Source organism: Pinus tabuliformis, chromosome J (assembly GCF_031772625.1).
Source record: "Pinus tabuliformis cultivar Carrire ecotype Pingquan chromosome J, CPIR1, whole genome shotgun sequence".
Classification (NCBI taxonomy): domain Eukaryota; kingdom Viridiplantae; phylum Streptophyta; class Pinopsida; order Pinales; family Pinaceae; genus Pinus; species Pinus tabuliformis.
Window position 1 is genome coordinate 69855539 of NC_142295.1, and position 72089 is coordinate 69927627.

General features: G+C 41.2%; 1 protein-coding gene across 1 annotated transcript; it reads left to right on the top strand.

Annotated features, from left to right (window-relative positions):
• The first annotated feature begins 383 nt into the window (after positions 1-383).
• Positions 384-30366, top strand: YCF37 (homolog of Synechocystis YCF37). The gene is made up of 2 exons (XM_089377140.1): positions 384-979; positions 29960-30366. The coding sequence occupies exon 1, from the start codon at positions 483-485 to the stop codon at positions 969-971; it is 489 nt and encodes a 162-aa protein (XP_089233266.1). The 5' UTR covers positions 384-482; the 3' UTR covers positions 972-979; positions 29960-30366.
• The last annotated feature ends 41723 nt before the right edge of the window (positions 30367-72089 follow it).

Consider the following 72089-nt stretch of genomic DNA (forward strand, 5'->3'; position numbering starts at 1 on the left):
GGTAAATCAAATCTATGCAAATACAAATCTTTCCTCAAATTTTACATTAAAAAAAAACATCTTAAAATATTTGATCTTCTCAATAATAAATAAATTTAGAATTAACATAAATTTATATTAATTAATAATTAATTAAAATTATAAAAACCTTTAACACATCCCTCAAGATAACTATAATAAACTTAATCATCTTCCAAAAAAATTGAAAAATAATAAACTTAATCATCTTCCATAAAATTGAAAAATAGAAGTATTTTTATCACATCGTGCAAAGATGACGCAAAAAGCCAATTAGACAGAGCTGACATAACACAAGTCAGAACACGGTTAAAACGCTTACATTCACCAAAATATATTTTGATAATGAAAACACAATGCCGCTACTTTCAATCTTTGTTGATAGATAAGAGGAGGTGTGGCCTTAAGGAGCCAATTATCCATCGATAGCCCATCATTCCATTCATTCTCACTTTTGCTAAAAAATGACTTGGGTATGTGGAACTGGCATGGGAGCTCCCCTTCCTTCTTTGCACAAGAATTCGACACCCATTTCACTGGCTCCAACAAGATCATACACACCATACCAAATCCAATGCAAAACTACCAACAGAAACCCGCGGTCTCCTCCAATTCCAAGCATACCCAGAAGGCAAGTACTTCCTCTCTTGGGCCTTTCTCTTCTGCTAAATTTTTCAGGCCCAGCCCAAGCTAAGGACATCCCCTTCTTTGGCATCAAAAAGCTGAAGAAAGTGGAAGAAGAAGCTGTGGAGAAAGCCAAGGAGTTGGTGAAGGAAGGAGAGCAGGAGGTGGAAAAGGTGGCAGAAACAGTGAAAGAAACAGCTGAGAATTTAGAGACAATAGCAGCTTTTGAAGGGCCTGGACCAGTGGTGCAAGCTGGGGTGGTGGCCGGGGTAGAGGTTATAGGAGTCTTGGTGGCTTCTTCTGTTGTGAATGGCATTGTGCGCACTTAGCTTTCCAAGTAAGCTTTGATGGGTTCATTTTTATTTTTCAGAAATCCTGTGCTTTCATAGGTTGTAATGGAGGACTGGGACAAATTCCAGGGGTGTTTTTTTGTTAATATGCATTAGATGACAATTGGTTTGTTGCTTGCAAGCTTAATTTGCAAGACATATATGGTTTACTGCACCAAATGCTAAGTTACTTTATTATATGGAGCATAATTAGAAGCAAAAAGTTCTGAAACACAAGGCACCAACATTTTCTTTATATAATAAATAAGGGAAAAGTCATCATTACCAGACATCTGAATCCGATTTCATTTCCAAGTCTGATTAGATCAAAGAAAAACACTGATTTTGCTTGGTTTTTAACTGGGTTTCACAATAGACAACCAGCGGACTTCTCAACAGTTCGTGCAAAACACTTCAGATTATGAACTGTTACCCATCTGAATTATTACTCAAAATTTGGATTAAAAAAGTACTTTTTTGTCCAAAGTGAACTCCCGAGTTTTTGTAGAATTTGGGTCAACTGTTACTCTTAGACCTCCCCAGTCATTCTCCTAGTTGAGTTTGGTAATTTCGGGAAAACATTGCTTGAAATTTCCAGAAGGAAGAATAGACAAAAACATGTTTTACATGCTCCAAGTGGCTGCATCATAAAGAGAAGGGTTCCTTTGGCTTTGCTGATGGTTCTGAGTAGTATCTATTATGATATTATTCTGCCGAAGCCATCGAGGATTTGCTCCTGGTTTTATCCCTCTGAAACTCATGCCATATGGAACCCTGGTGGATGGCTTAACACTACGTTAATTTGCAAATGAACCAAGGCCAAGGGCATTTTTATTAGCAGAACACTCCATTGATCTCGCTCATGAACCAAAGGCTTGCAGGGGCAACATAAGAGAAATCCACAATCAATTTCCATATCCTAAAACCCCTGAAAAGAGGTAAGTCCACATGTCATTCTATCTCAGTCAAATAGTTTTGAGGATCCTTAATGTCACATCAATCTTCTCGACTCACTATACATGGAACCATGTGGATTGATACGAGAAAATTAAGGTATGTGTTTAGATGCATTTCTTGAAAATCTGACATATGTGGTACATTGCACCCTTCTATGGCTAGTGTAGGGTCACTTCTAAGAACCAGTTTGACCTCATTTTCTTGAGGTCACCAAGTTTTCCTAGCTTTTCCTAGTATTTCAGGTCCAAGTTTATCCGTGCCAACTTTTGCCTAATTCTTTCCCTGATTTTGCCAATTTCCCAAGTTGATGAAACCTGCCGACTTTCTGGTGTTAAAAATGTAGCGAGCAAGGTCTTCTTGTGCCTTAGCGAATGAAGGCCTCAATTGTCCTCACAAGTTCGACTTCATCCTCAGTTAGGATAAGTTATTTTCAGTTTACTGGAATAATCATCATGTTAGCATGCGTAGAGTTGGAGCTTCAGTTAGGTGGAGTCTTCATCAGTTTGACTACAGAACGAGGTGGCAGTTAGAAGTTCAGTTAGAGTGAGTTAGCCTTCAGTCTTGATTGAAGGGAGAACGAGTTAATAACTCTAACATTGATTGGAGACAGAAAGAGTAACACTTTCAGTTAACTTGTCAATTAGAACTTGAGTTCTAAATTTGAATTGGGTCTCCTTCCATGTTTGAATTGGGCCTATAAAGGAAGGACGAAGGCACAAGGAATTCATTATTGTTTTTGTTAAAAATAGTAGCGAGAAAGGTTCTTTGACTTGTGCCTTAGTCAAAGAGACTAGAAGCAATTTTCCTTAGCATGCACAAGTTCCTGTAAGTTAGGAACTTATTCCTATAAGTTAGGAGCTAATTCTTAAAAATTAGTGCGAGTTCATATAAGTTAGGACAGTTATGAAGCAGTTCGACTGATGTGCTGGAGTGGGAGGCTCAATTTAGTGTCTCCTAGTGCAAGTTAGCTTTGGAAATTGACATATGTGAGTCTCAAGTTCTAAATTTGGGTAGGACGAGTTACATGAGTCAGTTAGACTCAGTTAACTCATCAATCACTAGTTCGATTTCTAGAAATAAAACTTGCCTGTTTAGCCTATTCGAAAAACTTATAAGAAGGACCAAGGCACATAATTATTCAATTGTTTTGTGATTACGAGTTGGTGAGACAAAGTAATGTTGAGAAATGTGTAACTAGGTTCGGTCTTCATTAGTATGAAATGTATTCTTGCAAATGTAAAATGAAAAAGAAATTATTATTATTATTGGAGCATGGGTTTCATGCTCAAGTTCTTTTATTTTATACGTCAAGCACCCATTGAGTGCTTCTAGGGTTTGTCCTAGGTATAAAAGCCATTGTCATATTTGGAAGACCCTATGGGCACATTGTATATTGTAAAGAAAAAATTGTTTTGTCTTGAAAGTGTTAAAATACCTCCAAGATCAAGTCGGTCTATATGAAGAGCCACGTCCATGCTTGAGGAAGCCTATATAAGAGGAACTCGTCCTCCACTTGGATCATTCATTCACTCATCTCTTATGCGATGAAGGCAGAAGAAGAATGTTGAAGAAGGAAGTGCGAAGAAGGAAGTGCGAAGAAGAGAAGGACGAAGAAGTTGAAGTGTTTGGGTCTCTCTCTATTCTTCTGGAAGTGCGTAGTTAGGGTTTCTGCGCTGGGATAATCTGAAGTTCGATTTTGAAGGCAAGGGAGAAGGGAAGGCAAGCGAAGGTCTCCTAGGGTACTAGCCCTAGGACTCAATGTTGAAGAAAGTGTAACTAGGTTCAAGTCTTCATAATGACATGATCTTTGTAAATGATGTAATAAAGACTCAAGAGAATAAATTATTTTTGTATATCTTGCTACATGGGTTTCATGAGCAAGAAGTGTCATTAAGTCAAAGACTTCTTCTTGATGTCTTTAGGTTTTTATTTATATGTCAAAGAGTCATGTCACATGTAAAGAAACTCTTCATGAGTTCATAAAAATGTATACAAGTCTTCAATAGTGTGTAACAACCCTCCAAGACCAAGAAAATCCTACAAAAGCAAGCACATCGAAGAAAGAATGGAGGATTGTGTAATCATTTGGCATCCGACACTCTTTGAGGATGTGGTAGGGCATTCAAGACAAGAGTGGGCAAGAGGACCGATATTCTTGAGGGTTGGGAACCCAAAATGAGAATAGTCCTAGTAGGGCATACTCGGAGAACACCTGGGTGGGTATGACCCTAAGAGAGACAATGATGATGCCTGTCTATCAGTCATTGATCTCGCCAACATTGTGCTCTAATCTGAGTGAGAGATGGAGTTGTTAGTCAAGGCCTTGCTATATGGAAACAATGTTGGTTGAAATGATGCTATAACAGATGGATTGCAAATTCTATTCTTCTTATGAGAAATTCTTGAGATTGAGAATGACCAAGTACCATTATGAATACCTCCCTAGTTAAGAGGGAGTGTTGAAGAAAGTGTAACTAGGTTTTGTCTTCATAATGACATGATCTTTGTAAATGATGTAATAAAGAGAATAAATTATTTTTGTGTATCTTGCTACATGGGTTTCATGAGCAAGAAGTGTCATTAGGTCAAAGACTTCTTCTTGATGTCTTTAGGATTTTATTTATATGTCAAAGAGTCATGTCATATGTAAAGAAACTCTTCATGAGTTCATGTAAATGTATACAAGTCTTCAACAGTGTGTAACAACCCTCCAAGGCCAAGAACAATCCTCCAAAAGCAAGCACGCTGAAGTCTGCAAGCAAAACAACGAAGAGATCACCATGTCGGCTCAAAATAGAATTAAATGGATAAATGGAAGTCATGTCGGCTCAAGGAAATAGACACATCGGTTCATATTACAAGTCAGCTCAAATAGGAGCATCAACCACTATAAATACCTCGTCAAGGTATCCACCAAAAGGCAGATCACAACTTCACATTTCTCTCTGAAATCTCGTGTGAGTATTGGGTGCAGGTATATGCAATCTAAGAAGGGACAAATTTTGCATAAGAAGGGACAGATCTCGCATATCTCTCTGAGATCTTGTATGGAGCAGATCCGCATTGAAAAGGGTTCAAGGGTCTGTCTGCACCTCGGATGGGTATAAGGGCAGACAGACCAGGTCTCAGATCTCATGAAGAAAGATGGAGAGGCATGAAGATTGTCTCGGAGTTTATTCCAGAGCGCAGTCACTCATGGATGAATCAACCTCGGCTCATGTATACACTATCCCAGTCATGAACTCGGCATACATATATTCGTGACATAATTCTGTTGAAAGGAATTTCAGTGAAGATAGTAACTACTACAATCTCGGTGAACAAAGGAATACAACCTATACATACAGTCTCAGTGGACATTACAGTATGTAGATCTGTCTCCTTGTGATCTCGATATATATATATATATATATATATATATATATATATATCTCAGTGATCTCTCAACAACATTGCTATAGCCTTGGCATACGAAAGAGGATCCAAATGATTTCTCTGCAGTAATCTTGGTATAATGAGAAGGAGACCCAACGTAGGTAGTGAGGGTTACAACACATTGAGAAGCAGTATTGTCTCAACATAATAAGAAAAGGATCGTCACAGTTTTGGGAATACATTCTTGACATGATCTAAATCAGTATAATGATAAACTCATCTGGATCACATTGATGGAGGAATGATGAATCAATCATCATGGTGATTGTCACTGTGAATATCGCAGTGGACCTTGTTGACATGATGAAGAAGCAACAGTGAAGATTTCAACAGTGATGGCTTCCATGGTGCAGCAATCATGATGATCTTAGCAGTGGCAGAGTAACGAATCGATGTCTTGGTCTTGGAGAGGCAGATCGTATCAAGGGTCATGGTCTTTGTTAAAATTGGCAATGAGGGCCAACTCCACATGGGTCATATTATTTATGACAGTTGATATTTTTCTTGGATTTCTCTCTTCGAGAGGTGTAGGATTGATCTAAAGATCATCCGATTCTGACATGTACAAATGAAGTTATGAATTTATTTTGATTATGGTCAAACTGTCAAGGTCGGCCAACAAACTTATGTAGGCACATAAGCCCAACAGTCACGTCTATTCATCCTCAATGTTGCATATAAATAGAAGGCGACTTAGCCTCATTTGGACACACTCATCTTCACACTTCTCTCTCTTTCTCATTGATTGGGTACGGATTTTTGGGCCTCTCTCTCTCCACACGTCTGAAATTTCAGGAGAGCAAAATTTCAGGAGGTCGAAATTTCAAGAGACCGAATTTCTGGACAGTTTGACCAAGTGTTGACATGAAGTTCATCTAGCATTTGATTTATAAAGGGAATCAAAAACTTGTTCTTAATCGTTATCTTGTTCAACCCTCGATAATCTATGTGTAGTCTAAATGATCCATCCTTCTTTCGGACTAGAACCACCAGAGCAGCATAAGGGCTTCTACTTTTTGTGATGATACCACACTTTAAAAGATCTTGGACTAATCTTTCGATTTCAGTTTTTTGATGATGTGGATATCTATACAACTTGATGTTGACAGGGTTTGACCTTGATTTGATTTCGATTATGTGCTCGATTTCTCTTTCAGGAGGCATCTTCATTGGAAGATCTTGGAACACCTTTTTGTGTTTTTGAATCAGTTCTTGAACTTCAGGTGGTTCTTCGCTAACCAATTTTGAAGCCAACATTTCCATTTGATGACATTGCACTACATACGCTGGTGCTCCTTTTCAAATCAGACTTCATCATTTGGTAGGATGATACAATTTGATTTTGAGGAGGTTGAAAACCATATAACTTGTATTTCTGCCCCTCCCATCTAAACTTTATAAATTGATTTTGATGGTTGGCAGAGTAAGTGCCTAGGGTTTGTAGCCATTGGATACCTAGGACCACATCCACTCCTCCCAACAGTACTGTGTAGAATGGAGATTCTAGATTGTAGTCCTAAATCTGCAATTTGACCTTATGACATTTTCTTACTTTTTCAATTTTCTTTCCATCAGCTACCATCACTTTCATATTGGGCATTGGATATGTGAAGATGTTGAGCCTTTTTGCAATATTTGAGTCCAAAAAGTTGTGAGTGCTGTTGGTATCTATTAGAACCATTACATTGCTCTTTTTGATATGTCCTTTTAACTTTAATGTCTGGGGCTGAGATATTCTTGTCATGGCTAATAATGATACTTGCGAAATATTTTCACTGTCTGATTCTGGGGAAAATTGTGGAGAATCTTCAACTTCTTCTATGTTTGATTCTTCACTATTTGAATCATTGGTTGCTTCACATGTATACATGTTCTTGGTCTCTTTTCCTTTAACACATTTATGTTTAGAATCCCATTTTCGCCACAATGTTTGCACTTACCCTCTTTTATTCTTTGCACTTCCAAATTAATTTTTCCTCCTTCATGTAGCTGTGGTGGAACATACTTTGTATTTTCCATGTTAGAAGTTTGGGGAAACCTTCGTCTCGAATATACTCTTTCAACTTTTGGCATTTGTATTCTTTCGAGCTTCTTTTCTACGGCTTTTTCATTGTCTTGCTTCTTCTATAGAGGTCATGGCATTGAAGCTTAAGCTCATCCCGGAGATTTGGTTTAAGTCCCGTGATGTATGGTTGAATAAGATGACTTTCTGATAACCCATGTTCTCATGTAGCTAGAGTTTCCCATTCTCTAGTATATTCGTCCACATTTCCTTTTTGTTGTAGCTCGGTGAGTGTCGTGAACTCTTCTTCTTTGACACCTTGGAACCTATTAAAGAAAGCATTTCTAAATTTCTTCCAACTGAAAGCATGTGTCATTTTTTTCCACCACATATACCAATTATATGTTCCGCCTTCCATTTGCATGGATGCATGCTTGATTCTTTCATAGTCATTGTCAATATCGTAAATCTCTAAATATTCTTTTGCTTTATTGAACCATGCAACACTGTATTTCTCTTTACTGTCAAATTTGGAAAGCTCAAGTTTGGATCTTTCATTTCTCGTGTTACTATTTTGTGGATTAGGAATGGAAGATGTATGTGGATATTCATGGATATGAGGTGAGCCTGATGGGCTTGATGTATCTGAAGAATCTGGTTGTTGAGTCACTTCATTATTCTGATGTAGTTGATCAATTGTAATATTCAACTTTTGACAGATAAGGTTCAACGCCACCATTGCTTGAGTATGATTTTGATCAACCTTAGTTGAAAGGGTTGCTTGTTCCCTTTTTAGTTCATCATAATTTTGCTGGAGCTGATTCTCTATTCTCACCGTTGTATCCTGGAGCGTCTTAATGTTTTCGACATTCCCTTTGACCATATTCTCAAGTTCAGTCAATTTTTTTACTAAAGTCGCTCATTGTCATTGATGCCATTGATCGAGTTTGTGGAGGTGTATATTTATCTAGCTTAACTCAAGCTTCTTAACTTGATTTAAAAAAAAAAATTATATATATATATATATATATATTGTAATTATTTAATTAACAATTAATTAATAACTATACAATAATAGCTAATTAATTAATTAATTATATTATTAATTATATAATAATTAAGAAATAAATGTAATCATTAATTAATTAATTAACTATATATAATAATTGATTATTATATAACATAATAATTAATAATAATATAATTATTATATAACCTTTAATAATTAATTAATAATACTAAAGGCTACGATTAATGATACAAAGCGTTTAATGATACAAAGTGTTTTGGATAGGGTATGTCATCTAATAAAAAGGAACGATGAGGGACAAGACGGTGATGGACGTGGGACAAAAGTGGACAGTCAACAAGAGGCTTGTCAAGACGATGGTTGACGTAGAAGATCGTATGTGTCAGGAAATGAATGCGATTGGGGATAGGGTTTAGTCAGCGAGGCAATAGACGAGTGGAACAACGAGGAACATGATGTGGAGATGGCAATGCGGGGTACGACGAAGAATGAATGATGACTTGGCTTGAGGAACAACGGACGACAACAGGGAAACTGGCGAGGTAGTGGATCGAAGGGCAACAATGGAGTGGTGGCTCGACCTATGCAGCAGTAGAGTGACCTAGGACCGTCTGCTCTGATACTAGATGGAGTATACTAGATTTTACTCTGATAATTAACGAATAATATATATTTTATTATAAGATTGAATGATAAGTTTTACGTAGAGGGCCCTTGGCTTATATACGGCCTAGGGTGACTTTTCGTGAAATGGCATGACCTTCTGATCGTGCCCTTGCCCTTTCCCAAAATTAAACTACAATTACAAATTACAATTTTTACATAACAATTCACTATCCCTTTCTGCGCACAGCCCTTGAGATGATGATACCAGTGTTTTACAACCAGGCCGAGTCAACTCGGAAACGGCCGGGTCAAACCGAGCCATTAAAAAAATTTGCGACCAGGCCAGCAAACCGGCTCGGTTGACCGAGTCAACTATGACTCGGCCTAGTCATCCAATGACCAGGCCGAGTCATAGTTGACTCGGTCAACCAGGCCGAGTCAATGAAAACCGGCTGGGCAGGCATAAAAGACATAAAAAAATTCATTTTTTTGGTATTTTTCAAATGTTTAATGGAGTTTAAGGATTCCAAACTGTGTAATGCAGTTTAAGTCACATATGTTTTAATATGGAATCGAAATCTGCCATATATCTATTATCACTGTTGACTATTCAAGTGTGAAGGGAGCTGAGTTTTGCTGTATGTGTTTCCTCATTCCACAATTATTTCAGATCGTGTCCATTGTTGGAGTGACATGGTTATGCACTGATTTTATGAGCTGAAGAGTGAAAGGGCTGATATCACTATCATTGTTGAAGATACCAGTGGTCAATCCCTTTGAAATAAGCCCAGGTTCTTCATATCTGTTTAATGTACAGATCTTATTACAGCTAGTAAATCTGATATCTAGATTCTATATATCAGTCTAGACTCTATATATAAGGTATCGTCCAAATTACAATTGAAATGTCAAACGATGCCCTGGATGAGGGCCTACTCTTGCACTCAACAAAATACCTAAGAGACTCAAAGTTACAAAACAAATTAATGCAAAAAGGACCTAAACAGTACTATGCTGCTGGTTATAAGGCCTAAAATCTGCAGTTAATATAACTTTTCCTCAAGCCCTACTACACATGTCCGAGCCCTAAACACTTTACTTGAGTCTTGACTCTTCAGTGCAAATGATTATCCACAATCAAGCATAAGTCCTGTAGTTCATTGTTAGTGGATGTCGAGTTCTTTGGAGCAGGTCTGTAATAAAATTCTGGGTGTGCAATTGAAAAGGAATCCCAACTGAATCACAAGGGAAAAAGGAAGAGAACAGATCTTAAGGATAAAAATTTAAAATAACCCTAGACTCAAGGTAAAACAACACCAACGGATCAAAAATACAATAAAGTTCTGAAATTATACTCAAAGAATTACCCAAACAAATTCCATTGGAAATTTGGAACACACAAAGGAATACAAATTGAAACCCTTACCTTGACACCTAGAGCTACTGTATATGTTTTTCACTGTTCTGATGATGATGATCCAGACTCCAGAGATTGGTCGAGATGATCTTGGCTCCTCTGGCAGTAGCTACTAGCCAGTAGTAGTGTAGCTGTTAGCAGTGCTGCAGTAGTACTAGTATTGGAGTCTGGTCACCATCACAGTTTACTTTTGTTGTAGAGGCCATTTCTAGCCTCCTTGGTTATTTGTATTTTGTTTTGAGTCTTTGATCATGTATGACAGTTGACTATGTATTGCCATTGGGTACCATTTTGATATAATGGATTGGTTCATGAGCCTACTTTGATCATATGTTGTCTTCCATCTATATTATAATGCTGTGTGTTTGGACTTTGGAAACATGAATGAAAATCTTTAAAATTATGTTTAAAATATTTAAAATTATGTTTTTTTATAAAAAAAATAAATATTTAATGTATTTTTTACAACGACCGAGTCATTGAAATCGACTAGGCCGAGTCATTACCGAGTCGGAGTCGGAGTCGGAGTCGATCCTCGGCCGAGTCGGAGTCCGAGTCGGAGTCGTAAAACACTGGATGATACCTGATCTCGATATGCTTGGAGTGATCATGAAACACTAGATTCTTAGAGAGCTTAATGCAACTTTGATTGTCATAGTGTATCATAGTGGGCTCCATCCCTTGCCTGAAAAGTTCCACAAGCAACTTCCTCATCCAGATAGTTTCACATGTTGCCAAACTGGCAACCATGTATTTGGCCTCTGCTGAATTGAGTGCAACTGATCTCTACTTCCTGCTGAACCAGGAAACAACTGCTGACCCAATGTTGAAGACGCAACCTGAAGTACTCTTCCGATCTGTAGAGCTCCCTACCCAATCTGCATTTGTGAAGCCCTCAAGCCTCACTCCATCAACCTGTCTGTACCATAATCCATAATCTACTGTGCCTTTGAGATATCTCAAAACATGCTTCGCAACAACCCAGTGAACTCTGGTAGGATCCATCATGAACTGGCTCAACTGGTTCACTGCAAAACATATATCAGGTTGTGTGTTGACTAAGTACATCAATGACTTGATGAGCTACCTGTACAATGTAGCATCTACTCGCTCTGCTCTGCTAGTGTCCACCTTCCTCTAGTTTGTGACTAGAGGCATGGTCATGGGCTTGCAATCCTGCATATGAAACCTCCTAAGGATCTTTGTAGTGTACGTCCCCTACACCAAGAAGATTTCCCCATCACCTTGCCATACTTCTAGCCCAAGGAAATACTAATAGTGCATAATCCCTATGTCCTTCATCTCAAACTCTCTTGCAAGATCTGCTTTGCAATCCTGAATCAAGCTGTCTACTCCAGTCAAGATAAGATTGTCAACATAGAGCACTAGAATGAGCGAAAGCACTCCAACCATGATGTAGTACAGTTTGGCATCCGCCTCACTCTTAGTGAAAGCCTAATCCCTGAAGGTAGCTGTAAATGCGAGTGTACCATCACCATGCTCCTAGTGCTTGTTTGAGCCCATAAAGAGCTCTCTTCAACAAACAAACATGAGTGTCTTTGTTGAAGGTTTCAAACCCCTCTGGATGCTCCATATAAATCTCTTCCTCAACCACCCCATTGAGGAATGTTATCTTCATGTCCATCTCGTGGATCTTACACCCCATCTGAGTTGCAAGTGCTACAATCGTCCTTATGGATGACTAACGTGCCACTGGAGTGAACGTCTCATCATAGTCAATGCCCTCGACCGCGAGAAACCCTTGGCCAAAACCTGGCCTTGTACTCAATGTTCCGCCAAGTTTTTGGGACGTGCGGATGGGGGAGAGGGGAAACGTAGGAGCAGCCTATACAAAAGCTCCCCACCAATTTTTAGGAAACGTGGGGGTACGTTGACGTCTTTAACATAAGGGACCCCAACAAATATAGTAAAATACTTAAAAAATATAAATATATCATTGGAATTTTATTATTTAACTGTCTTTATCATTATATAACACTTACATCATGAAGGATAAATCAATGAATCATATAACTGAAACAAATTTAAAATAAAAAGCATGATACAATCGTACATGTAACTGTAACATTGTACAATGAAAATAAAAGTTTAAACCATATTGAGTTTCCAATTGTGAAGACTGAATATTGAAATAAAAATAAAGTCTGATACATCAAGATTCAAATTTTTATATAGTTAAGTCTAATACATCATATATCAAGATTCAAAACAAACTAAAGCCTACAACTGAAGTTTGAAACAAAAAAGCATATAATATAAGAACATATCAAATGACAAATGAGCATAATTGCTCAAGGTAATGCCCCGCTAGTCTCTGCATCCAGCTGTTGCATGAATAAATAAGGATCAACCATGTCAGTAGACCATATTGTACCTTACCCTTACCCGCCCATTAAATTGCTTGGCCACAAAATAACATGTGAGCCTAAATTTGACCTCACATTCTTTTGGAAACATAGGAAACATTTCCTCTTTTGGGAAGAATTGTCCCCCCTTAGAGTTTCCTTGCGTTTCCATTTTTGGGGATGTGGAGAAACATACCCTAGATGTCCCCACATCCCCGGAGTGCAAGGAAGCTCAGGGATGCGTTTCCTAGGTGGGGGTGCGTCCTCGTGGACCACTGCTTGTACTTCTCCAGGCTCCCATCTGCTCCATGCTTCACATTGTACTCCTAGTGTGAGCCTACTACTGATTTTCTCCCTGGGTGTGGCACAATCTCCCAGACATCATTCTTCATGATGGAGGAATATTCCTCCACCATGACATCTTGCCAAACCTGCTGAGAGGCTGCCTCCTCATAACAAGAAGACTCTGTGTCCAATAACTCAGTCATCAATGCCATATATCCGGTGTACCTCTGTGGTTTCTTGCTTTGCCTAAACATAGAGCTAGGAGTCTCAACTCGCCGCTGGGCGTCATGAATCAACCTCTTGGCCCACTTGACTTTCTTCCTCCCTATGTTGGGAGTCACTGATTGAGTGGCTGCCTCCAGTCATCCTGGTCTCTCCTCCTCATCCTGCAATGACTCCTTGTCATCTTGCTGTACAACATGCTTACCACCTGGCTGAGTCTCAATCTGTGATACTGGCTGAGGCTCCTACTTGGGAGTGAGTAGCTCCTCCTCAGGTACTCCAACCTGCTCTTGCTCCAAGGATTCCCTTAGAGCTCTGTCCTCCTCAAACCTCACGTCCCGCTTGATAACTGTCTTCTTAAGTGATAGTATATACACCTTGTATGCTTGAGATGTCTCATCGTAACCCACGAAATTCCCTTTTCAGCTGTGGGCTCTAGTTTCTTCCTGCTCTCTTTGGACACATTGCAATAAACCTTTGTCCCTTTCATTAGGCTTCTTGCCTGTGAAAGCCTCCTCTAGTGTAACTCGTCCAAGCACTCTGTGTGGACTCTTGTTCTATAGAAATATTGCAGTGTTGCATGCCTCTGCCCACAAGAACATGGGTAGCCCTTGGTCATGCAACATGGCCTTGCCCACTCTAACTATGCCACGGTTCTTCCTCTCAACCACCCCATTTCGCTGAGAGTTATAGGGTGTTGTAATCTCTCTCCTAATGCCCTCCTTGGCACACATGTCCTTGAAGGCATTGGAGACATATTCCCTGCCATTGTCACTCCTTAATGCTTTGATCTTCTTCTCGATCTAGTTTTCTACTAAGGCCTTAAACTCCATGAACTTGGAGGATACCACCTCCTTCTTCATAAAGAAGATCCATGTATTCCGAGAATAGTCATCTGTGAAGGTGACATAGTACCTGTGTCCCATGAGGGATGGAAAAGAGAAGGGCCCACACATGTCTAGATGTACCAGCTCCAAAATCCCTTTGGCTTTGCTGTCTCGGCCTTGAAAAGATGACTTGTCATACTTGCCAAGTGTGCACCCTTTGCACACATCATGTTGGTTGAATGCTCACTGTGGTAGCCCTGTGGCTATTTGTTGAAGGATCTTCAATACCCCATGATGCAAATGTCCCACGCGTCTATGCCAAAGCTCCCCCAAGTCTCGACTCTGCGCACTTCTTGCCTTGCTGCTCAAGGCTGAGCATGTCTCAACCTGCAACCTGTTAAGATTCTTCATCCTCACACCAATTTGCTTCATGGATCCAAAAGCTAAGTGCTTCTCTGCTAAAGATGACATCATAACCCTTGTCCTCTAGGGTAGCAACAAAAACAAGGTTCTTCTTAAGGCCTGGAACATAGAGGACGCCCCTGAGATGGAGAGAGCTACCAGGCTCCCTCTCAAAACTAACAGTACCTACACTGCTAGTCAAGTACTTGCCATCATCTCCCAGCTCAATGTGAAACTACATGTCCTTCACCTTCAACTCGTTGAAGTACTCCTTGTTCCCGGTCATGTGGAAGGATGCTTGAGAATCAATGTACCATATGTTGCCGCCTACTAAGCTTGCCATGCATGCTATCAATGAGAAGACTTTCTTGAACTTAAAAGAAAACAAATCTACCTCAGCTGATGCTGTCACATGGTCCATACTAGAACCCTTCTTTTGGTTAGGACACTTAGTGGCACAATGCCCGAACTGGTGGCAATGGAAGCATTTGATCTTGCTCAGATATTTCTTCTTCTTCTTGCCCTTCTAAATGGACTTTGCCTTTCCTTGGACCTTCTTGCCCTTGGCTTTGCTACCTTTGCTTGCCAAGGAAAATTTCTCCTCGTCCTCTGTCTTCACTGGTCTTCTAGGTGTTGCCCCCTTCTAGATTTCTTCTTGGACGCAGTCTGACCACAACCTTTTCCAGTTGAGTGTTGATTTAGGGTAGCATCGGATGTGCTCTAGCCATGAAAATTGGTGGAGAGGCTAAAACACATGAGGTCTCCAAGACCAAGAAATGGTTTGGATAGATTGTACCTGGTTTGGGAGATATTAAAATAATTAATATTTTTAATGGAGTTCCTAAGTCTAAACTTAGGAAAAATAAAAATATTAATGGGTATTAATATAAAACTGGGTTAGAAGGTTCCAAAAGTCATGGATCAAGCCAAATCTAATCTTAGTTGTTGATTAGAGATGTAATCTCGGCCATTGAAGGACCAACAGGAAAAGTATAAGAGGAGGCTTGAGGGTCAGTTGGAGAATACACCAGAGTGATCAGTCTGTAATATTCTTAACTAGCCATGGCTAATTGGAATATTCGATTTTGCTCAATTTTTGCTTTCTATAGTTATTTATAAATAAAAAAGTGAGGAAGGGGGACATAATTCACTTTTAGAATAAAAGTCACTTCCTAGTAGCACAACGTTGTGACTTAATGGGGAGCCAAGGGGGCCAAAGGGGGACGCAGAGATAGAGCCCACGCAGACACATGGAGGGATTGCGTAAAAGGGAAGAAACACGTGGCAAGAGGGGAATTACGTTGGAGAAGGTGAGCCTTGGGATTGAGAGAGGCAAAGGCTATAAAGAAGAGAGAAGCCCCCTCATTTTGATCATTCAGTTATGAGCATTTGTGATAGTCATTTCGACATAGAGCACGCTGGCCGTTTAGCTAGTTTGCAACACTGTTTAGTGCATTGAGTGTCTTTGTTCAGAGATCTCACCCTTAGCCCCGGGGGATTTCGAGTGCCTGCTCGGGCAAAGTATTTCCATTGGTATTTCAGCAGTAGTTCATCAACATTTCAGCAGCAGTTTCATCAGCGTTTTGGAGGACTGCGCAACACTGAGAGGGGGACGCAATTCTTTCTAGCAGGAGTCTGGGTTGAGGGTTTGCAAGAGGATTTATGTTGAGAGATAGAGCAGGGGATCAACCCTTGCATATTGGAGAGTTTTGGCAGGGGTTTCAGGCAGATTTCTGGAGGGTTTCATTCAGTGGTAGCGTAGAGCATTGAGGGACTGCGTAGAACCCCAAGGGGGTGATTTTCGGCGGTCGACCATTTCAGAAAAGCTTTCTGGGCTTTTCCGGGTTTCTTGAGTAGAGTCCGATTCCAGAGTTTCAGCCTTTTCTGAGGAGGGGAGCGGCCCCAAATCTTCATTTGCTTTCTAGCAGCAGCAGCAGCACGATAGTTCTCCAACAGCTTGGACGCAGTTCAGAGGGGCCATTCCTTTACTATTCCGAGTGTATTTCTTCACTTGCCTTGAGCAAGTCAAGGTGCCATCTTTCTGATCACCTCCTGTACTCATTCTATTACTCAGTATAATAAAATGGCTTAGCATTTCTCTCTGCATTTCTTGAGTATCTGCTTATGGTTATATTGTTATATGTTGCACCATTGTTATTTGTATCTCTTTGAGCATTCTCGGCTATTATACCACTTGTGTGTTTCTCCTATACTCTTAGACAGAGTCTGGAAAGGGCCAGGTAGCCTTCGGATCTCGTCCTCTTTTCAGAGGCGACATATCTGGTAAATGCCCTCCCAGTCCATCTCTGGTTGGAGTTTGCTTGTGTTTGAGGAATATTCTTGATAAGGGATATTACAGTGGTATCAGAGCATAGATTTGGCTCAGCCTGTGGAGCTAGCAATCTATGACACCGGGGAAAAAACCCTACATCTGTTACAGAGGTTGGAGATACAGAGACACTGGGCGTAGGTTGGAGAACACTTACGGAGAGGGAGACTGTGTTCCGGTGGTGGACGCAGAATAGGAGGAGCCTGAGGTGGACGTGGAATAGAAGGACCCTGTGGTGGCAGGTGGATCCGATGGCAGATGATGACGGGAAGAGATTTGCGGATATGTTCCTCAAATCAGTGCAGGATCTGTCGAGGCAGATTGAGGTGATGGGGCAGAGAGTCACGACAGTAGAGGCCAGACAACGTGAGAGCCCACGAGTTTTCCAGGTTGGTGAGGGATTGGGTGCATCCCACCATTTGCTAGAGCAGCGTGATACTGCGCAACAGGTGGCCTCACATGCCCCTACATGCTCTACCATGCCCACTTTCTTAGGAGCCGACACGGGGGCCGTAGCCCAACAGGAGGTAGAGCCCGGACGTATGGGCGATTATTTTGCAGAGTACCAGGCCTATGGGCAGGAGTTCAGGGAAGCCCTCTCATTCAGAGATTTTGTTTAGCTCCAGCCGGATAGTAGACCCTGTGACCATCACAGAGGGTACCGGCATTACCATGATGGTGACACCCACCGTGCAGCGAGTAGATTCCATTTGCCTACGTTTGATGGTTCATCAAACAGTTCGGCAAAGTCTAGGGTGGAGAAGCTGGATATTTATTTCCAGCTTAACCAGATGTCGGAGACAGAGGCCAGCAAGGTGGCAACATTGCATTTGGATGGTGAGGCCCAGGATTGGTGGTTTCATGGGATGTTTACACTCGGGCACTCCATATTGACGACATATGCTGAGTTTACCAGGAGATTGATGGAGCGATTTGATCAGAGGGTTCCAGAGCAGCATTTTGTTGAGCCTATGAGGCTCAAACAGACAGGGAGCCTAGAGATCTACATTGCAGATTTCTTGAGGGTCTCCATGATGGTGCCAGACCTATCCACGGCGCGGAGGGTCTATATGTATGTTGAGGGGTTAGCAGAGCCACTTCGGGGTTTAATCCGATCCATTAGACTAGCCACACTCCAGGACGCTATCAGCAGGACCCAAGACTTATAGGATGTCTTACCCAGGACCCGGACACCTTACCCCCAGAGAAAGACTTTTCAATCTAAGGGGAAGGATGTGAGGATTCCACCCCCAAAGGGGAATCCAGGACGAGTACAGCTTGACGACGATGCCCGGAGGGAGCTGAAGAAGAAGCGGTTGTGCTTCACCTGTTAAGAACTGTGGGCACCAGGACATATATGTGTTGTTGGCAAAGCACACTTTATTGAGGTCTTCTCCGAGAGCAGTGGAGAAGAGGATGATGTAGAGGCGGGAGATAGCCATGCCGTACAGGGACCTTTGCCACCTCCACCGCCAGCAGCGGGTGGTGCACCTTTTGCACCCAGTGGAGGGGCCCTTGCAGCATGGCGAGGAGTTCCCAAGTATCTGACACTACGCGTACGGGGGATAGTATGTGGCCAGCAAGTATCCGTTTTGGTTGACAGTGGGGCAACCCACAACTTCATCGATGCACATATGGTGGAGCGGAGAGGTATACAGACAGAGAGCTTTGATGGGTTTTCAGTCTTGGTCTCCAGAGATTAGACCATGATGTGTGCTCGTTATGTTCCAGAGCTTTCAGTGATGATGGGCACCTACACATTGACTGACCAGTTTTTCGTGGTCGATATTCCGGACACCAACATGATACTGGGTGTTCAGTGGCTTATCACTCTAGGGAAGGTCACGATGGATTGGAAGACCCTAGAGATGGAGTGGGATGATGAGAAGACAGGGAGGCATGAGAAGATACGGGGACAACACACATATTCGCCTCAGATTGTTTCGGCTCATCGAATGGAGGCAGTCTTCCGGAAGGGAGACATAGAGTGGGCAGTGGAGCTGTGTGCATCAAAGGCAGGGACTACAGGGCAGATGGTACATCCAGAGATACAGTCCATCCTTGACCGATATGCCATAGTGTTTGGGGAGATTCCACCAGGACAGCCACCGGATTGGGGATTTGAGCACACCATCGAGCTTGAGCAGGGTATACAGGCAGTGATTACCACCCCCTATAGGCACCCCAAGGCCTATCAGGATGAGATTGAGCGGGCTATCCAGGAGTTGCTGGCTCTTGGGCACATTCGACCGAGCACGAGTCCTTTTGCTTCTTCCGTGGTGTTGGTGAAGAAGAAGGACGGTACATTGAGGATGTGCATTGACTACAGGGCCCTGAACAAGAAGACCCTGAAGAATAGGTACCCCATACCCAGGATCGATGAGTTGATGAACAAGTTGAGAGGAGCACGATTCTTCTCAAAGATTGATTTGAGATTTGGGTACCATCAGATTCGCGTGAGGGAGCAAGATATTCCCAATACCGCCTTCAAGTGTCACTATGGGCACTTTGAGTTCTTGGTGATGCCCTTTGGGCTAACCAACGCCCCCGCTACATTTCAGTCCTGCATGAATCACATCTTCCGCAGTCACTTGAGGAAGTTTGTGTTGGTATTCTTTGATGATATTTTCATTTACAGCAGGACTTGGGAGGAGCACCTCCATCGCATTGAGACAGTATTGCGTATCCTACAGGAGCAGTAGTTCTATGCCAAACTCTCCAAGTGTGAGTTTGGGTTGACGGAGATGTTGTATCTGGGACACATCATAGGGGTGGACGGAGTGAGAGTCCACGAGGAGAAGATCAGGGCCATCAGAGAATGGTCTGAGCCGAAAAACATGACAGAACTCCGGGGATTCACTGGCATTTGTACTTACTACCGAAAGTTCGTTAAGAGTTTCTCCCAGCTTCCTGCACCCTTGACAGATTTGACGAGGAAAGGGCTTTCAGTTGGTCGGATACAGCGCAGCGAGCCTTTGACAGGCTCAAGGAGGTTATGAGCAGCTGCCCAGTGTTTGCATTGCCAGATTTCACGCAACCATTTGTTTTGGAGTGTGACGCCTCGGGAGAGGGGATCGGCACAGTATTGATGCAGGGAGGTCACCCTATAGCCTATGAGAGCCGGAAGCTCCTTCCGCACGAGAGGTTGTATTCTATATACAACAAGGAGATGCTAGCCATCATGCATGCATTGGCCAAGTTCCGACAGTATTTGGTAGGTAACAGGTTCAGGGTGAGGACTGATCATAACAACCTCAGATTCTTTTTGGAGCAAAAGCAGCTACAGGAGAGGCAACAGAAGTGGATCAGTAAGATCCAAGCATATGACTTTGACATTGAGTATGTCAAGGGTAAGAACAACGTGGTAGCAGATGCCCTTTCACGTAGACCAACCACATTGTCTCTTATGAGCTTGGATACAGACTGGAGGGCTCGACTCTTGGTAGAGTACTCCAAGGACAGGTTCGCATGTGAGGTTCTGGATGGGCAGGTGGAAGATGACAGGTACAGGGTGGTCGATGAGATCATCTACTACAGGGACCGGATTTTCTTGACTGAGGGGTTTCAGCTCAAGAAGAAGATACTACAGGCATCACATGATTCACCATTGGCAGGCCATCAGGGGCTTACCAAAACCTATAGGGCCATCAGAGAGGTTCTCATGGAAGGGCCTCAAGGAGGATGTACTCCAGCATATCCGGGAGTGCGATGTTTGCCATAGGAACAAAGGAGAGATGAGCCATCCTGTAGGATTATTGCAGCCTCTTCCCATTCCGGAGGGGAAGTGGGAGAGTATTTCGATGGACTTCATTACAAAGTTGCCCATGGTACAGGGCAAGGATTGTATCTTTGTCGTCGTTGATCGACTGACGAAGTACGCACATTTTTTTGCCATATCCGCACACTATACAGCAGCGCAGGTGGCCGAGCTGTTCTTCAGAGAGATCATCAGGCTACATGGTCTTCCTAAGACCGTCGTCAGTGATAGGGACAACTGTTTCATGGGCGGGTTTTGGCAAGAGCTTTTTTGGTTGGTGGGGACGGAGTTGACACCGAGTACCAGTTATCACCCACAGATGGACGGACAGACAGAGAGAGTTAACAAGTGGCTGGAGAGCTACTTGCGTAACTATGTCAGTGGGCAGCAGCGAGCATGGATGAAGTGGTTGCATCTAGGGGAGTACTGCTACAACACTTCTCATCACATGTCCATTGGTATGTCACCATTCTATGCCTTATATGGGTATCATCCTTTATCTTTTGCTGACGTGATGTTTGGTGATAGCAAGGCTTCTAGAGCCAAGATTTGGATCCAAGAGAGTCAGGACATCCTTCGAGCTCTCAAGGATAACATGGCTACAGTGCAGAACCAGCAGAAGCTGTATGCCGACAGGGGTCAGGTGGAGAGACAGTTTGAGGTAGGGGACGTGGTCTACCTACGATTACAACCATACCGACAGTGGTCATTGAAACAGAAGGGGGCTGAGAAGCTCAAGCCCTGCTTTTATGGGCCATATAGGGTGATACGAAGGATTGGACAGGTTGCATATGAGTTGGCGCTTCCCCAAGGCAGCAAGATTCATAACGTTTTTCATGTATCATGCCTGAAGAAGGCATTGGGGTAGCAGGTGATAGTGACAGATGAGCTACCACCCATGGATGATGAGGGGCATTTGGTGTTGCAGCCGGAGGCTATCATTGATACCAGGGAGAGGCAGCTACGAAGCAGGACGATCCGGGAATTCTTGGTGAGGTGGAAGAATTTGCCGGATGAGGATGCCACTTGGGAGAGTGAGAAAATCTTGCAGCATCCATCACTTCAGTTGCTTGAGGACAAGCAACATTTTGCCGGGGGAGACTGTAATATTCCTAATTAGCCATGGCTAATTGGAATATTCGATTTTGCTCAATTTTTGCTTTCTATAGTTATTTATAAATAAAAAAGTGAGGAAGGGGGACATAACTCACTTTTAGAATAAAAGTCACTTCCTAGTAGCACAACGTTGTGACTTAAAGGGGAGCCAAGGGGGCCAAAGGGGGACGCAGAGATGGAGCCCACACAGACACATGGAGGGACTGTGCAGAAGGGAAGAAACACGTGGCAAGAGGGGAATTACGTTGGAGAAGGTGAGCCTTGGGATTGAGAGAGGCAAAGGCTATAAAGAAGAGAGAAACCCCCTCATTTTGATCATTCAGTTATGAGCATTTGTGATAGTCATTTCAACTTAGAGCACGCTGGCTGTTTAGCTAGTCTGCAGCACTGTTTAGTGCATTGAGTGTCTCCGTTCAGAGATCTCACCCTTAGCCCCGGGGGACTTCGAGTGCCTGCTCGGGCAAGGTATTTCCATTGGTATTTCAGAAGTAGTTCATCAGCATTTCAGCAGCAGTTTCATCAGCGTTTTGGAGGACTCCGTGGCACTGAGAGGGGGGCGTAGTTCTTTCTGGCAGGAGTTTGGGTTGAGGGTTTGCAGGAGGATTTGTGCTGAGAGATAGAGCAGGGGATCAACCCTTGCATATTGGAGAGTTTTGGCAGGGGTTTCAAGAAGAGTCCTGGAGGGTTTCATTTAGTGGCAGCGCAGAGCATTGAGGGATTACGCGAACCCCAAGGGGGTGATTTTCGGGGGTCGGCCATTTCAGAAAAGCTTTCTGGGCTTTTTTGGGTTTCTTGAGTAGAGTCCGATTCCAGAGTTTCAGCCTTTTCTGAGGAGGGGAGCAGCCCCAAATCTTCATTTGATTTCTAGCAGCAGCAGCAGCACGACAGTTCTCCAGCAGCTTGGACGCAGTTCAGAGAGGGGCCATTCCTTTGCTATTCTGAGTGTATTTCTTCACTTGCCTTGAGCAAGTCAAGGTGCCATCTTTCTGATCACCTCCTGTACTCATCCTATTACTCAGTATAATAAAATGGCTTAGCATTTCTCTTTGCATTTCTTGAGTATCTGCTTATGGTTATATTGTTATATGTTGCAACATTGTTATTTGTATCTCTTTGAGCATTTTTGACTATTATATCACTTGTGTGTTTCTCCTATACTCTTAGATAGAGTCTGGAAAGGGCTAGGTAGCCTCCGGATCTTGTCCTCTTTTCAGAGGCGACATATCTGGTAAATGCCCTCCCAGTCCATCTCTGGTTGGAGTTTGCTTGTGTTTGAGGAATATTCCTGATAAGGGATATTACACAGTCATTCGATTTGCTAGAGCGGGGTTGCTAAGCAAAGTCGAATTATTGATCAGCAACGAGGGGCAGTGAGTACTAGACAGAGAGGTAGAGATAGTGCCGAGAGACCAGCGCATAGGCAGAGAGTGAGACACAATAGCCAGAGCAGGCCATGCAGAGGCTAGACGACCTGCGTCATCCACGCAGAAGGAAACAAGAGTGACGCAGAGGGTCCCAGAGGCTGCGCAGTGCCTCATAGGGCTGACACAGAGGGTTCTGAGGCTGACGCAGTGATTCAGAGTTGCTAAAGAGGGTTTCGTGGGACAGGTTTTCTGAATACCTATTTCCAAATAGAGAGGCATTATTGCCGGTTGTTTTTCTCTCGCGAGTGAGCCGGTTTGGCACCCAGTTGTACTCAAGGAAATACTGCATAATAATAAACCCTCAGAATAGCTGCACCGGTTTTCCTGCATTGGGTTTTTCCGGGGACGATTGTCCAAAAATAATAGTGTCAATTGTGTGTTTGTTTTCTTTCCGCTGTTGATCTGTAGATGTTGAGACTGTATTGTGTTTATTTCGTTATTTATATGTTTGTTCGAATTTAACAAGTAGAAGAAATAAACCAGAAGAATACAGATTAAATTTCTAACGGATAGACTTAGAAATTTCAACATGGTATCGGAGCGTGGTTGCAGATCATAGGACAGCTGAAGGCACCAGCTGAAGCAGAGCATTTGCAGCAGAATCAGCTGTCCCGAGTGACAGACGCTGATCCTTGCAGAAAGCAGTAGAAGAAGGGTTGACATAGAGGGACTGCGTCATCAGTCTGGGCCAGAGAGAGGCCAACGTAGGGGCTGAGGAGGGCAGAAAGAGGCTCACGAGGAGACCAGGAGGGTTGATGCAGTTTGCTGAGGGAGCATTTTTGCTAGTGCTGGGATTGCGCAGAGCCTAGAGGCTCAATCCTTTAGTTGCTGGGCCATAGGATGCTGTGGGCAGTTTGCGGGAGTGAAGCTGGTGGGGTACTGTGGGCAGAATAGTACCTAACAGGGCAAAACCAAGGTAGAGGGAGTCGCTACTGAGGCGGATTTCTAGCCAAGGAATCTAGATCAGTGTTGCAGGTGCACAGAAGATCGGAGATGTATGACTTGACGATTGGCAGGAGGATTTCCAAAAGGGAAATTGTGACTCAGAGAGAGTCTAGCAAAGAACTTTTAGGCGGGAAGTAGAGAGACTCAGTAGGAGTTGAAGAGAGAACTTCCGGAGGGAAGTAGAGAGACTTGGAGGAGTCGACAAGAAGAGCAGAGAGATGGCTATGAATGGGTTGAGGGATTAGGATAGACTGGACGAGGTGTCCAACTTTGTGGTCTGGAATGCTAGGATCCTGTCCATTCTAGATAGACATCGCATCAAGGCCTTCGCCTTGAGAACAATGGCGATCCCAGTTGACCCGATTGATAATGAAAAGTACGAGGAGGCAATGGCGAAGGCGAAAAGCATCATCCTTGATGGGGTCAAGGATCATGTGGTGCAACATATTGCCGAGAAGGAGACGACAAAGGAAATGTGGGACGCCTTGAAGAAATTGTACCAACATACTCTCGTGCAGAGGAAGATGTTACTTGAGAATCAGCTGCGGTCATACCAGATGCAGAAGGGGGAGCAGATAGATCACTTCCTTGGTAGGTTGAAGGAGATCAAGGACCAACTGACTTCCATAGGGGCCACGCTGGATGAGGAGATGTTGGTGAGCACTGCACTTAACGCAGTCTCCGAGGAGTGGAAGACATTTGTCTAGAGCATACTGGGCAGGGCAGATCTTCTTTATTGGGAAGAATTATGGGCGGTTCTTTGCCAAGTGGAGATCAGGCAGTTGAGCAAGACAGGAAGTAGCAGCAAAGGAGTCTGGATCAAGAAGGAAGAGTAAGAGGATGTAGCTCTAGCATCTGCGGGAAAGCAGGAGAAGAGGAAGAAAAAGGACCTCTCCAAGGTCAAGTGCTTCAACTATGGGGAATTGGGTCATTATGCGGACCGGTGTCTGAAGAAGAAGTCTAATGGAGAGGCATCTGACTCTAATGCAGTGCCAACGAAGGCAGAGGAGGTCGAGTGCCATGAGTGCTCATGTACTTCTAGAGAAGAGGTGGGGACACATCGAGCTATAGTTAGGAAGACTACAGGCGATGAGGGGCAGGATCCTTGAGGCACCCAACCTTTTGGATTATACCTTGCTACGAGAGCCTCGAAGAGAGAGTAGTAGTACTGGCGAATGTCGGTAGAGACGGATGCTTATGAAGCGACAGAGAGTGCTACAATGCAGGAGTCCCTAGGCAGTGCGAGGCTAGCAGGCTGCAACAGTGCAAGAGGCACGGAGAGTGTTGCAACAGTGCAGGATGGGACAAAGAGGTTTGCAGCGGTGCGAGATTGTTAGCGGCAGAGAGAGCTTCAGCATCGGGAGTGTTTCTAGCCTGACAGGGATGTCAGAAGTTGGGTGGATCAGTTACTTACTTCTCAGTCACTGAGTCGCAGTGCAGTAGCACAATGCAACATGATGAGAGGGGGTTGCAGTGCAGATGCAGTGTTGGGAGGATGGACCAACAATAGCACGGATGCAAAGGGAGTTGCTGTACAGATGCAGCAGTGGCAATGGCAGGGCCATGGGCGGCAGTACAGGATGCAGCAATGCAGAGGATGTTGGGCGGGGAGGCCTAGCATCAACACAAGTACCGATGCCGGATAATCAGGGTGATGCTCAGTTTGGAGTATATTACTAGAGCACAGTCCTTGCTAAGAGGGAGTGTTGGTTTGGGGTAGCATCGGATGTGCTCTAGCCATGAAAATTGGTGGAGAGGTTAAAGCACATAAGATCTCCAAGACCCAGAAATGGTTTGGGCAAATTATACCCGGTTTGGGAGATATTAAAATAATTAATATTTTTAATGGAGTTTCTAAGTCTAAACTTAGGAAAATAAGATATTAATGGGTATTAATATAAAACTGAGAGGTTCCAAAAGTCATGGATCAAGCCAAATCTAATCTTAGCCATTGATTAGAGATGTAATCTTGGTCTTTGAAGGACCAATAGGAAAAGTATAAGAGGAGGCTTGAGGGTCAGTTGGAGAACACACCAGAGTGATTAGTCATTCGATTTGCTAGAGTGGGGTTGCTAAGCAAAGTCGAATCAATGATCAGCAACGAGGGGCAGTGAGTATTGGACAGAGAGGCAGAGATAGTGTCGAGAGACCAGCGCAGAGGCAAAGAGCGAGATGCAATAGCCAGAGCAGGCCACACAGAGCCCAACAGAGATAGTGCAGAGGCTAGAGGGCCTGTGTCATCCATGCAGAAGGCAACAAGAGTGACGCAGTGGGCCTCAGAGGCTGCGTAGTGCGTCAGAGGGCTGACGGAGAGGGTTCTGAGGTTGATGCAAAGTAGCAGGAGGCTGATGCCGTGCTTCAGAGTTGTTGGAGAGGGTTTTGTGGGACAAGTTTTCTGAATACCTGTTTCCGAATAGAGAGGCATTACTGCCGATTGTTTTTCTCTGTCGGGTGAGCCAGTTTGGCACCCAGTTGTACTCAAGGAAATATTGCATAATAATAAACCCTCAGAATAGCTACACCGGTTTTCCCGCATTGGGTTTTTCCGGGGACGATTGTCCAAAAATAACGGTGTCACTTGTGTGTTTGTTTTCTTTCAGCTGTTGATCTGTAGATGTTGACACTGTATTGTGTTTATTTCGTTATTTATATGTTTTAAATAACTTGTTCGAATTTAACAAGTAGAAGAAATAAACCAGAAGAATACATATTAAATTTCTTACGGATAGACTTAAAAAATTTCAACATTGAGAAGGTTCTCTCTTCCATTGACTGCATCTTGGAAATTCCTCCAAGACTTATGAAGTCCCAATAACGCAAGACTCACAAGGTCATTGCTTGCTACAATCTCTCCCACTCCAACTAGCTCATCTCGAACCTGAATGAACTTGGAAAGGTACGTAATGATGGGCTCTCCTTTGCTCATCCAGAGATTTCTTAACTTGTCCTTCAGGGCAAGTTTCCTGGCATCATTGGATCCTTGATACAACTCCAAGATGACTTTCCACATCTCGTATGTTGTCTTCTTCCCATGGAGATGAGGGATAATATGGTCTTTGACCCCCTCAAGAATGATCCTCCTGGCCTTGGTGTCATTCTTGTTATGTTGGATCAACTGTTGGGGATCTGCGGGTGGAACTATTTGATTTTGCGCAAATTCTAGCACCCCATTATCTTCCAACACTACTGAGATCCGCTCCCTCCATGAGCAGAAGTTAGAAGTTCTCTCTAAACAGTGATTTGCCCTTAGTCCTTGGAATGACATACTGCTATCAAAAAACTTCTCTTCGAATCTCTAGCGCAAGCCCTCTGAATGATCTGCGCCCTCCACTTACTGAACAATTCTGGTGCTGGTATTTATGCAGAATTTTGCTCTGATACCATGCTGAATTTCTTGAAACTCTGCAACTACTTAGATGAACTATTGAAAAATAAGGCAACTAAGAACTCAAACCAGATTCAATTTTCACCAAGGTACAAAGTTTCTCAACATTGAATTTTTATTTATTTTTATTTTTATTTTTTGAGTCTTTTAAATGGCCAAAGGCCTAACAGTAGTATGGAGAATCTCCAGAAATTGGTAGCGAAACGCTTTAACGACAATGACTTTGACGAATTTGATGGTCAAGGACTTGGATCGGAGAATGAGCTCTGTGCACTGGTTAAGCAACCTAGAGGACCGAATTGCTCTGATACCAAATCAAGCGAACAAATTTCTTTCTATAAATTAATTACTCCAGAAGACTTGGAATATAAAGATATCCATGAGGATACAAATATTATTTATTAAATATGAATAAGAATGAGAATTCAATGAGAACGAGAGGCTTGCTTATATACCACGCAAGTGTCTCTTCATGAAGAGTCATGTCTCATTTAGACATGCTTCTTCAGCGTAATTACTAGTTTAACTAATCATTATTTATGATTATTATTGTTTACATTATTTATATATATTTTATTCGTTACAAAATACTTGTGATAAAAACACATGCACACAAAATTGACACGCTTGTTTTACCCAGGAAACCCAAAAGGGAAAACCTGCTTTCTTTGTTGTGATCTTTTATTGATTGTTCTTTGAGAAAATGGATCTATTACAATTCATGCTGCTACTGCAGCCAACAATCTGTCTCTGAGAAAGCACTAGGCTTCTCCTCACTATTCTCAGCTCTGCATAATAGATCTCTGCTGAAGATAGTCTAGACCTGCTCTTGAATCCTGATCCTCTTGCTCCACAATCCTTGTGCACTTGAGGCCCTAGTTCCTTGCACACTAGGCCTCTGATTTCCTTGCACGATTCTCCTAAATCCTTGCGCACAATTGCTCCTCAATTATGCGCACTCCACACACAAAGATGATCTGTCAATTATGTGCCTTCGTCCTTCTCTTTATAGATAAAATTCGATGCATGCAAGTGGCCTAGTTGAATTTCAGTTCACACTAGTGTCACAAGTTTCCTTTGCTAGTTAACTGGAGCAAGTCCCACTTAACTAGCTTGAGTTCCTCCTTGATTTTCTCTAGTTGTGATTGCGAGTTAACTGAGAACTCAACTCCTCCTCTCTCCAATCAACACTGAAGTCTTAACTCGTTTTAGCTCAACTTGTTACTGCCACCTCATACTGTAGTTGAACTGAAGAAGACTCCAACTAACTGGAGCTCCAACTCTACGCTTGCAAACTTGATGACCATTCCAGTAAACTGGAAATCAACTTATCGTAACTGAAGTCTATCTCATGAACTCGCATCCATGCTAGAGAAAGACTAAGTCAAGGTCTTCACTGGCTAGGGCACAAGCCAGAAGACCTTCCATCGCTGCATGTTCAAGCTTGAGCTCCAGTTTTATATCTCAAGGCACTTGGTACTCGTCTTGTATCCTGATAAAGTTACCCATTAATTTTGGGCAATTATATTCTGTGCTTTCCGTGTTGTGCTTAGATTCTAGCCTTTTGAAGACTAACAACAAATTTGTGAGATTTCGGGCTGTCTTGTACCTGCAAATACTGAAACTTTGTAGGTCTTCCACACAATACACCAAATGCTCCAAGTTTCAGTACTTAACACACCAAACTTCATAATTGAGTGCGTGGAACACTGACATCCAAGTTTTATTAAACATCTTGAGAGTGGATATGAATAAAAAGTACAGACAATATTTTTCAGAAGAGCGAGAAGCCATATGAAACAACTGCTGGTTACTGCAGCAACAAATAACCAAGAAAATCATGAAATAGCCAAAATCATGGCTTAAAATGCAGAGTTAGGGTTGTAAATTTGTGTCATTTATTTTAGGTTCTGGAGTCTTCAAAATACAGTCTCAAGGACGTCCTGCAGCATGTGTTACTGCATAGGATTTGCAAACTATTTTGGATTGAAGTTTGCTACAGTTTTTGGTGAGAACCCTTTTTCATTTTTGCAAGGTAAAATGAGTTCTTATATTAATAGTTTGCCATTCAAAACAATGCCGGTGAAACATTTCTGGCTGACCTACAAATTAATGTCTGTTAAAGCCTTCATGTAAAGAATGATGAAAGCTACCTTAGCTTTCTCCCGAGGTAGTTAAAGATTGAATCAAGTGCATATTATCACAGTTTAATTAATGGAGGGTTTCCAATAAATGATGTTTCATGGAGTTTATGTCCGCAGGGTCTGCCCTGGAACAAAGATAAATTATTGACATTCGTCCACATTTTTTTATTTATCAAATGCAGCATATATTTATATTACCTCTTCAATTATCCATGCTTTCAGTAATGCTATTTTGTAAATTGCTTCTCTTTTCTGCATGGTCATCACTTTAAAGATTCATTAGAGTACCTATACTTAATTTATACGTCCATAGTTGATGAAGGAATTGTTATATTGCAGGGATATCGGATGATTTAATTTGTCCTTGGTGATTTCTTATTAGGACATCTGATATGCAATGATTTAGGGATATTTTTTTTACTTTGGTATGGACATTTGTTTGTACTCTCAAGGGTACTGAATGCACAGTCCATATCTGGGAGCACTGCATGCATATCATGCAAGTGAGAAAGATTTGGGCAGACAACTAGTTTTGACATTTCAGTATTATTTGTTTTTCATTAAGTCTGGATTCCTGCCCTTCAAAGTTTTCTACTGGCTATGTGTTTTAGAACTCATTTCAAGTCATTTGTTATCTTTTGATAAACTGCTCCTCTATTTTGAACAATTAGGAATCTCTAGACTTTTGCAGTAATGTGCCTATTGTGATAATATTTTCTGAATCTCTTATAGCACTTTATGGAGTATTAGCCTATTAGAGGTTTACTGTTTGGTCATCTGCCTTCTGTTTCTAAACTAGCAACTTGCTTGGAGAAGTTGTGCTGCTGCTTTGCAAATGAAGTATTGTTTCATTTTTAACTATGCCTGCATCTTTGCTATAAAGTGGTAAACTATCTCCTGACTAGTTAAATTGGCTTAACTTCACTGGTGTGTTGGAATTTAGAGAAACAAACCCAGTGTCCTGAAGCTCCAATGTGTACATCTTCCTGAACACTGAGTGCTTGCTGTTACAGAACTAGCCAAGTGCCCACTGACACAGGCAACAACTGGTTGAGTTAACCTTTCAGGCTTATAGACTTGAAAATTTTGTGTCCAAATACTGGCAACATTGTTGAACTTTTACAATATGTCTGACCACTTCATTTTTTTTGAAGTTATGCTCAATTTTACAAATTTAAGCTTTTGCATATTCGACATTTTGACAATATTTGTCTGACCATTTAATTTTGTAAAATAATGTTGAATTTTGCAAATTAATCCTTTGCGTATTTGGAGATTATCTATGAGAAGTAAACCTCAGATGATATCAGCCACATGTGTGTCCTTTTTCTTTTAAAATCCAATAGTCCAACTTAAGCAAACTTTATCCTTGTAATAAATTGATATGATATTGGCAGGTTATAGGCTTGATAAGGTTACCCTAGTTATAGTCCATGACTCCATAGATAGCACACATATAGATAAATGATGCCACATGCCAAACACATGACACATAAAAGCACATTTATAGATGGTATCACACGTACAAGATGAGACACAAACTAGGACTTCATTGATGCATCATAAACATTGCATTACAATATAGATCATCTTACAATTTGCTGAACTAGTATTCTCACCTGTTTATCACTGTTAAATGGTTCAGACATTTCTCACTTTTACTTCTCAAACTTCGCATATTCTGAAGAGGTGCAACACAACTCTTCTTGTAAAATATCACTTGATTTTGTGTTACTTCATCCCAACTATGTATGTTAACTTATCTAAAAACATACATGATTGAGATTTATTAAGTAGCAGATGGGTTGTTTAGTTGTTCATTAACAATATAGCTTGTCCGTGAGAGCTACTTTGTTGCCCTTTTTCATTTTTGTATGTATTCACAGATAAGTATTTAGCGCACAACCTTTAGCCAGTCTATTGATGATGCTCTTCTTTAAGTGGACACTTTACAGCCTTTTGCAAGAAAATTACCTTACTGTCCACCTCCTCTCAACTACGGCAGTCATCCAATATGTGTGTCAATTAGTGATTTATATCTTGAAGTTCTTTTTTCCATCAACTTATTAGGTTCTTATCATTGATCCTTATCTATTGGCACATATATCTTTCTGACTATGAATATCAGCAAAAGCACATATTAAAACTATTGATTGCTAACCTGAATTTCTTGAATTGATCATTGTATCTAAGTTGTTGCTCATCAAGATCATACTTGGGCTATTTCAAACGTATGCAGTGAACCCATTTCCATATGAACAGTAAATATTTTCTTTTCAGAGCATGTAGAGATGAGCTAATGAGCTTCTATTGTTTGCATTTTTTCTTGAGAAGCTTATATAGAAATGCTATTTAGGGGGGGGTGATTATGAGCATTTCTTGGGTTGCTGTGATGCAATCCAGAGTGCTTAGAAGGGCTCAATGCAGATCTCCTAAGCCACAATCTAGGTGTCTAATAAGCACATAGTTACGTGGAACCCAAAGCCCTCCAAACTCAAAATCAAAAACTTAATACAAGACGTTTTTTATATTTTGTCTGGTACTTAACTTTCAAACTATAGCATGCAAAAACAATTTTTTATGTTCCACATCTTGAAATGAAGTATAGACATATGTTATTCTAACTTCACACTGATGTTTACTGTTTAGATGATTAATATATGACAAACATGCATGGTCACCTAAATGAGTTTTTGGTTGGCTTGGTCCTTTTGTGTTAAAATTGGCAACTAGGGCCAAACTGCATGTGGGTCATCTTATTTATGGATTCCTCTCTTCGATAGGTGTAGGATTGATCTAAAGATCATCCAATTCTGACATGTATTTATGGAGTATGAATTTATTTGTGTTATTGACAATTTGTCAAGGTCGGCCAACAACCAAATTACCCCAACTTATATTCAACGTTGCATTATAAATAGAAGAGGTCTTCAAGTCATTTGACATACTCATCTCTCTTGATCTCTCCTCTCCACTCGTTTGGGTTGTCCTCTCTCAAGGAGGACGTAGTGGAAAGGGTTTTCTAAGAGAGCCCTAGACACAGTCAACTAAAGATCCCTAGCCACAGTCCTAAATGAAGGAGACCTAGTTGCAGATAAAGAGAATGATCTGGCTGCAGTTAAGAGGAGAACTAATACACATTCAAGGAGGCATCATACACAACACTAGGGAAGGTCTAATACGCAGTCCTAAGAAGAGCCCTATACGCTGTCCTAAAGGAGATCTAGCCGCTGTGAAGAGAGCCTCTAATCTGCATCAAAGGGAAGGCTCCATACGCAGTTAAGGTAGGCTCTATATGCTGTTAAGAAGAGCTCTAATCTACACTCAAAGGGAGGCCCTAATCTGCTGCCCAAGAGGCCCTTATACACAGTCATAAAGGAGCCCTAATTCACTGTCAAGAGAGCCCCAAATCCACAGTGATAAAGAGACCTAAAGCCCCAGTCTATGAAGGCCTAATTCGCAGATAAGGAAGAAGTCTAACCAGCAGATTTGAGGAGCCATAATACGCAGTCATTGACTGACCCTAAGCTGCATCAAAAGGAGCCCTAAATGCAGCAAGAACATTTCTGTTGACAACATGAGTTAAGGGTCTGTTTAGGCATCATTTTGTGACTGCGTTTTCTTCTTGTAGGAGGGCCGAGTTAGAGGAGCTCTAGATCAGATCGGTTGAGGTATCTTTGAAGGATCAAGGACAATGTTTTGCTGCCTGGAAGCTACGGGAAGACTGTGTGTTAGGCTGCAAGCCATAACACCATAGTCAAGGTTTGTTCATGAGTGTTTAAGGGCTCATATATGTCTAGATCATCAACATAATCTAAGAACTGTCTTGTGAGTTAATACTACTAAGGTTAAAGGTTGTTTTGATGATTGTTGGAGGACTGGTGCTGTAATGTTTGGTGCCCCAACTGTTGAAGCAATGACAACTAATGCATTAGAAGACATTAGAGTTCTGGATCTTCAGAGGAAGATCCTATCTTGTGTGACCAACATTGTCTTCTCTGGTCAAGTCTTTTCTATTGCTGTCATAAATATCAGTCTTGTATATTTGTACTATCTCTCTCTCTCTGCTGAACCGTTGAAGAATATAAAGAAGAATTGATCAAGGGTTTCCCCACATTGGGGTTTGTCCTTGGCTGGTGCCACATCTTGTGTCCTCTTGTCTTGGCTTGTCTTCTACTGTTTATGTTTATGTTCTATCTGCACTTTACTATCATGCTGATGTGATTGCTAATCTGAATATTGATATTGGGCTAATATGAAAAGTTGAAGTAAATTGCTCTAAGCATAGAACATACCTAAAATTAACATGGTATCAGAATTGAGGTGAAGACAATGCCCAAGCAAGAGCGAAAGAGCAATCACTGAAGACAGTTGGACAAGGTCAAAGGCTCAATGGGTTCCTCATCCCACTTCTCGGCTGAAGACAAGCTCTATGAAAAGTCTGACTATCACGGATGGAACATGTCTCTTGATCTGACATTGGAAGAACAAGAAGTGCTGGATTATGTGAAGGGTAAAATCCCCGAGCCTCCATCAAATGCACCAGCTGCTATAAAGAACAAGTACACGAAGGGTGAAGTCAAAGCGAATAAGATTACCAGAGATTCCATTGACAAGTGTTTTGTGGCTTACATCTCCGATCTAAACACCTCCAAGGAGATCTACAACAGATTGGTAAGCATGTTCAAGGTTAGTGATGCAAATCAAATTTTATTTCTCAAAAATAAGCTGAAGGATATTAAGAAGGGCAAAGACGAGGATATTCAATCCTACTTCTTAAGGATCACTAAGATCAAGAATGATCTTCTATCGATTGGAGAAATCATATCTGACAGGGAACTGACTATCACTACTCTTGGAGGGCTCCCATCCGAGTGGTATATATTTAGAACCACTATTCTCAATAATGATCGATTTCCAGGGTTTGAAGAATTGATATTGAGATGAATTCAAGAAGGAACCGGGATGGTGGAGCAAGAGATGCCTTCTAATAGAGGAAACCCCACTGCTTTTTTCGCTCATGCCAAAAGGAGAAATAATGCAGGGTCTAAAGGTCATTTCAATGGAAAGTTTGCATCTAAGGGAGGAAGGAAAGGCAGATGCTTTGCTTGTAATAAGTTTGGCCATTATGCGAGGGAGTGTCCAAATAGAAGGGACATATCACATGATGATGATCACAATCATTCCAGGGGCAACTTCAACAACAATGATCGAAGGAATGACAGGTACAATGGCAAAGGAAAAAGGAATGTAGGACATCAAGGAAATGGTCGACCCTCCAAGAAAGCCAGGAACTCCAGGTATGAAGAATCAAATGTTGTTTCTGATAAGCAAAATGAGTATTATCTTATATCGGCCCTCTCCACTACCTCTCCTCCGGACACTTTAGGAAATTAGCTTATTGATAGTGGTGCTTCAAGGCACTTCACCAGATACAAGGAAGCTCTCTCTAGTTTGATAGAGAAGGAGACAAACTTGGAGATTATTCTTGGAGACGATGCCACCTATCCCGTAAAAGGTGTAGGGAATGTTACCCTTCAATTGAATCAAGGTAACATGATTCATTTTCAAGAAGTTCTTCATGTACCTGATCTTCAGAAGAACCCGGTGTCCATTTCGGCAACGGAAGACAAAGGTTACAAGGTGGCATTCATCAATGGAAAGGTACGTGTTTGGAAAAGGAGTTTTAAAGATGCTTTTACTCTCGGGTTCAGGGTTGGCACTTTGTATCAAGTTGCAGGAAGTCCATTGGGGACTATGTCGTGTGACACATCTCTTCAATGGCACCGGAGGTTTGCCCATATTCATTGCAAGGCCCTACCTGATGTGAGACAGATGGTGACAGGGATGTCCGAGTGCAAAGAAGAGCATGAAGGTATATTTCCAGGATGTACTGAGGGAAATCTTACAAGTACTAGTGAGACCTTAGATATGGAACAACCTGAGGGGTTTGAGGTTCATGATTAGGAATCTCATATTTGCGGATTAAAGAAAGCTCTCTATGGTTTGAAGCAAGCACCCCGAGCTTGGTGTGAGAGGATTGACAACTATCTGATGAAGCTGAGATTCACTAGGAGTGAAGTCGATCCAAACCTTTGCCCTAAGGTTGTGGATGATAGACCTCTCATACTGGTGCTTTATATGGATGACCTCTTTTTGACAGATGCAGACCCTCTCATTTACAAACGTAAGAGGGAGTTGGATTTCGAATTTGAAATGGTGGACTGCAAGCCTGTGACTACCCCGATGGAGCTTAACTTTAAGAAGTTATGCGGTAGTGTTGCCGGACTTGAATTGGGAAATGCCTCTGAGTTTCATCAACTCATAGTAGCATTGATGTTCTTGGTGAACTCCCGTCCGGATAGATGTTTTGCAGTTAGCATGTTGAACCAACATATGGTTGAGCCTCATCAATCACATTGGATTGGTGCCAAGAATCTTCTGAGATATCTTCGGGGCACAATCACTCATGGACTGAGATACACTGTCGGAGCTGTGAGGCTGCATTGTTATTCTGATGCTGATTAGGCAAGTAGTGTGGAGGATTGCAAAAGCACTTCCGAGTGTTGTTTCTCTTTGGGTTCTGTTTCAATATCCTGGATGGGTAGGAAGCAGAAGTTGGTTGCTTTGAGCACCGCTAAGGTCGGATACATAGCTGCGAGTATGGCCTCGTGTGAAGCTGTCTGGTTGGGGAAGCTCTTCAGTGAGTTGTTTGGACACGTGCTGGATACCACCGTGATCCTCTGTGACAACCAAAGTGGGATCCGATTATCAGAGAATCTCGTATTTCATGATCACTCCCAGCACATAGACATTGGGAGTGATGTGCAGGTTGCCAATATTTTTGACGAAGCCCCTGGGAAAGGTCAAATTCTTGACTTTCCGATAACGATTAGGAGTCGTGGAGAGACCCTCTCCTGAGGGTCCTGTATGATATGGATATTGAGCTCTGGGATCTCCAGGGGGCATGGGGTACTTCTTGGAGCGATGAGCAACCATAGGGTGAGTGGTTCAACCTTCCCCTAGTGCTTTGCCATGTAGGCAGGATAAGTGGTTCATCCTTCTCTTGTCGAGACACAACCATAGAATGGGTGGTTCAACCTTCCCCTAGTGATTTGTTGTGTACAGGGTGAGTGGTTCAACCTTCTCCTGGGATATCCCTGGCGACATGTAGGCAAGATGAGTGGTTCATCCTTCTCCTGCTGAGACATCCTACTCATGCAGTCTGGGACTCATGGGAAGTACCTCTCATCTGGCCAATGAGCAGGGAAATGAGGATAGGGACCACAGTACAATCGATGGACGCATCGTGTACTACCGTACTCCCTATGCTAGGATGATATTGATCTGGGATCAATTGGAACTGAATTCGGGTCAGTAAGAGTGGTATGAGACACTCTCTTTATTTGGAACTGATTTCGGATCAATAAGACTGGTATGAGACACTTTCTTTATTTGGAACTGATTTCATATCAATAAGAGTGGTAAGAGACACTCTCTTTATTTGGAATTGATTTCGGTTCAGTAAGAGTGGTATGAAACACTCTCTTTCATCGGGGATTGACTTCGGGTCAGTAGAGAATGGTATGATACACTCTCGATCACTTCTTCTTCTTCATAGTTCAGTAGAGCAGAGCAGTGCAGGGCACTGCATTGATGGCAGAGGTAGTACGGACTGGTAGATCGATTCGCAGATGGAGTTCTCCCTAGTTGAGAGGGAGTGTTAAAATTGGAAAGTAGGGCCAAACTCCATGCGGGTCATCTTATTTATGGAAAATGATATTTTTCTTGGATTCCTGTCTTCGAGATGTGTAGGATTTATCTAAAGATCATCCGATTCCGACATGTATTTATGGAGATATCAATTTATTTGTATTGTTGACAATTTGTCAAGGTCGACTAGCAACTAAATTACCCCAACTTATCCTCAACATTGCATTATAAATAGAAGAGGTCTTCAAGTCATTTGATAGACTCATCTCTCTTGATCTCTCCTCTCCACTTGTTTGGGTTGTCCTCTCTCAAGGAGGACGTAGTGGAAAGGGTCTTCTAAGAGAGCCCTAGACGTAGTCAACTAAAGAGCCCTAGCCGCAGTCCTAAATGAAGGAGAACTAGTCGCAGGTAAAGAGAAGGATCTGGCCACAGTTAAGAGAACTAATACGCAGTCAAGGAGGCATCATACACAGCACTAGGGAAGGTCTAGTACGCAGTCCTAAGAAGAGCCCTATACGCTGTCCTAAAGGAGATCTAGTCGTCATGAAGAGAGGCTCTAATCCACATCAAAGGGAAGGCTCCATACACGGTTAAGGTAGGCTCTATATGCTGTTAAAAAGAGCTCTAATATACACTTAAAGGGAGGCCCTAATCCGATGTCCAAGAGGCCCTTATACAGTCATAAAGGAGCCCTAATTCACCGTCAAGAGAGCCCCAAATCCGCAGTGATAAAGAGACCTAAAGCCATAGTCTATGAAGGCATAATTCGCAGCTAAGGAAGAAGTCTAAGCAACAGATTTGAGGAGCCATAATACACAATCATTGACTGACCCTAAGTCGCAACAAAAGGAGCCCTAAACACAACAAGAACAATTTTGTTGACAACATGAGTTAAGGGTCTGTTTAGGCATCATTTTGTGACTGTGTTTTCTTCTTGTAGGAGGGCCGAGTTAGAGGAGCTCTAGATCAGATCGGTTGGGGTATCTTTGAAGGATCAAGGATAACGTTTTGCTGCCTGGAAGGTACATGAAGACTGTGTGTTAGGCCGCAGGCCATAACACCACAATCAAGGTTTGTTCATGAGGTTTAAGGGCTTATATATGTCTAGATCATCAACATAATCTAGGAGCTATCTTGTGAGTTAATACTACTAAGGTTAAAGGCTGTTTTGATGAATGTTGGAGGACTGGTGCTATAATGTTTGGTGCCCTAACTGCTGAAGCAGTGAAAACTAGTGCAATAGAAGACATCAGAGTTATGGGAGACGTTTTTTGGGTCAAGGTTTGATCATGATTGGCTATGTTTGCTGAACATCTTGTTGTTACTAGATGTATGATATTCAGAGGAATATTCTGTCCTGTGTGATCAACATTGGCTTCTCTGGTCAAGTCTTTTCTACTGCTGTCATAAATATCAGTCTTGTATATTTGTACTATCTCCCTCTCTCTGCTGAACCATTGAAGAATATAAAGAAGAATTGATCAAGGGTTTCCCCACATTGGGGTTTGTCTCTGGCTGGTGCCACATCTTGTGTCCTCTTGTCTTGGATTGTCTTCTACTGTTTATGTTTATGTTCTATCTGCACTTTACTATAATGTTGATGTGATTGCTAATCTGAATATTGACATTGGGCTAATATGAAAAATTGAAGTAAATTGCTCTGAGCATAGAACATACCTAAAATTAACATTTTGCCATCCATCAAATTTATGTCATAGAACTCTTCAAAGGGAAAATTAAGTGTGATTTATTATAGATTTTTAAGATTGACTTGCAACTTAGCAACTTTATTCCTTAGAGTGAAGAAAATAATTAGTTGGTTGTCATAACATTTGATGGCTTGCTCAACGCTTCTCTTTCCAAGTTTTGAAGAGTTACCGAAATGAACCCTCCAAGAATGGTGGAAACCTTCATAACTGGAGGGAAAACTTACAAATAAATGTTAATGAGGGATATACTCTGGATAATGAAAACAATTTTCATGAAGGTTTGAGGTCAGGGAGATGAGATTTAGAAACAACAAAAAAAATATTACATCTATTTTTTTATTTTATTTTATTTTTATTGAATTATAATAAATATAACATAATTGCATTGAGAAAAGGGAGGTACAACCTAGAATGGATGGGATGTGTAACGTAATGTATCACTAATAAACTAAAATGAAATAAAAGTCTAGACTTGTGATGTGAAATCGGAAAAACTAAAATTGATGATAATGATATAAAAATATAAAAAAGTAGAACATAATAATAAAAGAAATATAAAAAATAGTTGCCCATATTAATAAAATAAATAAGCATAAATCCATCTGAGCTATGATCAATTAAGCAACAAGAAGTTTGTGCCTCAATTTCTTTTTGATCTTTCTCGATGCTTAATAGATCTAGGGTTAAGATGGACATATGATAGTATAATATAAGAAAAGTATGCACAAACCCCATGATGGTGGGATATAACAAGATTTAATTATTCCCTTAATTGATCTCATATAAGGAATAGTGTGAACAGTTGAATTTTGTAGCTATGGTTGGTCTTCATAATTAATATTTTTGGTCTTGATGTATTTATAATGATAAATGTAAAACATGTTCTTCATGCTAGTGTCAAAAGAAAAATATTAAGGCACGTTCTTCATGCTAGTGTCAAAAGAAAAATATTAAGGCATGTTCTTCATGTCCTTATTAAAATAGAAAATTTAAATTTTGAAAAATGAATTATTTGGCTCCAAAGAAGCCAGGTCGGCCCTCCTCGTAGTCAAGTTGACCAAGTCATAGAAGGCACCTGTTCAGTGTCTAGAAGCACTATATATATGCTACTCGATTTCCATCTCTCAGGCAGAATTTGGATCTTTTCAGTATAAGGAAAGTTCGAATCATCTGAGGCAAGGACGAATCTGAGGCAAGGAGTAAAAGACAAGTCTAAGGCAAATCAACTTGACAAATTGTGATCTAAGGATGAATCTGTGATTTGATTTGTAGTGCCCACTCTGTTTCCTGACCCTAATACGACATTATCTTAGACATTTTTTCTTCGAGGACCTCAGATTGAGGATCTGGACCCATGACACTATTATTAGCGATTGAGATATTCATGGTTGTGATGTTTATGAATGCTTTCCATTGATATTATGGTAGCATGAATGGTTATGTATCTTATCTATCAGTATTCTGATGATTGCAATATTAAATAGTTAAGTTGGTCTCTATTTGAAATTATGATGAGGGTAGTAAAGAATATGTATGCGCTCTACTAAAAGCATAATGAGGATAAATTTTATGGATAGGTATATTTCTACGATGTTACGATGTTGATAGCTTAATGAGTATGTATGTTTCCATTGATAATTATTGATGATAGCCATGAGGGATGTGTCCCCTATGTTACCTACTTCCTTTAGTTCAGACTTACAACGGACAATGATGTGAATGACCAGGAATTTGTTAATGATGCTATTATGATAATTGACTAACATTGAGAAACCTTGTTACTGATAATGATTGAGTATGGCAGGAAACCATCAGAGGCACTCGCATATGACATGTCGATGACACCTGGTTTGATGAAAATTTATATTACTTTATCTTTGAAAGTCTAAGTCGATCTTGGAATCTGCCATATATGTTTAACTATATTCTGATGATATATTAATGGTTGCAGGCACAGATTAGTTGCTTGACCGAATGACTCACATATGGGTGATGGGGTTGTACAAGTGGATGGAACTACATGGGAGGGGTGGGACAGAGTCCCTGATCTCACCCACTAGCACTCCCGCCGTGACTTGGGCTGGAAGGGTTGAAACACCTTCGCCTTGAAGATCACGATGCCATGAGGGCAGGTTCCAAAGTTGGGTCGCTCATGAGGACTTTACCGGGGGGCGCGCATCAAGGCGGATTCCTTGATCCCCGACACCATTAGTCTCACTATAGCAGGCAACATAAGAGATGATAGTGGTCTATGACGTTGCATTATACTTTCCCCTCGTAATCACTGGATGCTTGAAGGGCAAGTGGTGTGGCACCATTGGAACTTCAGGGGAATTTCTTGAAGGGCACGACCAACTTGGCACCCTTGGCATCACAAATAAACTATTAGGTGTGGCACCCTTGGAACTTCTAGGGAAGTTCTTGAAGGGCACAACCAAACTGGCACCCTTGACATCACAAATAAACTATTAGGTGTGGCACCCTTGGAGCTTCTAGGGAAGTTCTTGAAGGGCACAACCAAACTGACACCCTTGACATCACAATAAGCTATTAGGTATGGCACCCTTGGAACTTCTAGGGAAGTTCTTGAAGGGCACAACCAAACTTGGCATCCTTGGAATCATTAAAAATAAATAATAATAAATAAATATAAGCTAGGAATGAAAGCTAGGTAAATTTACATTCAGGGTAAATGATGATTAGAAACCAATGTAATTAAATCAAAAATAAAACTTGGAATAAGGAGGATCATAGGAAGAATTAAAATAGAGTACCTTAAAAACTCTACCCTTCCCATTTTGGAAAACACTAGGAAGATTATGTGGTTTAATTAGGAAAAAGGGGAAAGACAAACATAATGGTAAGGATAAAGATTAATCCTAAACTAATTTAAACCTAATTAAGAAAAGAGGAAGGTGAATTAAAATGAGAATAATAAATTAAATTTAGATAAATGTAGAGAAGCTCCATGTGTCAACAACCAACATAAGAATATCCATCTAGGAGATAACCTGAGTTAAATTAGGGAGTAGATTGGGGATAATATCTTGACTCATTAATTGACTTCAAGTAATGAACACAAATTTAGGAATAAAAGGGGGGAATAAAGAGACAACTAGGAGAAGAAATAGGAATCTTGTTGAGGTGAGGAAAATATTAGTTTTAAATAAAAATTTAAGTAAATAATTTTGGGAGACCCTTGATGTGAGAATGACACATGGGTGGGTGAATAATCAAGCTATTGAATTATAAAAAAATTAATTAATTATGCATGACATGACAAGTGTCACCTATGAGGACTCCTATAAAAGAAGGGGCAAGCCATGGGAGAAGGGACTTTTGGGGGGGAACCCTATGGTTGGATGGATGAGATGATGTCAGAGCAGTGATTACGAAGCTATAGTGAGTTTGGTGAGGTAGAGGATTTTAGAGAGGGGACTCTTGAGCCAAGGTGTGCTCTCCTCTACCAGCTAGTGCTTTCCTCCATTGTACAACCCCATTGCAGCTTGGGGGTCCGCGGGGAAGAAGAGTACCCAAGGAGTAGGTTGGGAGGTTAACCGGTGGGTCTTCGCATTCGGATCAAGTGCGTCATCATTCACTCGCGGAGGTGACCAGCTACAAGTGAATACCAGCAACAGCAGAACAAGTGGAGTCTCGCCTTCTGGTGAATGGTACATATGTGTTTCATTACTATTGATCTTAGTTAAAAATATGAGAATGTTATGATAAGTTTCTTTTCTGGTTGTATTTGCTGATTAGTAAAAAAAAAAATAAAAAAAAATGTAATAGTAGAACTCTGGTCCTTACATGATTGAAGGACAAATTTGTGATCTATTGAAGTGAAAATGTGTGGACGAATCTAAGGCAAAGTTAAGAGCTAATTATTCTTATCGGAGACCGAACTAATTTGAAGAAGAGCGAGATGTTCTGAAGCAAGTCAAGGTGTGATACACTGAAACTTTCTAAGACATTCCAAGGCAACGAGAAACCTAATCAATGGGCAAACTTATGACTTGACGAGGAGGCAGTTTGACCAGGTTTGACCAATCTATTGTTAGTTTGTTTGACCATCATATTTGACTAGCAAAATTAGGCGTATCTCTTGTTGAACTGAAGAATTTCTCTAAGGAAAAGATTGTTGGGTTTTTCCCCCAAGTGGGTTTTCCCAGGGTAAATCTTGTGTTATCTTTGTGCATTGTGATCTCTACTGTCCTTGTGCATTTATGGTTGAATTTCTGAAGTGTAATTGCTTAATGATAATCCGCTAAAAGAATATCTACATCATTAGAAGTAATTATCAGTTTTCAGAAATTAGTGCTTGTGTCTATTGCACTTGAGAATCAACATGAACAAAATTGTGAGTATATTTCAAGGTCACTATTTTTGCAAAATAAGATATAGATAAACATCTATGTTATGGGAAGATCAATGTTGTTAGAGATATCTCATTCTTGTTTTATGTTTGTAACATGTGTCATTGGATAAGGCACATCAATTGACTAAATTGTCATCTTGTGTAAGTCTAGTATATGCTTTGTAATGATTTAGTCAATTTGTATCTTGCTAAGATAAGTATGCGAAAACTCGAGAGTGTGAGGAATCTCATGAGGAAAGTTTCCATGGAGCTTTTAATGAGAATCTCCTTTGTATCATTAAACACTTAGGAATATAATGAGTAGAGTTTTTACAATGTTATGGTTTTTCTCCACTATAATCTTGTTGTTCCCTTGTTGTACATGTTTGTTGCTCCATGGGCTGCTTTGTAGGCATTTTATCTTCTGCACATTTCAGATTTTGTTATTTTCTTAACTTGGTGTCATAACTTACCTCCATAGGTTTTGCATTGAGCTCAATAGTTTGCTATTATTGTAGGCATTTTTTGGTAGCAACTTATGTTATGGCATTAATGGTGCTACCAATGGTTCAACCTTGAGAATCGAAAGTGAAGTATTATTCCATTTATTCTATGCATGACATGGTGCTTGATGATAGGAGCATCATTATTAATCTAGAAGCAATGGAGGAGGTGATGACAATTCTATCATGGCTATTAGTGGTGATGGCTAATACAAAGGCAATGGTGATGAAGGCAAACATGACTATGGTGGAGATGATGGTAATGGTGGGTTTGGAGATCATGGATCACACTACAAAGATGGTGACGGATGCCCTAATTGTTCTTGGAGGAGATATGCATGTCATTTAAAATAATAAAATAAAAAATTGCAGGTATCAATGTTGCAAAAGATTATTGGCATGTTGTTGGAATTGCATAGATTGTTACATGATGTTGTTATTGCAAATGGTTTCAATATTGCAAAAGGTTGTATGCATGGTGTTGGTGTTGTGGAAGGTTGTTTGTGTGATATGGGTGTTTGTGGTGTTAGTGTCATAAAATGTCCTCTAGATGGTGTTAGTGTTTCAAAAGGTTGTTTGCACATCATTGGTGTTGTAAATGGAAATGATGTTGTATGAGGTTGCCTACATGATTTTAGTGTCACAAAAGATTATCTGCTTCAACCTAATGTTGTGGAAGGTTCTTTGTGTTGTTTTTCTACGACCCGGGTGTCTAGGATAGAATCTTAAATCTCTGACACTACCAAACCAAGAATCACAATGAAGCTACTTTGCACAACATACAAATATACAATAGTAAATGTACTAGTGCACAAAATATATACAACTTTTTACACAAGTATGTACAACAACCCAATCTTCGTGATATTAATTCAATTGAATAATACAACAGTCTAGGGCTCCCACACTAGGGATAATGGCCCTCAAATATCCACAAGTACACGAATACAATTACAACATAATATGATAGTCTAGCTGATGTAGTGCACCTCACAACTTCTTTGTTATACCATGTAACTTGTTGGTCCTTGTGCTCCCAATTCGCTCACTAGCTACTCCTTAGTCCATCAAGGGACAACACTTAGAGACTCCAGGAGGGCTGCCACCTATTAGCGCTGAAAGTCTCTTCTGCTATAATGAACTTTGGTTGATCTAATCTCCTCCTCTAGTCTAGCCAATCCCTGAGCATCAAACTTCCTTCCTAGTAACCTCTTTTGTCCATCAAAGAGCTACTGAGGCCTCCAACAACTTCACCCACCTTTAGCTATCAAACTCCCTTTATGACTACCAATCAAGGGATACATTGGACACCTACACGTTGCCCTCCAACAGTCCAAAGATGCCCAATTCAATCTTCAAATCTCACTGTAGAATCCGCTCCTAGGTTAGGGCTACTAACCATCCAAGTTTTCCCAACCACTTGACTTCTATAGGCTACCAAATCTGTCCACACTAGGACCTCATCCACCAAGCAACAAAATCAACTTGAGATCATCAACCAACCATACCTTTGACTTCTCTGGGATTGGTTTATACTGTTGTGGATGAAGCTACTTGGTTAGGGCTTTCAACAACCAATGGTTAACCCTCTTTTATACCGTCAAATAGCCTCCTACAACTGCGACATAGTCCCTTCTCCTTGCTAATATACCTAGCTGAGTTGTAGGGCTCAATTCATGCCCTATTCTCACCCAACAACCTACTGTTCACTAAGGAACATGCCTCGGCTCCCTGTGCAGAATCCTGTACCCAACCGCAACCCTAAACATAGATGTTATATGCTAGAAACACAACTTTACATAGCTTAGACTTGTCCCTTGAGGCCTCGACCTGCTTTTGTTCTTACTTGACCCTTGGAAAAGCACAAAAACAAACCCAAACAACTCTCCTTTTCCAACTTCGACCTCCTTTCTGAACCACTCTACCTTAGATGATAGTCTCTTATGATTTTTTGCTCTTGGGATGGTGAATTAGCCTCACATTCACCTCATATTTATATATAAACATGAGGGCTCCATCAAATCTAATGTGTGGGCTTGACAACTTGTCACAAGGTCTCTAAACACTTAGCCGACCTTGACCAAACCCACTCATTAACACAAAAAATAATTTTTCCACATAGACAACTCAAAATTGGATGATTTTCGTTGCATTGGATTCTCCTCAACGTCCTCTATCATCTCCATCCATCACATGTCCAATAGTCCTCATGGATTCACACCCACATGCTTGGGTGGAAATCCCACACCCTGGGTTCCAAGCCCACAATGCCCTATTGTGGCACTCCAACCTCCAAACCCCGAACCTTAAGCCTTGGAGTACCTCCCAAGCTACCAAAAATCAACACTCCGTCTTAGCGAGGGAGGTACTTCCAAGACTAGGAAGTAGCTCATCATCATCATCATCACTGCTTGCAACACTCACCCAACTCTTGGCGTTCACAACAACAACAATCCCTATAGCATGTACTACAACTCTCTTGGAAGTGTTGATGTCTCTGGAAGCATCCTACTTCTTCTTCTCCAATATCATTTTCCAATCCCTCCATGATTCCTTCTTGGCAGCTGTAGGAGCACCCTTGCTCTCCACTGACCACTCAGTCTTCTTGGGCCACAAAGTCTTCCTCTGAACCTGTAAATTCCCTCTAGAACTTGACTCCCTCAGAGCCTCTAGAACCTAGATCTTCTTCTTTGTAACCTGTACCTGCCCCTTTGAGGCATGCACCTGCACCTGCTTCTTTGGAACTTGCACCTGGTCCTCCTGCTTCTTCTTCCCATGATCCATAGGCTTGCTTGTTAGTCTGTATAGACCATGGTCTCTAACTCCAATCAGTACACCTGCGGAGCTAGAGCCTTTGGGCTTGAGTCTTGCCTTCCCAATTTGGAACAAGACCTCAAATGCCTTCTGCTCGATTGCTGAGACAAATATCACACTATATCTGAGTCCCGGTACAAACAATACATCCTGGACTGAGATCACCTTTCCTGACTCCATCCTGAATGGCACAAATCCCGATTCTCAGATCTCCTTCTAACTCTTGTCACCCAACACCATGTGCGACTTCGAGTCCCACTTAGCTAGAGTCTCAAATACCTCCTATGACCTTGTCATATGTTTCGACGCCCCACTGTCCACGTACCATGCAACTTCATTGATCGTACCTATTGGAAACATTGAGAGGAGGGGTGAATCAATATTTCGTTTCAATTGTTATTTTCACCAGTTAAATCACTTATAATTAGAACACAAAATGAACAATAAGAATAAACACTTTGATTAATCAGGAATAATGAGGACTTCAATCATCTTCTTTACAGTAAATCAAGTACAATATAGTGTAGGGCTCCAACCCTAGATGATGACACCAATATTCAAATCTACCAGGCACCAACCTGTACTTTGCCAAGCACTGACTTGGACTTCACGAAGCTCCAACATCTAGGGCTCCAACCCTCTCTTCCAAGGCTCCAACCTTGTCACTTTGAGGCTCCAACCCTATCTTCCCAAGGCACCAACCTTGTCTCTATGAGGCTCCAACCTCTAGGGCTCCAAGCCTATCTCTGGTGCAGGCTCCAACCTAGTCTTCTTGAGGACTCCTATCCTCTAGGGCTCCAACCCACGACTTCAATTCATCAAGATAAGTTTAGTGATTCTTCATGACTCGCAATATCTTCTTCAACGAGCCCTAGAAATATCTTCACCTTTAGCGTTGCCTTCAATCGATCTTCAAGGCTCTTACTTCATCAATGACAACTTTGTCTTCTTAGAAGGTGTCACTACAACTCTTCATTTCACCCAAACAATTTTTCCAAGGTCACCTCATGATGACATTAGCAATGCATCATGGTCTCCAAGAATATTTTGTCAATTGCTCAAGGGTCTTCTTCAAGGGCTCACTCGGTTACTCTAAGACTGCTCTTCGATGATCTTCAAACGCCCTTTAAGAAGTTCCACACTGTTTACAAATAGCTCCAAGATCTGATCAATGTCTGCAACAATGGTCTTTGATACAACTTCATACAATGCTTTATGAATGTTTCAACAAGTTGTTTAAGATTATACTTCAAAATCTTCAATACTCTACTCAAGGCGACTGTCCAAAAATCTGAAAACGTGCTCTCAAATGATCTCAAACTCTGCTATACACTGAGCCTTTAAGGCATGCAGTACGTTGTCAATCCAAAACTGTGGCTTGCCTACCACAAGTTTGAGTCTTCAAAAAAAGGTGAAGTCAAAGCGATTAGTAGGTGAACTGCCCACTGATCTGTCCTCAAATAGACACCTAATGGATTGTCTTTTAAGGGGTGCCCAAGAGATCCTTAGCACGCGAATATGAACCTTTCAACCGAGCTAGCATAGGAAGACTGTCTTTTATCACTAAGCTGCCACTGGTCAAATGAATCCTTCATAAATGATTTCTATTGACTGTTCGAAATTTGTAATAGGGTTGTAGCTTCGGTGTTCCACAATAGTTGACCAACTTTAGGTGACCTTCCAGTCTTTTTAGGCCGTTAATCTGAGCTTTAGAAGAAGGGTGAGCTTCAATTAGTTAACTGTCTTGAGCCCTCCACACAACATTGTGATCTATACCTTCTCCACATGTCTGAGCTTGAGGGAACACACAAAACTTCCAGATGATAGCCTTCAACTAGTGATCCTTCAACCGGTTAGCCTAAGGTCTGTCCGTCACAGGTCCGCAATACCATAGGATGCTGCCACAGGTCTGTGATATATTTCTCTGGTTCGAGTTTCCTTCTTCAATCATATAAATAATCCAAGTAGCAATAGACTTCTGTAAGGACTAGGTGCAGATTCGAGTTCTGAACAAGTTTGCTGTTGCAGGTCTGAGTTTTTATGTCCACCATAGAATTATCCCAACCAAAGATAAACCCAAACAATGTTCTATATGCTCATCAGACACCTCTCTGTTTCTGTGGTTCTTTACTGTATTTTTCATCGAAAATTTGATGAGAAATGAAGTGTTAAGACTTGTATTTATAGTGATTTTTGACTAGAAATGAAAGGACACTTCTCATGTTGGTCAAGTTGACTTGGACAAGTAGGCTTAGCTCGATTAGGGGAAATAATGTGATATATTATCTTAAAAAGTCAGTTTCTCCCAATCTAGAAGGAGTTAGAAGATGAGTGAGGGCTCATTGGAAAGAGGAAGAAATCCTCTACAAACCTATGCCAATTTTATCTTTGAATGAAGTCATTTTTCATTCATAAACATTGTTTTTATGCACTGTCACCAATATTTTTCATAGCAAATTTTAGAATTTTATCATTATGTTTTTTTTTTGGCATTCAAGATAAAGGCTCCTTCAAGGCTTGACATTAATGGACCTCTTAGGATGAGTCAAGGTAGGGCTTCTTTATTAAGAACAAGGACATCATATGAGCTTCTTCAATAAGACTCCAAGTGTGACCTCCAACAACCATCCATGTCATCATTATCATGAATCAAAGCATTTAGGCTTTGGGGCTTCTTCATCAAGAACAAAGATGTCATATAGCTAGGGTTTCATTAAGGACCATGACATACAAGGTAAAGGCTCTTTTACATGGTTCTTTATTTGTAAGGGCTACGATATTTTCACCTAGGCTAGAACATCATATGGTAAGCATTAGTTCTAGGAGTTGCATCAAGAATTTAGGACTAGGGCATTATGATCAATAGTCCAGAGCTAGGGTTTCATGGGCATCTAGGGAAACATCATGCATCGCAAGAATATTTTCCCTCTCTAACAATGCAATATTGACATCAATGACAACTTTGACCAACAATGTCCCCCTTTGTCATTGATGGCAATATTCTTGCCCTTCCAACAATTTCTCTCCCCCTTTGACATCAATGGAAAATGGGGTGCCCAAGTACTCCCCCTATCAAGTTGCTGCCTCATCGTATTTCCTTCATCAATGATAATTTCTCTATGATAAGTATGTTTCTCCCTATGTCATGGTGCTTTTCTTTAGTGAGCTTTCTCCCCCTAAGCCTCTACATGCCTTCATGGAAATGGATGACGTCAACTGCCCCTGCCTGCATAGACTCCTCTAGCTCTTCTTATTTTCTTTAGACAAGAAAGATTGCATCCTTGTGATCAAGTGGAAGACATCTTCAACAATGCTCCATCGGGAGATATGCCTCATAGCATGATTGTTCATCAAGGTTTTCATAAGGCTCTTCATGGATAGTTTCTGCAAGAATAGTCAAGAATCATAAGCTCCCCCTAACAATATGCATGGTCTTCTACTTGGCAGGATTTCATCATCAAAACTTGGTATATCATATCTGCGATAGATGCACTCATGAGATCAAAAACAAGGGTGGATGTCTTGAGTGTTCAAGAAACTTTTGGATCCAATTTGCTTTCTTCTCCAAACTTGTGTGACCTTCTTCTCTTGCTTGGTAGTCATATTTTTAGCTTGGTTAGGGACCCGATTCAAATTACAATTATGAGCCATATGACTAATATTATGACATTTGTATCATTCAATTTTGTACATAAATGAGGAAGCATAATTTCCTCTTGCAAAGTTGGTTCTGGGAAACTGATGGGGACCATTATATTTGTCCTTGTGGTATGCCCTACAATCCTTTGCCATGTGCCCAAAATTTGTATAAGAAAAGCAATAACCAAAAAAATACTTTGGTACCTAGAGGATGAAGATTGCCTTGGATGTACTTCTGAAGTCATTCTGTCTTGGGATCCTTTGATGATATCCATTGCCTCTTGCATCTTGGACACCATATGCATATCTTCTCCAATGTTATCTAGACTCTTCTCCTTGCTTTTGCTGGATCTAGGAGCATCAATATTTCTTCCAAGCTTCTTCACATCCTTTTTGTTTGAAGAATTAGGGTTTGCATCATTACTATTTGAGGGTTTACCTGCATAACCAAGACTTGATTTATCAAGAGGAGACCTTTGATGACTTAGGATGTCATCTAGGGTTTGAGAGCTCTTTAGACTCTTGTTCAGATGATCAACTTCTTTCTTTAGAAGATCAATTTCTTCTTTCATCATCTTGCATTCTTCATCCTTCTTTGCTAGATGGTTCTCCATTTCTTCCTTCATTCTTGTTGCTTCACAAGATTGGCCCTTAAGTGAGGTGATATTTGATTTTAATTTGAAGATCTCTTCTTTTCTTTCTTCAAGTTGGCATGTCATGGCATTTCTTTCTTTTTCTGCTTCATCAAGTTGTCCTTCTAGGAGAGTAAAAACTTCCATTACCCTTTCAGCTCCTCATGCTTGTTTCTTTGCTTCCTCTAGTTGAGATTTAAGGGAGGAGACCTCTTCCTTGTATTGACCAATTTTTGCTTCAAGTTTGTTCAAGTCCTTGTGTCTTTGTTCAAGATGACTTGACAAAGTGTCTTCCCTTTTCTTTGCTTTATCCAATTGATTTGTCATGGATATGACTTCTTCATGATGTCTTTTCTTGTTTTGATGAAATTCCTCCTTAAGCTTGGTGAGCTCCTCATCCTTTTCTTATACTTGAAGCTTAAAAAGATCAACTTCCTTCCTAGTCTTGTCTAAGTCATAGTCACCATCTTGTGCTTGCTTCTTGAGCTCCTCATTTTCCCTATTTAATCTGCTTATCTCTTCTAGGGCAACTACAAGTTTTGCCTTGAGATCTTCTTTGGGATCATCTTCAATTTCTTCATCTTCTAGGTCCTCCTTGGTCTTGATGTCTTCATTCTTGTTTTCAGCTTCCTTTATGGGTTCTAGATTTCCTTCTTGCTTTCCATCATCTTCATGAATATAAGTCATGTTCAACGCTCATTTTGAGTGAAGATCTTGAAGTTTGTCCCACATACCTTTTGCTGATGAACATTTCTCCACTTTGGCCTTTATAGGATCTGGTAGCCCACTCAAGATTGCTTTTATTGCTCTTGCATTATACTCCTTGGATTCTCCTTCCATCGTGCTTTCAGTAATAATTGATTCCCAAACTTCAAAATCTTGAGCCATTAAGAAATTCTTCATTCTTGCCTTCCATATATCGAAGTTTCCATTGAACAATGGAGCTTTCCCAATTTCATTATCTTCTATTTTCATGGTTGAGGAAGAGACATCTTTAAAAGGATTGGAGGCTTTCTTCCTTGGCTTCGCCTTTTGCGTTTTAAGGAACTACCTTCAAGCTGTTAGGGTTTGAGTGAAGGCACTGACTCTGAAACCAATTGTTGGAAATACTGAGAGGGGGGCTGAATCAATATTTATTTTCAATTGTTATTTTTACCAGTTAGATCACTTATAATTAGAACACAAAATGAACAATAAGAATAAATACTTTTATTAATAAGGAATAACGAGGACTTCAATCCTCTTCTATAATAAATCAAGTATAATATAGTGTAGGGCTCCAACCCTAGATGAAGACACCAATCTTCAAATCTACCAAGCACCAACTTGTACTTTTCCAAGCACCGACTTGGATTTCACGAGGCTCCAACCTCTAGGGCTCCAACCCTCTCTTCCAAGGCTCCAACCTTGTCACTTTGAGGCTCCAACCTCTAGGGCTCCAACCCTATCTTCCCAAGGCACCAACCTTGTCTCTATGAGGCTCCAACCTCTAGGGCTGCAACCCTATCTCTGGTGCAGGCTCCAACCTGGTCTTCTTGAGGACTCCTATCCTCTAGGGCTCCAACCCAGAACTTCAATTCGTCAAGTTAAGTTTAGTGGTTCTTCACGACTCCCATTATCTTCTTCAACGAGCCCTGGTAATATCTTCACCTTCAGCACTGCCTTCAATCGATCTTGAAGGAACTTACCTCATCAATGACAACTTTGTCTTCTTAGAAGGTGTCACCACAAATCTTCATTTCACCCAAACAGTTTCTCCAAGGTCACCTCATGATGACATCAACAATGCATCATGGTCTCCAATAATGTTTTGTCATCTACTCAAGGGTCTTCTTCAAGGGCTCACTCGGTTACTCTAAGACTGCTCTTCGGTGATGTTCAAACACACTTTAAGAAGTTCCACAATGTTTACAAATAGCTCCAAGATATGATCAATGTCTACAACAATGGTCTATGCTACAACTACATATAATGTTTTATGAATGTTTCAACAAGTTGTTTAAGATTATACTTCAAAATATTCAATACTCTACTCAAGGTGACTGCCCAAAAATCTGAAAACATGCTCTCAAATGATCTCAAACTCTGCTATAGAATATGCCTTTAAGGCACGCAATACGCTGTCAATCCATAACTATGGCTTGCCTACCACAAGTTTGAGTCTTCAAAAGAAGGTGAAGTTCAAGCTATTAGTAGATGAATTGCCCACTGATCTGTCCTCAAATAGACACCTAATGGATTGTCTTTTAAGAGGTGCCCAAGAGATCCTTAGCGCACAAATCTGAGCCTTTAAATCGAGCTACCACAGGAAGACTGTCTTTTATCACCAAGCTGCCACTGGTCAACTGAACCTTCACAAATGATTTCTGTTGACTGTTCGAAATTTGTAATAGGGATGTAGCTTCGGTCTTCCACAATAGTTGACCAACTTAGGTGACTGTCCACTCTTTTTAGGCCGTTAATCTGGGCTTTAGAAGAAGGGTGAGCTTCAATTAGTTAATTGTCTTGAGCTCTCCACACAAGACTGCGATCTATGCCTTCTCCACAAGTTCGAGCTTGAGGGAACACATATAACTCAAGATGACAACCTTCAACTAGTGATCCTTCAACCGATTAGCCTAAGGTCTGTCCATCACAAGTCCGCAATACCACAAGATGCTGCCACAGGTCTGTGGTATATTTATCTGGTTCGAGTTTCCTTCTGTAATCTGAGTTTTGGTTGACACCACAGGTCTAAGACTGAAGGTAGATGCCACATACGATTGTTATATAAATAATTCGAGTAGCAATAGACTTTTGTAAGGACTAGGTTCAGATTCGAGTCCTAAACGAGTTTGTTGCTGTAGCTCCGAGTTTTCTTATGTCCACCACAGAATTATCCCAACCAAAGATCAACCCAAACAATGTTCTATATGCTCCTTGGCCACCTCTCTATCCCTGTGGTTCTTTACTGTATTTTTCACCGAAAATTTGATGAGAAATGAAGTGTTAAGACTTGTATTTATAGTGATTTTCGACTAGAAATGAAGGGACACGTCTCATGGTGGTCAAGCCGACTTAGACAGGTAGGCTTAGGTCGACTAGGGGAAATAATGTGATATATTATCTTAAAAATTCAATTTCTCCCAATCTAGAAGGAGTTCGAAGATGAGTGAGGGCTCATTGGAAAGAGGAAGAAATCCTCTACAAGCCTATACCAATTTTATCTTTGAATGAAGTCTTTTTTCATTCATAAAAAATGTTTTTGTGAATTGTCATCAATATTTTTCATAGCAACTTTTAGAATTTTATCATTATGTTTTTTTTTTTGGCATTCAAGATAAAGGCTCCTTCAAGGCTTGAAATTAATGGACCTCTTAGGATGAGTCAAGGTTGGGCTTCTTTATTAAGAACAAGGACATCATCTGAGCTTCTTCAATAGGACTCCGACTGTGACCTCCAACAACCATCCATGTCATCATTATCATGAATCAAGGCATTTAGGCTTTGGGGCTTCTTCAAGAACAAGGATGTCATATAGCTAGGGTTTCATTAATGACTATGACATACAAGGTAAAGGCTCTTTTACATGGGTTATTTATTTGTAAGGGCTATGACATTTTTACCTAGGTTAGAACATTATATGGCAAGCATTAGTTCTAGGGCTTGCATCAAGAATTTAGGACTAGGGCATTATGATCAATAATCCAGAGCTAGGTTTTCATGGGCATCTAGGGAAACATCACACATCACAAGAGTATTTTCCATCTCCAACAATGCCATATTGACATCGATGACAACTTTGACCAACTGTACCCTACAAGAAATGAGAGATCAAGGCAAAGTCCTCCTATTCCAACCTCCTAGTGAGAGCATCTATCTCAACAAAAGTCGCAATCCCGACAACCTGCTTTCCTTTCTTCTTCTTGTCATCTCCCGTCTTCTACTTCATCGAACATCTCGTCGAAAAATGAACCATCTCGCCACAGTGGATACACTTGATCTTACTCAAGTCCTTCTGCTTGCCCTTCATTATTGTTGCAAGTGCCACATCATCATTTGAAGCCTTCTTCTTCATATGAAGATCCTCGTCTCACAACTCTTCTTGAATGAAGTTGTCCCACAACCTATTCCAGTCTGACAACTTCTCTCTGGCAACGATCCCCTTGATGAAGGGCTTCCATTCCTCGGTGAACCCTTTCAAAGCAATCCTCACCATATCAAAATCTAAAATAGTCACCGACGACAGCAAGCTCATCTTTGACTTGAGACAACCTCGTTAGATACAAAGTCACTCCTTCACCCTGCAACATCTTGGTGGACTTCAACTTGTCCTCCAATACTAGTACCTGGTTCTTGTTCTTATTCTGGAACAAATTCTGAAGAGCCATCCACATCTCATGTGTGGTGTTCTTCCCGGACAAATGTGGTATTAGGGAGTCCTTCACACCATCTAGGATGATCAATCTCGCCTTTGTATCTAATTCTTCGTACACTTCCAACTCCTTAGGGTCAGTTGGCTTCTTGATGGATTTCTTGGCGAACTCCCGGATCTTGTTGACTTGCAAGACCGACTTGATCCTTTCCTTCCATGGATTATGACAACCATTCCAACTTGTTCTCATATCGGAGACCAACCTGCGACTTCGACATTATAGTGAGCCCTTCACCTACAATTTGACCAACTCCCACTTAAGTTGTACTTCGTTGTGCACACTCTAATTCATTGTCGTTCAAAGTAGCTCAGACACCCTCTAATACCATGTTGTTTTTCCATGACCCTAGTGTCTAGGATAGAATCTTAAATCTCTGACGCTACCAAACCAAGAATCACAAAGAAGCTACTTTGGACAGTGAAACAATATACAACAGTAAATCTACTAGTGCACAAAATATATACAACTTTTTACACAATCATGTACAACTCAATCTTCGTTATATTAATTCAACTGAATAATACAACAATCTAGGGCTCCCATACTAGGGATAATGGCCCTCAAATATCCACAAGTACAAGAATACAAATACAAGATAATCTGACGGTTTAGTTGATGTAGTGCACCTCACAACTGCTTTGTCATACCCTGTAACCCGATGGTATTTTTTCTCCCAATCTACTCACTAGCTCCTCCTTAGTCTATCAAGGAACAACTCATAAGGACTCTAGGAGGGCTTCCACCTATAATTGCTACAAATCTCTTCTGCTACTGTGAACTTTGGCTGATCCAATCTGCTTTTCTAGGCTGGCCAATCCCCGAGCATCGAATTGCCTTCTTAGTAGCCTCTTTTGTCCATCAAAGAGCTACTAAGGCCTCCAACAACTTCACCCACCTTTAGTTGTGAAACTCCCTTTATGATTGTTGATCAAGGGCTACTTTGGACACCTACATGCTGCCCTCCAACGGTCCAAAGATGCCCAATTCAATCTTCAAAACTCACTGTAGAATCTGCTCCTAGGTTAGGGCTACTAACCATCCAAGCTTGCCCAACCACTTGGCTTCTACAGACTACCAAATATGTACACACTAGGACCTCATCCACCTAGCAACAAAATCAACTTGAGATCAACAACCAACCATACCTTTGACTGCTCTGAGACTAGTGTATACTACTGTTGATGAGGCTGCTTGGGTAGGGCTTCCAACAACCACTGGTTAGCCCTCTTTTATACCTTCAAATAGCCTCCTACAACTACGACATAGTCCCTTCTCCTTGCTACTATACCTCACTGAGCTGTAGAGCTTAATCATGCCCCTGTTTTCACCCAACAACCTATTGTTCAATAAAGAACACCTCGGCTCCCTGTGCAGACTCCTGTACCCAATCGCGACCCTAAACATAGATGTTATATGCCACAAACACACCTTTACACAGCCCAGACTTGTCCCTTGAGGCCTCAACCTGTCTCTGTTCTTACTCGACCCCTGGAAAAGCACAAAAACAGACCCAAACAACTCTCCTTTTCCAACTTCGGCCTCCTTTCTGAACCACGGCTACCTCATATGATAATCTCTTATGATTTGTTGCACTTGGGATGGTGAATAAGCCTCACATTCACCTCATATTTATATCTAAACATGAGGGCTCCATCAAATCTAATGTGTGGGCTTGACAACTTGTCACAAGGTCTCTAAACACTTACCTAACCTTGACCAAATCCAATCATTAACTTCAAAATTAATTTCTCCACATAGACAACTCAGAATTCGATGATTTTCGTTGCGTTGGATTCTCCTCAACATCCTCTATCATCTCCATCCATCACATGTCCAGTAGTCCTCATGGATTCACACCCACATGCTTGGGTGCAAATCCCACACCTTGGGTTCCAAGCCCATAATGCCTTATTGTGGCACTCCAACAACCAAACCCCAAACCCTAAGGCTTGCAGTGCCTCCCAAGCTACCTAAAATCAACACTTTGCATGGTGTTCGTGTTGTAGATGGTGTCAATGGTGCAAAAGTTTGTTTTTGTGAAATTGGAATTCTAGATGGTCATTTGCATGGTGTTGGTGTGGCAAAATGTTGTGTGCATTGGGTTCATGTTATAAAAGGTTGTCTACATGGAGTTGGTCTTATGGTTTCACAAAAAATGCTGGTTTGCGCCGTGAAATTGGAATTCTAATTAGTCGTTTGCATGGTGTTCGTGTTACAATGTTGTGTGCATTGGGTTCATATTATAGAAGGTTGTCTACATGAAGTACAAACGTGCGATGACTTGTGTACTTTTTTGTACTAGTGTAACTCCCTGTCTTGGGTGATAGATGAAGTATTGTTACACGATGTAAATGAGATATTCTTGTAGCAATTGGTGTGGCATGCCCTTTAATATTTGGTCATGTAGGGTGTATTTGTAGGCATGATTGTATCTGTATAGTAGAAAACATGAAGTGGTATGTTGGTGAGGATGAATGTATGTTCTAAGGACATGTAGCCTTAATTAATTTTGTTCTTCATGAGCTCTAAGTGAGTTGATTTGTTAACCACGACTTTTTCTATGCAAACCACTTCTATGGTTATAGTCCTTGATAAGTCCAAGACAAAGATGTCATGAGAGGTTTATTGGCATCATATGAGATGACTCATAATTGCTATGTGTAAGATTAGTATGTGGTTTGAATAATTAGTAATATTTTGTGTTTTTCTAAGGTAAGCAAGAGAAAACTTCAAAGAGTAATGAGTCTCACGAGGATCTCCCTTATATGATTGAACACATGGGAATACAATGCATTCTTGAAGATCTCCTTTGCATCATTGAGTACATGAAAATATAATGCATTGTTGAGAGTTTAGTTTTTAACTTGTTGGGGGGTTTTATCCATTATAACTCTAGTGTCCTGTTGTTGTGTATAGTTATTCCTTTGTGGGTTTTGTAGGCATTTGTTTTTTTAGTTGTCCTTGTTTTTTTATTTTATTTTATAACTTAAACAAATTAACCAATTCCCTCCCTTTTGGGAAGTAAATGACATTCAACCTACATATTATTATATAAAGAACATGGATGTTTGATTTCTTAATCTATTTTCAGATTCTAGTAACAAGTTAGATGTAGACCTTATTATGTTATGCAAGTGGAAATCTCTTGAAACTTGACAATGTGGATTGCTAATAGACTTTCCAAACACATTTTTAGGAGGAATTAAAAAAGAGGAAACTTTATGCACACTTTACAATGAAATGGTACTTATGCACATATTCCTAGCCAACATTATCTATGAGTGAAAGACACAAAATATACCAAGTTTTGGAACTGGCCAAAACTGTTAGCCTTTTTATGATTGTTAACTTGGAAAAAAAACTTACCTTGGGACAACTTTTGCAAATTAGCTTTCATGGGCCCATCTCAATGTGTTGTGTGCTCTAAAGACTTTGAATCTCTAGATCATCTCTGTTTTAGTTGCTTGATTTCTCCTTGAGTATGGGAATGGATGCAATGGATTATGATATGCAGTTTTCCATAGCATACTAATATCAATGGGCTCCTCTACATGTGGTCCAAAGGGAGTTTTCACTCTGAAAAAGGAGCCAAACTTTGGCCTATGATCCTTGGTTTTATTACATGAAATATTTATATAAATTAAAATACAAGTTTATTCAAAGAGTTGTAAAATATCTATCTCAAATTCAAGATAGGATATCGAGGAATGTTGAATTTCCATGATCTTGGGTCTAGGTTAGAATCTTAAAATCTCTGACACTACCAAACCAAGAATCTCAACAAGAACTACTTTGCACAATGAAAAATATAAAGCAGTAAATCACATGTACACAAGTATACACAATTTTTAACAAATTGTACAATAATGTACAACCCCAATATTCGTTATATTAAACCAAATCTGAATAAGACAATAGTCTATGGTATACAAGATATAATGACAAACATGTTGCGCAGACTTGATGTCATTTCTTGTCCCGCCGGTCCTTTGCTTCTGTGATGCTCACTAGCTGCCCCTTAGTCCTTCAAAGGACAACACATCAAGACTCTAGGAGGGCTACCACCTAACACTGCCACAAGTCACTTTTGTAGCATGTACACAGGCTGATCCAATTTGTTCTCTGGGTAGGCCTAATTCCCGAGCTCCAAATTGCCAGGCTAGCAGTCACCTTAGTCCATCAAGGTATTGCACCTCAACACCAAATTTCACCCAACCTTCAACTCCTCTTTGTCACTTCAATATAACACGTCGAGGGCTACTTTGGGCTATCGACATGCTGCCCTCCACCAAACCAATTATGCCCAATCCTTCACTGTAGATTCTGCTCCTAGGATGGACTCTTCACTACCACGGAAGGTCCTCCAAATGGCACCCACATGCTGCTAAACAATGTCCACACTAGGACACGATCCCATGCATCAAATCAACCAACCACCATCAATACATACCTTGTTCATGGATCTGTTTGACTGTTGTAGATTTGGTTTTGGTTAGGGCATCATTACATGTTGCAACAACCCCTCTCTTCTTCTCCAAAACCTCCTTCACTTGTTGCGGCTTAGTTCCCTGAGTTTCCTCCTTTATGACGTTGCCCCTTGAGACCCCTGTTCAGTCCTTAAACCTTCACTTATCCCTATTCTAGGGACAGCAAGGCCTGTGGCGTGCTTCAATCTCCTGTGGCCTCACAAATAGAGGTAATATCCTCACCTAAACCACCCTCAAACAATCCCTAACACCCTTTCTCTATTGCGGTTGTCTCTTATGCTCAACTCAAACCTACAATCATATAAAATTCCCATAAAAACAGCCCATAACTTACCTCCAAGCTTGCGGCCTCCTTGTTGTGGTGTCTCGGCCCTGTTGAGGATCAAATACTCTCCAAAACAATCCTTTCAGTCCCACGTTCTGTCCTTTCTAGAGCTCGACCTAATTTCAGAGATGTATTGTGGTATTTGATGCTCTTGGATGATATAACTGAATGTCTCACACCTTATATTTTTACCAAAAATAAGGGCTCCACGAATTTGTTGAAGAGACTCGTCCCTTGGACCAAGCCTACATGACTTGACTGTCCATAATTAATTGTCAACTTCAAAAATTCATATCTCAAGTTCCAGAGCTCCGATTTGGGTGATTTTCGAAGCATTGGAATCTTTATCACCTTTTCTGATGCTCAAACTCTTCATGGTTTTGACCCAAATCCTAATGGGTGCAAAACCCCACTCTTGGGTTCCAAGCCCACACGTGACCCTTGTGGCACTTTTCCCTCCAAGCCCCAAACCCGAGGGCTTGGAGTACCTCCCAAGCCACACAAATCAACAAGGAACATATTTAAAACAATATCATGCCAAAAATGGATTGAAGATGCCCTTAATGGAGTCTCATGGGGCCAATGTAAACTTGAATTTTAGGGTATTATTAACCCTAACATCAATAGATAATTTTTACATTCAATCCATCATGCAAATTATTAGGTGCAATTACAACTTCCTACCTGCCTATTATAAACTAAATTTTGAATGTGACTTGAGAGGAAATCGACACAAAGTAGGCATACGAGGTATCATTTGTGATAATGTAGGGACACCAACATGATTTTCTGCCCAAATTGTTGGATAATCTATTAATACTTGTATACAGTTTATGTCTTTTAGAAATGGAGTATCCATATCCATAGAATTAGATATCCAATATTGATCGAGGGAGATTAAAATTAAGAAAAGGGTAGATTGAAGTATGATAAAGTGATCTCCTTATTAAAATAACTATTAGAGCAATGATTCAAAGAGGCTACCTAGTGTTTTATCTCCTTTCTTGAGAACTAATGGTAACACATTCCCTAAGAAAGTAATGGTGTAGTTGATGTGCTAGTAAATCTTGGTATAGATCTAGATTAGGGAGAGGTTTATGGTGTCAAGATTGGAGCCTGAATAATAGAAATAAACTCCTTTTAGAGATCAATTAGTGTATTAAAGGAAATCCTTTGTGCTTTCTAAGATTCAGTGACAAATTACTCTAATTCTGGTGAACCCAATTCAATCATCACTAAGAGAGGCAATGTTTTACAAGAAGACTCTTTTGCATTATGTTACAAGGAAACTCCTTTACATTATGTTGTGAATACCCCATTAGGATCACAAGGTTAGCAAAACACAAAGGTATGTAAGGCAGTGTTCACATCCCCATGCATAACTCTTGGTTCTTCATCTTCTATGGAGTTCTCAATTTATGTAACTCATTTTTTACTACAACAAATCAAGAAGAAGTTTGTTTAATTTATGTGCTTCCATGACCATAATTTCTCAAGCTCTTGTCTTAATTATTGCTATAGGAATAGTTGTGAGATAGATAGTTTTATATTATAAAATAATTCTTTAGAAAATTTTCCCTTTGATATATGTACAAGATTTGACCATTGATGCAAGGTCACGATAGTTATAGATTTTTGGACAAACAACTATAGTTATATGGTTTCAATTTTGTCGAGGCAAGGCCTAGACGGGCAGAAATTTAGTGCTCTAGTCTCAAGGTAACCCTAGTATTCATTGGTTTCATCGTGAATTTCTCGAATTTCTCTTTTTTAGTTGTAAATTTCAAGTTTTATATCTTGGAGTCTGGCTATTCTATAAGTTCTCAAGCTTGTTATCAATTACAGGTCTTCTTTTTCTAACACTTCTATTCCCCCTAGCCCTTTTCTAGCTCTCTATGGTTTTCCCTCTTCCTTCGTTATCCCCTTTTTAGTTCTCCCCCTTCGTTCCTCCTCTTTGGTTTTCACTCACTTCACTCCTAACTAATTCTTGCAACCCTTGTCCACTTAGTGCCATTCCCTAGATGCTTTTTGGTTCTTCTGGGTATCTCATTTGTCTCCCCTCTTTACGATTATAGTGAGCTTCACACTCCCTAACTCTACCTCGTTACTCCTTTTCTTGTCTTTGATGGTTAGATGGAGATTATTGCAGACCATAGAGGTGGTAGAAGGGGCATAGAAAGCTCCTCTATGGGCCCAGACACCACTCCACCTCCCTCCTCGCAAACTCGAGCCCAAGCTATTGCAAGACAAGCTATGGCTCGTTATGCCAATGTAATCCTTGAAATGTTCAAGCACACCAATGAAGAAGTGGAGGAATAAGCTTGTCAAGAATGAAGGTTTATTCTTGATTAATATATTGAAAGGGAGACCACGCACTATGTTCTTCATGAAATAGGCGCCTCTACTTGGTCTCGACAAATTTTTTACATTTAAGTGGTCAATCTTTATTGGCACATCAAAACACTCATTGGAAAAGTCTTCATTGAATAATTTGATACATAGTAGGATATCTTGGTTTGTATGGTAGAAACGCTAGATAAAATTGAGAGGCTAGACATAGAAGTCTTTTTCCTAGCCAAAAAGCAAGCAAACATAATTTTTTCCCCTTTTCATGATGATAACAACTCACCTCAACTAATCCAGGTAAAATCTCCCACAACATGACACGATTAAGTGAGCCAACTTTCCAATTTATATTTTGGTTTATAATTTCAGTATTGCTAATGTTATCAAATGCCATGTAATTGATTTAACTGTATTTATAGTTTAAGTGACAGACCAATTGCTTCAGTGATAAATAATGTGAATTTTGTGTAGGGACCAACCCTTTTTTTTTTTAAACTAAGAATACAACCATAAGAAACTAGCATTGGGAACTCAAAAATATTAAGCACTTGTATAGAACATCCCTGAATTTCACCGCATTGAACATATCACCTACTTTACATGTTATTAACTAAATCCATAATGAATTCATATAAAAGAACATTATAATAACATAGGTACCGTTCACCAGGAGACGAGATTCAATCTTGACTTGCCGCTACTTGCACTCCCTTGTTGTCAGTCGCCTCCAAGTGTGAATGTTGATGTGCTTAATCCAAATTCAGTGACCCACCGGTTGACCTCCCAACCTACTCCTTGGGTACTCTCCTTTCCCGTGGACCCTCGAGTTGCAATGAGGTTGTACAATGGAGGAAATGTTCTAGCTGGTAGAGGAGAGCACTCTTTGGCTCAAGAGTCCCCTCTCTAAAGTCTTCTACCTCACCAAACTCACTATAGCTCGTAGTCATTACTTTGACATAGTCTCATCCATCCAACAATAAGGTAAAAGAAAAGTCCCTTCTCCCATAGCCTGCCCCTTCTTTTATAGGAGTCCTTATAGGTGACACTTGGCATTTCATGCATAATTAATTATTTTTGTTAATCCAATAGTTTGATTATTCACCCACCCATGTGTGACTCTCTCATCAAGGATCTCCAAAATTATTTACATAAATTTTAATTTAAAAGTAATATTTTTCTTCACCCCAACAAGACTTCCTATTTCTTCTCTTATTTGTTTTTTGATCCCCCTTTTCTACTCCTTAATTTGTGTTCATTACTAAAGTAAATTGATAAGTCTCATATTTGGTCCCCTAAATACTTCCTAATTTAACTCAATTTGCCTCTTAGATGGATATTCTTATGTTGGTTGTTTCCACATGGAGGTTCTTTAAATTTCTTTAAAATTTAATTTATTAATCGTATTTTAATTCACCATCCTCTTCTCTTAATGCAGTTTAATTATTTTAGGATTAATCTTTATACTTACATCTATGTCTCTCTTTCCCCCTTTTACCTAATTAAGTTACTTATGTACATTATCTACCTAATATTTTCCAAAATGGGAAGGGTAAAGTTTTCAAGGTAAAATATTTTATTTCTTCTTATTATCCCCTTAACCGAACTTTTATTCTTGATTTAATTACCTCGGTTCTAACATCATTTACCACTTGATGTGAATTTACAAGGTTTTCATACCTTGGCTATATTTATTAATCTATTTATTTTTAATAATTCCAAGGGTGCCAAGTTGGTCATGCCCTTCAAGAACTTCCCTTGAAATTCCAAGGGTGTCACGCCTAACAGTTTATTTGTGATGCTGTTGACAGTGCTGGGCCTGCCAACATGTCAAGGGATCTCCCTGGTAAGAAGTCTCAATTAGACCTCAGACCGTTTGGTGTAGGAGTCCCCGCAGTGGGTCGTACGGTAATGCCTTGACTGCGATTTCGCACAAAGGCAAGTAAGATAATTCTGTTGGTAGCAAGGGTGTGACAGTTGCAGTAAGACAAGGAAGGTGCATGAACGGTTCTAACACGCAGAGAGTTGGGTGAGTGCGCCCCTTGGAAACTTGTGGTAGCACACAGCTTGGAAGGGAACATACGAGCGAAGATGCATCACAAACTGGAAAGCAAGTTAGTTAACAATCCAAAGTGATGGTTAAACCAATCAACACATTTCAGTAAGATTCATATTAAGAAGTGTAAGTTCCAATCATACAATACATCCATGTCCAACAACTAGTTCTGACGGCAGAACGTTACAACCACAACCGCTTGCTCCTCCAAGGAGATGTACTAGCTCTGCACAGTGGAGAAGCCAAGGCTCGTTACAATACTGTCCAAGCTCTCTCTAAGATAGTCTTATCGGAAGCTTGGCTGACCAAAAGCCTTTACAATGAGTTATGAGGTTCTATTTATAGCAAAGGGTGGGGTGACCCTTGACATTCCCCTTTGTGAAAGTTCTTCTACCCTCATGACTTTTCATCTACTCTATGACTGTTACATCCAACTATCAACACTTGGGCTTCCACTTGTCAAGACGTTACATTACAATGCACATGTGCCCATGTGAGACAAAATGGCTTGAGCAAGCCATGCAAGACATCACTGAAACTCTTTGACATGCTTGTGATGTTGAAGGTGGTGAGTTGATGCCAAGCTTGGTCGTCCTTGATGGGGTGCATGCGCTCCATGGTGACATCTTGTTGAAGCAAACTCTTGCCTCCGTTGCATTGGTGTGGCTCCTCCATCCAACTCGTCTTCTAACATGCACATGGTCATCTTGGGTGTGGTCGAACGACAACACACTGATGCATGATGTCCGTGCTGATCTTCTAGTGTGTGTTGGTGGTCATGCACATCAACTGTCACTGCATGTTCAGCTCCAGTCGGACTTTCTTCTTGTCTTTGCCTCGGTGAGTGTGCCAAATGGGTTAGATTGCATGCATGCGCACAATGACATGCATGCTACTGAATTCCCTTGCATGCGATCAACACACTGATCACTATGTCTACTCCGTGCCAGTGGTTGGGATGGATCTATAACTTGTACGGGCACAGTTTCATCCGTGAGTGCATGTTGCGCCTGTTGTTGTATATGTTCCTGCTTCAACTCATTCTCTCGTCTATGCAGCTCTTGTTCTTCCTTGAGTTGCTGCTTTAGCACATGCAACTCCTCCTCTGTTACGTTCTCTGCTCTCGCGCGGTCGTCTTGTCGCGTCGTCACCTCATAGCCTCAATCTCCAAAGTTGCTTTCATGATAAGTGGATCTGCTCGAGCTTGCAACTTTGTTCTGCCTTTGTGTTGTCAACAACTTTCCTCTTGCATTCGCCGCATGTGGGTGCGCTGCCTTCTGCTGCCGCTGATGGTGCTGCTCACTGTGATGCTGCTTCCATCTTATCTTGATGTCCTTGTCTACGAACAACTTGATGTCTTCATAGGTAGGCAAGCTCATAGACGCTTGCTTGGCTGCAACCCACGTTTTGCTCTCAACGGTGTCTTTTGACTCTGATCTTCTGAAGGCCATTATACTTGTGCTATTGAGAGGCAGATGAACACCTGCTATATCTGTGGACATGGCAACACTCATGGCAAGCAATTTGTCAGTGTAAAACCAAAACGAACTTGAGAATCGACTTGGAACATACATGTGTGACTAATCATGAAGGTTGCGCAATTTTCGCCGGGAGGTCGGGAGACTGAATGCCAAAATTGCGCAAGGCATAGTTTGGGTTGTCAAGAGGTTCACTGACTACTGGAACTACACAATGCACAGTCCAACCTAGTCTGCTGAGGACTGAAATTACGCAATGCACAATTTCAGCCAGTAGTGACATGCAACTAGCAAACTGCATTGCGCAGTTTATGGGGCCAGCGGGTCACTGCCTCCAAGAATTGCGCAATGCAAGCCTATAGGTCAGTGCCTGGCTAGACTTGCGCAATTTCTGGAGGGAAGGAAGAGCCTTCACTTCCGGAAATGCGCAGTGCTAGCCGGGCAAGGCATGGTCTGGGCCAAGGTAGCCCGACCAACGGGCCACTGAAAATATGAGAAGTGTGAATGCATGAGGAGATGAGTGCAAACAAGAGTGAATGATCATTCATGCAAACAACAAGTGTAGGATTCAGGAAACAGGAAAGCATGCAAGTGTGTGAAGCGAGTCGCCGCAACGACGATCGTCTGTGCAAAAACAGTTCCATGCATGCGAAAACAGTGAGATGCAAACAAAAACTAAAATGGTGCTAGTACAAGCTAGTATGCATGTAAACGACAACAACCACTCATTGAAATCAAGCAGACATCACTCACACAAAGCGAAACACAAAAAGCGACAGAAACGCAACGTAAGTCATGAACAACGAGCTTACCCCAAGACAATTGAGCTGAATGCGCTGACAACTCCTAGATGCAATGTGGGATGTCAGAGGTGCAATGTTGATGAGAGGAATGAGCTCTGCAGTATCCAATTGATGAGTTTTGATAAGATCAAGGTTGTGACACGCATGCCACAAATCTAGGAAAAGCGACACTTGGCGGGATGTTTTTGAAATGATCCTTGCATGTAACCTCCAGATGCTAAAAATAGATCCCTGAATCAAGGGATGCCTTTGCATGTTGCCTTGGGAGGAGCAGCCCATGCATGCAAATTAGTTTTTCTCGGTCCGGAGGGAACTGATCAACTCAACTGCACATGCAAGAGTCTGCTCAAATGCTAGGAGAAAATGCACATTTCTGGAAGGTAGCTGAGCTAGCTGCCCAAGAGATTTGCGCAATTTATGGGCAGAGCAGCTGACTGCTCCCTAGGATTGCGCAATTCCTGTGCTGAGCAGCTCTACTGGGAGGAATTGCGCAATTTTCTGGATGAAACTTGACTGGCAGAATTGCGCAATTTTGGAGCCCAGCAGGCTGCCATATTGAGTTGTGCAATTTCTGGAAGGAAGGTTGGTTGCCCTCTAGAATTGTGCAATTCCTTCAGGGAGCTGCTCAGCTTGCAGCTGGACCAAGTCCGGAGAAACAATTGGTGTGGGGAACGCATCAAGCTTTGATAGATGGGTTGTCTTTCTGTAAGAAAATCACTGAAGCTTGTGTACTTGATGAAGCAAGACATGCTGCTGTGAAAGGTTAGTAGTGAGGCTCCAAAACGAAGCTAAGGCAAAATTTTGGAGGGTGGTTGTAGCCATTACAACACTTGGCGACAAACTGGTAGAACTCCAGTTCTCTGAATGGACCTTGTTCGTGAAAAACAAGTCTAACACCTCTAGAAGTATTGTTCAGTTCTTAGTTTGTCTTGGTTCCACACTAGCCTGATTGTAAGAGGTAGCATTTGCGAAGCTCTTGGTCGATTGACACACATTCCAAGCCAAGTTAACACAGTTGTTTCAATTGGGGTTGAGGGGTATATTGGTGCGCAAGCAGTATAGTCATCAGAGTCTTAATTTCATCTTTGGTGTTGCTCCGCTGCCAGCAGACCTAGACAGTGCCCTGGCAGAGTCACATAGGAACACAAGCATGGTTCCGCTGCTAGCGCGCCTGGTCAGTACCCCGACAAAGTTATTTACATCACCTCTTTGCGTAGGAAGCCTTTCTCTTCTTTCGCCTTATTCATTTTTCATTTTTTGAAATTTTCACTTTTTCATTTTTTCATTTTTCAGAACTGTGCATAACACTTAATCATTTGAGAGGCAGAAGAGGGATCCCGACTTATTGAGAGTAGAAGAGGTTGTTCCTGTAGAGAAGTAGTTTATTGTACCTCTGACATGCTTGTTAAGGTTTCCCCCACCTTACTCTACTTGACTGAGCTGACAAGGGTTAACCCAAAAACAACTGACTAGAGTAGGTGACACTAGTTAGCGCGCAAGCATTGTGTTTTCACCAAGGCTCACTTCGAACAGTACATATTTTCCATCGACGTATCATGGACTAAAAGTAACAAGTTCTTCATACAGAGGTAGTATGACAGATAACCAAGTAGTGATAGCTGTACAAGGCCTCTTGTACTTTACCCAGCATGTTTCAAGAGTCATAGATGGTTTCATGCGAAACTGACCTACGAAAAAAAACAAATAACAACAAAGCAGAGCAGAAGCAGAAGCAAATGCGAAAGCAAAGCGAGTAAGCAATCAAGCAAGCAGACAAACAAACAAACAAAGAAAGTAAGCAAACAAGCATGCAAGCAAATAGACTCAAAGCAAACACTACTCCTACTTCTAAGCTAACGGTGCATGGGCCTGATCACGTGAAGTGATATTTCCAATGCAGCCACCGACGCATTGGTTGACCCATGTTGGTGAAGGCTTGGTCCACAAGCAACCCAGTTGTGTGAACCGGCAAACAAGAAAGATATAATAATGAAGACAAACACACTTCATGTTTAAAAGTGTCCATGGGACATAAGTGAGTGCAAGTGCATGACACATGGTCCGTGGACTTGTCACGATGCTGTGCGACATTGCGTGCAGCTTTGAAGCATATGCATACTCTTAACTGTGACATGCAATCAAACAAAAGAAACAAAGACAACTTGCGTCGTGCACATGTGCTTGCAATGTAAGATTCCTCCAATGCATGATTGATAGGATCATGTAATTCGAGTGGAGGAAGCATGATCTGTGTATGAGATTGATCTTCAATGCAAACAAATGTGTGATGAGCAGCCTCGGGTGATTGAAAGTGAAACCGGACTCCAGACAACGAGGGCCTGACATAACCATTAGCTCGCGCTGAAGTGCCTCGACGGCCTGGGGTGTTTTGACTTCATCATCAGATGGATCATCATAAACCGGTGGCTTCGAAAAATCAACTACGATAGAATCATGATCGTGATCAAATATGGGAGTAAATGGATCACGACAGCCACGATTAGAAAAATCGATGATTTCATCGACATCCTCATGATTTGATGAATCAAACAAAGGGGTAGATGAGAAGCGGACAAATCCATCCTCTGTGTTTCCGGAAAAGGCAGATGAAAGATCAAGTGGATTTTCAATGAATAACTTATCCTCTCCGTTGTCGAATGATGGATTGACATCCGGTGTGTCCTACGAGTGATCAACAATGGGTGCATCTGTGGATGAAGATACACATGTGAAATCATGGATGGCAGGTTCACCAAAGATGTCAGGAAAGAACGGAGGGGGCTTGGACGGAAGGGAGTCATCCTTCGCCGAGTGTTGATACTCAAGCTCCCAGTCATATTCTTCATGAATGATAGCGCATGTTGGTTGTGCAACACCAACTCCGTCAGTGGCTTGTTCCTCGTTCACAACAAGTGTAGAGTCTGGAATGGAAGAACACAAGACAATACCATCCGAATGAATAGATGAGTGCGAAGACAAAGGTTGTGGAACCAAAATTCATATGACAACTCGATGGACTCACAACCAAATTTGCGCGAAAATTAAGCGAAGCGATGTTGGGAGGATGTGATAGTTGAACAGGTGTGTGAGCATGATCTTCAACATCACTCTACGGTGGTGGAGCTGTTTGATGAGGGGACGAAGGACAATCACTTGTGACAGTGACTGCCTCCGTCTGTGATTACACAACTCTATCACTGAAGAATGCTGAGTAGGGCTTGATTTCAAACTTCTTCTTGGGACGAGCAGATTTCTTAAGACAATACTCGAATCCGTCCCAAAGATAGAAAAATTTCATCTGGCTCTTCGGAGCTTGAAACTGCAAATCACGGAAGTGCTACCAAAAATGCATAGGTGATTCATGCGGAGCCTTTCGTTGTTGTAGCAATTTTTGGTCAATATGTTCTGGATCAAAATGATAGAAAGTATCTTTAATGAGATCACAGAAGTGCTCAAGTGAGTGCATGTTGTTAGCCGGTAGGATGCACAACCACCGATGTGGAGATTCACGAAGTGTGTATGCAAGCAGCAAACTAGCATATTCGTCAGAACATCCATCTTCTTCATGAATCATGGAAAGAAAGTGTGATGCAGGAAAGCGATGATGTTCAAAACAGTGACAAGCGAACCAAAAACTCCCAAATCAAAGACAATCAATCTTTAATCAAATAAGGGCATTTCCCAGATCAGGCCAGGAAACTCAGAAGACAGGTAACTAATCCCCAAAACTTCAAAAGAGACCAAAACAAAAATCAAGACAAGAGTAAACAAGAAAAGAACAAAGGCCAAAGCTCCCCAGCAGAGTCACCAATTTGTGATGCAGGAAAGTGTTCCCTCTACGGACAGAGGCAACCCCTCTAGCCCTAGAGTGGGTCTAGTCACAAACAAGGACAAATCAACAATAAATTTCCTTAAACAGTCATAGTTGGAGGCCTACCTCAACTGGTGGTAGATGGAGTTCCGTTGCGCTGCTCCAGCTTCCGCTTCCTTCTCCTAATGAGTAATCAACGTGAAACAATGCAAAGGAAATACAACAAAGCACGTAACCGGAACAACAATGATCTATTTACTCACAAAGTCAAGAAGTCATGAGCTATCAAATACATTACATACAAGACATAGGAAAACATCATTGATTGCATTAATTATGAAATAAGAGTAAGCTTACAATCAAAGTCTTGACGTCACAAACCTTCTCAGAAGGGATCCAGCCAGCATGTTCCTCAAGCATTCACTCTTTGAAGATGGATCTCCCAACATACAAGTCTCTCTCACTCACAAGTTCTACACAAGATTAAGGGCACTTCACAACCTTCCACAAGCTATCAACAATCCCACACTTGTCACACTCACACCAACTATCTAGCAAACTCACAAACACTAACAACACTATCAACAACCATTCGAAAGACTAAGAACTATCCAAGAACTAGCAGCACATAGCAATGGTGAGAGTTTAAATAAGAGGAGTCTCCATGAAAGGTGGAAGAATGAGCTTATCTCCAAGGAGGGTAGTACAAATGACGGAACAACCATGCCAGAGAAAGGAGGGCGACATAAACTAGGCCAACAACCAAGTCTGGAGTCATCTGGAAGGCCGACTGTTGGAACAAATTCGCCCAATCTGGATCATCGCGGGCACATAACTGATTTTCCGCGCTGACATCGCTATTGAATAACGTAGCTAGTCAGGTCATCGCTTAATATTACAAGCAACAGTCGCACTGGCACATAAAATCAGACCATCGCGGGAATCAGGTGTACTTCCGCGATGGCAACGCTTCTGGGCTGTTTTAGAGCGCCCTTTAGCGCGTTTATTTAGCCAATAGACGCGATGAGGCAGAAACCTTTGGAAAAGTGGGTCATTTGGCAACATCAGAGATCACTCGTCTAACATGAGCATGTATGACTTTGGACACATGACACAGTAGGAAGACTGGGATGAAGGCAGTGACAAATTACTGTGTAATAGGGAAGGCATGATGTCTATATCCTCCTTGTTGGCCAAAGACAAACCATAGAGGGAGAATTCCTTAGAGGATACAAATTCCAGTGAGGGAGGAGATCAAACAAATTCCCTAGGAGGTTACGGTGGGGCGAAATCCATCCAATCAAACATTGCAAAGAACCCACTTGGGATATTAACTATAGATATTTTTGACAATGGATTTGCATGAACATGTTGACCTCCATCATTT

Bases quoted from the DNA above. Each gene is read 5' to 3' on its own strand.
- YCF37 (XM_089377140.1), top strand. From the start codon at position 483: ATGACTTGGGTATGTGGAACTGGCATGGGAGCTCCCCTTCCTTCTTTG.